The sequence below is a fragment of the Argopecten irradians genome, chromosome 12, assembly GCF_041381155.1.
Source record: "Argopecten irradians isolate NY chromosome 12, Ai_NY, whole genome shotgun sequence".
Taxonomy (NCBI): domain Eukaryota; kingdom Metazoa; phylum Mollusca; class Bivalvia; order Pectinida; family Pectinidae; genus Argopecten; species Argopecten irradians.
In genome coordinates, this window is record NC_091145.1 from 1,636,780 (window position 1) to 1,708,868 (window position 72,089).

At 33.7% G+C, this 72,089-nt stretch overlaps 3 protein-coding genes across 4 annotated transcripts; 2 read left to right on the forward strand and 1 right to left on the reverse strand.

Moving 5' to 3' along the window:
• Positions 1-808: 808 nt before the first annotated feature.
• On the reverse strand, positions 809-6,134 carry LOC138336127 (protein transport protein Sec61 subunit alpha). The gene is made up of 13 exons (XM_069285441.1): positions 5,999-6,134; positions 5,720-5,787; positions 5,330-5,395; positions 5,016-5,094; positions 4,529-4,660; positions 4,241-4,350; positions 3,836-3,989; positions 3,478-3,638; positions 3,108-3,248; positions 2,859-2,915; positions 2,446-2,637; positions 1,995-2,142; positions 809-1,604 (listed from the first exon to the last, which is right to left on the reverse strand). The coding sequence occupies exons 1-13, from the start codon at positions 6,003-6,005 to the stop codon at positions 1,489-1,491; spliced, it is 1,431 nt and encodes a 476-aa protein (XP_069141542.1). The 5' UTR covers positions 6,006-6,134; the 3' UTR covers positions 809-1,488.
• Positions 6,135-6,265: 131 nt separating this feature from the next.
• On the forward strand, positions 6,266-50,854 carry LOC138336129 (synaptotagmin-1-like). 2 transcript variants are annotated; one of them, XM_069285443.1, is made up of 9 exons: positions 6,266-6,375; positions 14,226-14,406; positions 14,752-14,949; positions 15,850-16,110; positions 16,522-16,695; positions 17,909-17,985; positions 24,811-24,940; positions 28,280-28,408; positions 47,657-50,854. In XM_069285443.1, exons 2-9 carry the CDS (start codon positions 14,245-14,247, stop codon positions 47,729-47,731), a joined length of 1,206 nt encoding a protein of 401 aa, XP_069141544.1. In that variant the 5' UTR covers positions 6,266-6,375; positions 14,226-14,244; the 3' UTR covers positions 47,732-50,854. The 2 variants fall into 2 exon arrangements, with proteins under 2 accessions (XP_069141544.1, XP_069141545.1); XM_069285444.1 differs by lacking the exon at positions 28,280-28,408.
• LOC138336128 (uncharacterized protein KIAA1958-like) lies at positions 21,116-23,001 on the forward strand. The gene is made up of 3 exons (XM_069285442.1): positions 21,116-21,881; positions 22,162-22,274; positions 22,447-23,001. Exons 1-3 carry the CDS (start codon positions 21,200-21,202, stop codon positions 22,792-22,794), a joined length of 1,143 nt encoding a protein of 380 aa, XP_069141543.1. The 5' UTR covers positions 21,116-21,199; the 3' UTR covers positions 22,795-23,001.
• Positions 50,855-72,089: the final 21,235 nt, after the last annotated feature.

Consider the following 72,089-nt stretch of genomic DNA (forward strand, 5'->3'; position numbering starts at 1 on the left):
AAGCTGTCAGAATTATTTTGTGTACATATGGTCATTTTGCACAAAAAAGCTAAATGTATGTATACAGGCATGAAATGGCGTTTTTGATTGATGCAGCAAGGCGTAGAAAATGCTTTTGATCTGTAGACAGGTGGTATAATGGTCACAAGAATGTGACCCCTTATGGCATGGGATATCATAAAAGATATTGAACGGAGAGGTTATATGGATCTGGATTGTACCAACTGTGAGTCACAATATATAGCATTTCCAATAGATGTACAAGAAGACAAAGAAAACAAATTCGTAAAGAATGAAAACACAAGCGGAAGACCGAAATGTTAAAAAAATTCCTGTGTGTGAAGTTTTATTTATAAGTTTTAACGGCCTATTAAGAGCCAGGGTCATGTTAGGATGTGCCAGGTTTGTTGGTGGAGGAAAGGCTAGCCAGAGTATCTGGAGAAAAACTACAAACCAGCAGTCAGTACCGGGCAACTGCCCCACATGGGGTTCGAACCCACATCCTAGAGGTATAACCTGTGTTTATTGAAGCATCAGGAACAGTTAAATTGTCTGTTATATAATCCTAATGATGTAGGAATTATTTCAGAGGACACCCTGAAGTACAATGCTTAATAAGTAAAATTAGATTGATCAAGATCATATCCATAGACCATGAAACAAGTCTAAAGCTGTCTCGCTTAGCCAATCACAGATAATGTTATCAAAATTTACTTTATTTTTGATTTTTTGATTAACTGTCTTAGATTGTTTCACGATTCATCTGATATATATAAAATCTTGAAATGATAAAAAGACAAACAACATCTCAACATCAAGAGGACATTTAATGTTGAACAGGTAAAACAACCTCCATTTTCACAGTCTCTTACAATCTTCACATTCTCAACACAAGTGACCAAAACCCAGAGCAGATAGGAGAGAGTTCAATGTTGTCCTTGATGAGTACAATATAAATATTAAATGACTAATTTTTAATTTTTTATTAAAAAACTACCAGTCTATATATCTGTTTTCAAATAAAAACAGAATTAATATTGAGGTTTCTACTTATTGTAGATAACTGTGATTGTTTGCGTTTCTAATATATTATTTTTTTTATAATGCAGGCAAGTAATCACCATCAAATGCATTCTTGCAAGTGTTAAGCTGCCAAACTATATAAATATTCTTTTCACATTTTATCTTCTAGCTTAACTTAATAGTCATGTACTATTACATCTTATTTTTTCTGAAACAATAAGTTTTTAAAGCTACAAATAGGGGAACTTTTAAAACTTGGCTTCAGTTTATAACTTAACACAGATCATTTAAGTACCAGATATAACATCCTGGACGAAATGTTCAAAATATGGCGTCATGATGCTCCTATTAGACACAAACAATAATGATGTTGACACCATAGCTATGTGATGGTAGCTTGTCTCTACATGCTGCCCATGTAGATACTCAACACATTCTGAGTTTATTATTAAAACGTCGATTTACTTAGAACAACAATGTGCTCATTCCTCCCATTTCACTTTGCTCCTTCACGAAAATTTCAAAGTACTGATAAATAATGGTGACAGCCAGCAAGATTCCAGTTCCACTACCAATGGCTCCTGTAACACACAAGGGCAAGATCAGTTACAATCAAAGTCGCATACACATACTATTTTCGACACAATAAGCGCCAAGGTCATTAAAAAAATTAAAAAGAAAAAAAAAAAAAATTGAAAAAGGTGCTAAAAAGACAAAAGTATTGCAAATCTATAGCTTTGTGTAGATTTATTTATGCCTGAACAACTAAAATGGAGGCCTTTAAAAGGGTGAGGGGAGCTTACTGGGTTCAATATGGTGGGTTTTACTAGATAAAAATGCTGCAACTCTGATGACTTGGCTTTAAATAAGTGATAATTTTACAATTACAAAGTAGTTGGTCGAGTCAGAAAATCCTCAAGTGGTAGCAAGACAATAATTGTCAACAGAAATATGTTCTCTAGATAACTTACCAAGGAAATCAGCTAGAACTGACAGGGCTCCTATACACAGACCACCAAAAGCAGCAGCTGTAGGGATGTATCGGTTCAGCTCGTGAATCATGGACTTGTCTCGGTGTCCTCTCATCACCATCTGTTGATCTTTAAGCTGTTTGGCAACCTGAAAATAAAATCAATGTGAAAGATGAGTTTTCTAGGATTTATACTAGTTTCACTCAAATAATTGTGCAGCCGAAAGAACAACAAAGATTTCAACAATTGGAATTGGAGTAATCTAGAACTTGCATTAAACATTGAATATCTCAATTATCTGGCATTTTGTGTGTATGGTCATTTCTTGAAACCAATTTCAATATATACAATTGTAAAAATTGTTTCCAGAGAATGATAATTCAATGGTTGACAAGCATGCTTTTAATATTTTTGATGATTTGATAAGAATCCTGCTTTGAACGTCACTTACATCTTTTGCACTTGATCCAGATACATCAATCCACGTCTTGGAGAAAAATGCGCAGGATCCCAACATAAAGATGATGTATAATACTGCGTGTATGGGATCCTCTGCTATATGTGAAAATGTCTCTGGCGGGGACAGATAATAGCAAAGACCTCCAACAGGGTAGGATCTGGCTGGGCCGCCACCTCCAACATCCTGTAATCAAACAAATGTAGCATTTCATTCTGGGACAAATACACAAATACTCTCATCTTCCTTTTCTCTCTTCTTTTGAACAAAATTAAACATAAGTTTACTGCATAAATTGCATTTAAGTGAAATATCATGATTTTAAGACTTTTCATATTTCAATCTTTCAAAAGTAAATGGATTTATATCTTTCAATTATCAAATTTCATGGAATTCAATATACTTACAGCCCAAACTCCCAATAAATTCACAAAGAAATTTCCACTAAATTTTGTAGCCAACATCTGCAATATAAAAAAAACAAAATTGAGTTTTTAAATTATCAAATTTAAAAAGAATCATAATCCAATATAAATTGAAAATAATATCTATATATATTATTTTTACATATATACTTAAATGAATTTTCACACCAATTAATGGTAGATTTTTTATTAGAATTAACATAGTAGGTAAATAAATAGAGAGAGAATTACCTGAGAGATGACATAAAGATTGGATACAAGGGCTGACTGCAAAATAATGGGAATATTGGAAGTGTAGAACAACTTGATTGGGTAAGAACTCTGTTGTCCACGGTAGCGAGCTGACTTGATTGGCAGATCTACACGGAATCCCTGAAATACACGGATATAAAAGCATGAATATAAATTCTGTAGTATAACTAATTTGGTTTCAAAACTAGTAAAAAGAGTCAGTGTGTTGATATCTAAATTAAATGTTTTAAAAAATAACATATAAAATGAATTGTTTATTTACTATAATATATATTTGACTTTGAAATTCAAAATAAAAATGTATAATGAATGAAAATATGACACCTTTGAAATGACAATCAATTCCTACCTGGAAGTAAATAACGACTCCAAACACAAACACAGTAGCCAGCAGGTTCATCAAGTTAGGCAGATTCTGTCTGTTGACAGCTTCCCTGAGGGCACGTACTTTGTCACTTCTGGTGGCCAGCAGGTGACACAAAGCAATCACGGCTCCTTCAAACTCAGTGCCTGGAGGCAAAACAGATCAAACATTAAAAGGTAAACCTGACATTAATCCAATTTATGACATCAATACTGTACAGTTATTATTTAATTGACAGCTGGGTTCTTCCTCTTCCTATCATAAATGAAAAAATATCTGATGAACCCTACTTTTCTTTGCATACAAGGGTTGAGAAGTTTTTTAATAGATATTGATGACTTACCTCTACCAGTGTTGACTGTAGCAGGACTGAAAGCTTTCCATACAATAGTTTCACAGATGTTTGTGGCAATGAACAATGAGATACCAGAGCCCAAACCGTATCCTTTCTGGAGCAGTTCATCAAGCAGCAGTACAATCAATCCAGCTACGAACAACTAGAAAGTAAAAACAACAACATTTTCAATACCATATAGAGGGAGAAATATGTGGGCAATTAATACAAACTCTACTAGAATTATCTTGTAGTTACTAGTAAAGAATAAAAGTAAAATAATCATTGTGAATCACCATACCCTTTGAAACTGTTCAATCACTATACCCTTTAAAACTGTTGAGTCAAAGGAATATCTTAAGATTGTTATGTAGAGGGGTGTGAGGGATTATTTTATAGGATTGCTTTACTTACCTGAATAATGATGAGCATGCAGACGCCCATGCCGATGTCAGAAGGGTCTCCATACATCCCTGTCATTACATACACAATGGCCTGTCCCACAGTGATCACCATACCAAACACTGCAAAATCAATTCAATCTAACATTCATATATAGACACTTACTATTCAGGAGTTTAAAACAAACTTTACTTGTAATTCTGTAAAATCCTTTTTTCCCCAAATCAAATCAATTAATGTCACTTAAAATTTAAATATTTGGTTGAGTTATATGTAATTTACAAAGTTGTTAAAACTTACATTTCTGAGCACCATTAAAGAGAGCTCTATCTTTTGGGGTATCACCAACTTCAATAATTTTTGCTCCAGCCAACAGCTGCATGATTAATCCAGATGTCACAATGGGTGAGATACCGAGTTCCATCAAGGTTCCTTTACAAAGAAAAGATTATAAGAAAAGCATATTTTTTGTTTTATCAACACAATTAAGAAAGTTGTAAAACGCAATCTGATTAAATTACAAATACTTACTAAAGTTACTATACCACTATGAAGATCTGTACTTTAACCATATCGTTACAATAAGAAGACTTAGAATTTATAATCACATTTATTTTGAACATCTGACAAGCATCGAGAATCAGAACATTTGTATAATGCAAAAGCATTGTTCAGCATTTATTACTAATACAATTTAGTTAGTATGGAAATTCTTGTTTCAGCAACATTTCTAAAGACAAAGATAAATGTTTCTCAAAAACTTTAATCAAGATTTTTAATATTTTACCTCTGTTGGAGGCAAGAATTACTCTCATCCAATAGAATGGATCGGCTGAATCCGACGACATAATTCCAAATAGGGGGATCTGCATAAGATAGAATTAATTTCAAATACATTCATCTGACAGTCAGGGGAAGCAAAATGTTAATGCACATACTATCTTGTCACAATAGGATGTAATTTGCTAATATTTTGTTCTCATTTAGTTATATTCACAATTATATTTTAATATATTTAGTATAATCAGAATCATTAAAAAAAACCATTTTTATAATTTATGATTTCAATCTTTATCATACAAAAAAATGGGAAACACTTACCTGACAGCATACAAGAAAGATGAATAAAGTGATGGCTGTCCATAATACTTTCTCCCTGAACTGAATCTGTAACAGGAATGAGATAAGCTAATGAACACTTCTGTTAAATCTCAATCAAGCCACAATACACAGTTTTTACAAATTCTTTGATTTTCTTCATTAGACGTGTCCAATATGTTAATCTGTCAAGACCTCCAAACACAATGCCATAAAAATTACAGTATTGTACGTCAAATTAAGGATTAAACTAAAACAAGGGAGTAAACATCAAACTTTGGAATAAAATAATATTCGATCTAATGTATTGTTATAATATTTTGTCATTCTAGAACTTCCTTATGACACGTTACGCGTTACAGTAAAAATAGCATTGTATTTTAAATTGTCTACCTTTCGATCAGGCTTGGCGATTTCTGGCAGAACCGCACAAAACGGCTTAACGAATTCTAAAAATTTGACTGAAAGAGAAAAAGATCAAATAAATGTCAACATCAATTCATTCGCCACGAGTTGCATCAGAAGTCGTGACAATCGAACAACATATTCTATAAAAGTAGCCACGTATGCATCACTCACCGGTATGACCGGTTTTTTAAATTTCAACGAAGTATTTATTGAAAATAGATGATTTGACATATTTCTGAACCAAATCAACCGAAAAATACTTACTTCCCATGATGGCAGATACGTTTGACTGTATCCCCCAATCAGGCTAAACGCAGTTAAACGGGAAACTGCGACTTGATGTTCTGTCCAGAAGCAAACTACAACCGGATGGTCGTGTCGCCGATGTGTAAAGGGTTGGGTCACGTGACGAGCTGCGAGATTTGACGTTAATGCATATTTAAATTAATCAGGTGTTGAATCGACTCTCCCATATCAAATAAGATTTTAATTAACTTAAGATAAAACTATGTAACACCCTAGTCTTCAAATGTTGGCGATCTCAAAAAAAAACTTTTTTTTATGTCCACAAAGATGGCGCTGACGTCACTAAGGTAAACTGTAATGGCTGCCACAGAGGGCTAACAGGTGCTCGACTGCTGGTAAGTGAAAGTGTTGGACGTAGGCCTATCTGACATCTAGCTAATTGATCGATGGATTTTGTAAAATACCATCGTGAAACACACCAAATTATACTAGTGTTGTAAAATTCTTAGATTGTGTTGTGTGTGTTCGCGCTTTAAATATTGCCATTGACGTTGTTGTTGTAAGATCTGTTAGATCTACAGTACAGACCTGTATAGCCTTAATATAGAATATTGATACAGTACTGGATACTGTATGACTGCCAGAGCTATACAGATATACAGTAGGCCTAACTGCTAAGATTTGTGACAGCTAAAATGAAGGTAGATTTAAAACAATCATACATATGTACCTCCTGCAAAATGATCGAACAATTTAGCATACCCTTGAAGGACCAATATTCGTCAGTGTAATCAAATCCTCTCAGATATCAACAAACCAGCAAGAAATAAGATGTACCTTTTTTTCAACACAAATATGTAATATATTGTCTTACTTGTACAACAAGTTGTCTATCAATCAATTTAGCGTGATACAGAAGATTTCTACCCGCCGGTCGTTGGGTGACAGCAGGGGGGTATAGTTAACCCGTACCCATTCCAACTCGTACCCACCAACTCGTACCCAAAATTGGCGAAGTCGTACCCAAAATATTTGGCGAGCTCGTACCCATGATTGGCTAACCCGTACCTATCAAGTTTCGTTGTGTTTTTTTTTTTAAATTAATTACATGTATTAATCTTAATTTCTTCTGTGTATCTGATTCAATATATCACTGGCCTAAATAATGCATAATTGAGTCAACGTTGATATATTCCAATACCTGGTAAAATCATAAAATATCTGGTAACATGCTACTTTTCAAAATTACAAATACACTACAATACATTAAACAGTAATGTTATATTAACATACACATGCACTTTGATATATTTTTATAAGGTATGACATCTGTAATAATTTTGTGTAAAAGTTACGTATTATTCAAAATCATTTTTCGTGCCCTTTGTGATTTCACACGGCAAATGTTCAATGATTTTAAAATCTGATTTCCTTTTTGTTTGACTGTCTTGTAAAAAAAAATCCAATGAAACAAAATAGATCGTTGTTTTTAATCAAAGGAGGAAGTCAAATAAAAACCAAAGCCTTATAGATCCTTGAATAAACGAAAACAGACATTCAATAGAGAAACAATAAAGATTGAGAAAAAAATGGGTTGCGTCTTGAATTGTTGCTGCCGTATAAATAATGTGGGTTTTTGGCAAGAAAACACAGGTTAATTTTTGTTATATCACAAATATATCATATTTATAATCAACTATAACTAATGTATGGAATAAATCTTGGTTTAACAGCGCTGTTTATACATCGTTATTTTCTCATGGGTATGGGTTCGCCAAACTTGGGTACGGGTTCGCCATGTTTGGGTACGAGTTCGCCAAATGTGGGTACGAGTTTGTTTGGGTACGAGTTTGAATGGGTACGGGATCGCCATAATTCGACAGCAGGCACTTGTGAGATCATCTTTAAGCTGAGCATTTCTTGTTGCTACATCAATTTTAAGTCTTTAAACCTCTTTGTCATGGAACGTGGCGAACACCTCTGTTTACATTAACGTTATGTTTTCAACAGTACCACACCAAAAATTTTGGGTAAGTTGAATTGCCAAAATAATTTGTAATAACCCAAAATCTAGGCTATGAATCATATGATCAGACATGTGTCTTCCGATAATGGTTGACATACTGCTGATCAGTGCACATGGACACTCAAATGCTGATGGTAGGGTTTTAAAGTTTTTAAAATACCTTCATTTTGGGGTATATTGCTACATCGTTTTTATAAAATCACTTGGTTATAACACACACTCCCTTTTATAAGCAAGACATGTGTAAATCTTCCTTGATCAAATCTGCTTTGGTAGACGACATTCTTTATGAAATCATGTGATAGTTCTTCGAGATATAAGCAAAATTGTAAACATGATGAAAACAGGTCCCTGATGAATTTAGGGCACTTGACCATATATATATATACAGAACATGAGTTTCTGTGAAAGCCAACCAGACGGTGTCACAATTCATTTTATTCAAAATCAATTTTTAGAGAGCACAGCTCGAACAGACAGAAGACCCGTTTGCAAAGCGAACTCTTGTGGTAGAGATGTCTCGATAGCGTATTTTATGTAAATCATTCATACATATACAGTACCTAGTGTAGAGTTGGAAAACTTTCTCGTAAACAGGAAACAGAAATCACAATACGTAAGATCCAGCGTTATGTAAGACCATATAGTCAAAGTCACACTCTCACGTTATTGCAAACTATATATCCATTTTGAAAAATTCATAATAAAAGCATCAGTGAAAGATAAACCTTCAAAAGGGATTGTTAACAGAATCCTACATTTAATTTTGTCCTAAATCTTATCTTAATCTGTTTTATGTAATTATGTGACACTACCATCTGGCAACAGAAAATGATGCTGAGATGTATGAAGCGGCAGTCACAGAAATCTTTTTGCATAAAGTGAAAGTAGAAATGTTTTTGTTATGTATTGAATGTCAGTTATTCAGCAGGGCTAGGATTCTAATATGTATTCAAAGCAAAGCCTCAGAAGAGCACAGCTACATGTAAAAAAATGTACATATAGTAAGGATTATAATCTCAGAATGAGATAAAAATTGTTTAAACTTGTAGTCCGATCATTGAATTATTTAAAAGCAATACCTCAACACTATTGATGGATATTTTGCGGTTAGCAATATGTCGACAATTGTCATATACAGATCAGAAATAAATATATACAACTGGAATAGTTTAGGTCTTGTTTCTCTCAAAGGCAGAAAACTTAGCAATATGCCATGTACCAAAAACGTCCGGGAATCTATGTGCCGTCATCTTTGGCAAGAAGATTCATGACGTTATGGCTGATAGTGTAGTGAGCTCGACAACTCACAGACTACAATGTACCGGTCGTTTTGACCAGTGCATATATGGGCGTCGTTCTTATCTTTGTGTAGTTATCTAAAACTACTTACAGTAATTTCAAGGTGTATGCTGATGACACGTTTTGTCTACAGAGAAAAATTCAAATCTCTTTGTGCTGATAACCAAAATTAAAACATTGCTTCCTACATGGAGGCACAAGACTTTTCCTGCGGGACACAATTTCAAAGTCCAGTGGGTACTGGAATGTATTGGAGTCTATATGCTCACACACATGTTATGGTTAGTAGAGCTTTGATCTACACATGAAGTTCTATGCTGCCTTTGGCCACGCAGAGAGTTGCGGTCTTATTATAAAGATGGTTTCTAGGCTTCTAGCAATAATTCAATACACACCGGGTATAGGTGGTCTATCATAAAAATCAGTTGTTCCAAGGGGTGGATGATCGCTTTTTAAGATGGAGGAATCGGTATTTTACACAATTTCAAGGAATGTTCGGTTATGTTTTGGATTTTTCTTTAATTTGAGATAACTTGTTATTAAACATGTGGGACAATTAAGGAACATTAGCCTTATCCGTGAGTATTTTCCATTAGTTATTTCTGCGAAAGGCCTGATAGTTAAAAATGGTGTGTAGTTAAAATTAGTTTTAGATTAGAAATTATTTATATTTGTACATACGTAGACACTTAATGTAATAAATATGTGCAACGCTAGAAGTATCAAACAGAGAAGGTGTCAGTCTGTTTGTTTATAAATAAAAAAGCAATAATTATAATTATCATAATTACCTGCAGTTGAAGAATGTGTACAAAAGCAAAAACACCATACAATTTATCATAGATCCAAAATTGTAGTACATAATCTTAAATGAGTTTTTATTTCATTTGAACTTTTATGAAACAAGTCTTTGATTTTTAGGTCATCTGACCGAAGGTCAGGATGACCTATTGTCATAGCGTTTCGTCCGTCGTCGTGCGCCGTCCGCCGTGCGTCGTGCGTAAGACTATTTATACAAAAGCCTACTCCTCCTACATTCTTTGATGGATTTCATCCATATTTGGTTTGAAACATCATTGGGGAAGGACAATCATATTTTATATAAATGAGCCTGGTCCGACCCCTAGGGGCTGAGAGGTGGGGCACCAAAAGGGCAAATTTTCTTATTTTAATCTTTAAAATCCTACTCCTCCTTCATCCTTTGATGGATTTCATCCATATTTGGTGTGAAACTTTATTAGGGAAGGACAATCATATCTTATATAAATGAGCTTGGTCCGACCCCTAGGGTCAGAGGGGCGGGGCCCCAAACGGGCAAATTTTCTTAATTTTAGCTTTAAAATCCTACTCCTCCTTTATTTTTTGGATGGATTTCATCCATATTTGGTGTGAAACTTCATTAGGGAACGACAATCATATTTTAGATAAATGAGCCTGGTCCGACCCCTAGGGGCTGAGAGGTGGGGCACCAAAAGGGCAAATTTTCTTAATTTTAGCTTTAAAATCCTACTCCTCCTTCATCCTTGGATGGATTTCATCCATATTTGGTTTGAAACATCATTGGGGAAGGAAAATCATATTTTATATAAATGAGCCTGGTCCAACCCCTAGGGGCTGAGGGGTGTGGCCCCAAAAGGGCAAATTTTCTTATTTTAGCTTTAAATTCCTACTCCTCCTTCATCCTTTGATGGATTTCATCCATATTTAGTGTGAAACATCATTAGGTAAGGACATTCATATTTTATATAAATGAGCCTGGTCCGACCCCTAGGGGCTGAGGGGTGGGGCCCCAAAAGGGCAAATTATCTTATTTTAAGCTTTAAAATTCTACTCCTCCTTCATCCTTGGATGGATTTCATTTATATTTAGTGTGAAACATCATTGGGCAAGGACAATCATGTTTTATATAAATGAGCCTGGTCCGACCCCTAGGGGCTGAGGGATGGGGCCCCAAAAGGGCAAACTTTCTTATTTTAAGCTTTAAAATCCTACTCCTCCTTCATCCTTGGATGGATTTCATTTATATTTGGTGTTAAACATCATTGGGGAAGGACAATCATATTTTATATAAATGAGCCTGGTCCGACCTCTAGGGGCTGAGGGGTGGGGCCCCAAAAGGGCAAATTTTCTTACTTTTAGCTGGCCCACTTCCTGTTTTCAGGTTTCACTCTCTGATCTCAATGAAAATTGGTCTATAGGGGTTTTAATTGATGCCGAACAACGTGCAAACATTTTCGTAAAGATTATGGTATTCCAAGATGGCCTCTAGCCCACTTCCTGTTTTAAGGTTTCAGTCTCTGATCTTAATGAAAATTGGTCTATAGGGGTTTTAATTGATGCCGAACAACATGCAAACATTTTCGTAAAAATTTTGGTATTTCAAGATGGCTGCTGGCCCACTTCCTGTGTTGGGGTTCATTTCAGATCTCAATGAAAAATTGGTCTAAAGGGGTTTTAATTCATTCAGAAGGGGGAACTTTAGGTGAGGACAATCATATTTTATAAAGGACCAGGCTAAGACCCATGGGGATAGTACGGCGGAGGTCCAAACTGGGAGCTTAGCTGAAATTTGGCTTTAAAATCTGACTCCTTATATTAATCCTTGAATGGGTTACAACCATATATGGATGAAGGGCAACCGAGTTTGTTCAACAAATGACATTTACCTATTTCAGAAACTTACATATTCAACTAAGGAGTTCCTTGTACTATTTATATTAATTGTTAACCACTACTTTATACTGTGACTTTGTTGTTTTGTGCCATGAGTCAGATGACCGTAAAGGCCCATGGGCCTCTTGTTGTTTTTTTTTTCATGTTTTAGTTTATCTAAATGAAAGCCTTATTAAAAATGTGTGTAGAATTATATCAAAATTATAAATTAGATACTAGGCACTCAGTGTAACATACTATTGAAACATATATGTGTTTTAATTATTACACTGAATGCCTTTCTTCAACAAAACAACATAATCATTCTGGTCTTTTGAGTTGTAACATTTACATGTAGGGATATGAATGAGATCAAGTGTAATTTTATAAAATTGACAGCTTTAAGGATGTATTCTTTTGAGGTTTCAGTCCCGTTGAAGTCTCGTTTCAACAAAGATCAAAGAAGTTATGAGATTTTCAAATACAATTTATCAATATCTGTAGCAAGTTGACATTTGTAAATTTTGTCAAAAAATTAAATTTCTATTTTTAGTAGATTTTTTATACAGGGATTTTAAGAAATGGCCCACTTGGCGGCCATTTCGTAATTTTGTGTCTTTTTTTGCTTTGATTAGAGCCACAGTTTTACCATTTTTTACTGAAATTGTTTTTACTTAAATCATCGCTGTGCCAGCATTTTTAGCTGTATGGAGCTAATTTTTGCTGTAAATCTTTACTAGGTTTGTAGTAATTAACATATTGAGCATTAATGTGTGAAATCATACACTTTTGTCACTTTATTTTTACATTTAATGGTAATTTGAGCACTTTTATTTTTACTCTAAAATAATGTAAAATAACAAATATTCAAATGGGGCAAAAAAGTAAGCACACGGACCCCTCATTTTTCCGCCTGATTTAGAAAGAACAACCCTTTCTTTATTGATATGCAAAATATTAGCAAAAGTTAAATACCAGAACTTTTTCTAAAAAGGGTTAAATTTGGCAAAAATGGTTGAAATGTGCATTTTGTAGCTAAAAATTAAGGGGTAGGGATAGCATATGTTGTTATTCTGAGAAAAAAATATTAGGCTTATTAATCAAAACTGGTGTATTTTTTAAAGAAGACTACTGGAAAATAAATTCAACAAATATCCATACATATCAAACACCTCATTAGGAAATTATGGCTTTAGTCTCATGTGTATGTATGGTCAAAACAGCAAAATTCCCATAAAATCCATTTTTTCTCAACTAGCTATCTTTGAGTGACAATAGCTCAAAAACGAGCACACAGACATATTTTTTTTCTTCCATTTTCTTTTATGGTATGAACTCCTATTTCCAAAAATCTTTATGAGAAAAAAAAGTTTAATACAAGACAATTTTGACTTCTCAGAGGAGTACATCCTTAAATGTTGAGTTTGGTGATATTCACTGTCAGGTTAACTTGCTATTTTTTGTCTAAATGATATAGGATTACATATATGTTCAGGGTTTGCCATAAATGGGATCCATCTTTAAAGATGCTCCACCGCTGTCAGGCAAATGGTATTTTTTCCTCTATCAAAAACAGGAGCAGACAATTTAGTATTTTTCTTCAGTTACAAAAATTACTTACTTTACACTAATACCACCATTGAAAAGTTTGAGTTTCTAATTTTACTTCAAGATAGAACTATCAAAAATAATTAACTGCATCCCGAAAAAATTCTGCTGCACTATATGTCCTATATGAAATTAAGTACTGATTTTGCACGCATCAAAAGTAAAACGAAATATTTCATATGCATTTTTGTGTTAATTAGACACATACAGATATCGCGAAAGTTGAAAAAAATGGCTAAACATTTGGACCAGCATGGCTTGTGAGTATGCTGGACCAAACAAACATAAACAAATGAAACTACATGGAAATGTATTTAAAACTATATTGATAGTATGGTTTATGTTTTTATATTTCATCAAAATTGGGGGCCGCAGTGGCCGAGTTGTTAAGATGTCACAACATATTTAACACAAGCCCACACCTTTGGGTCGCGAGTTTGAATTCCATGTGGGGCAGTTGCTTGGTACTGGCGCCTGGTCAGTGGTTTTTCTCTGTGTACTCCTGTTTTCCTCCACCAACCTGGCATGTCCTTATATGACCCTGACTGTTAATAGGATGTAAAACCAATTTTCTCAAATAATTTTAATAAGCCTTAAAAATGAATTCTGTTCTTGATTTAGTGTATTTTTACTATGACATATATTTTATGTGTTTAGGTTCGTTACGACAGATAAAATGGGCGGAAGTCAATCCCACTCCTCTCCAAAAGATGTAGAGCATGGTAGAGTTCGACAGAACCCACAGAAAATCTACGGCTTATCACGCTTGATGAATGCTAAAGCAGATCACAATCGAACTGTTGCTATCAAAGGCTGGGACAAGCATGATGAAAACATGGTAACTCACCTTAAAATCAACAACATGTTTAGTTACTTATACAGCTAGCTGGAATGTATATACATTGATGTCACTTACATAAATATATAGTTTACAACTTGTTAAATATCCTATACTAAAACTTAACATTGTTTAATTGTTTTGTGTGGAGGTTTGCAGGAGCAATAAAACCAGTATAAGATCAAAAACTTTCTGTAATAAGTCTCAAACTGATTGTGTTTCTCATCTGATACTGTAACTTTAAGAATTTTCATAACAGTATCTGTTCTGATTAAATTTTGACATGATTCTATGATTTCTATGGCTTATAACTCAAATTGATGTTTGTTTGCTATTTAACTTCAGAAAAACACACAGCTACTGAAGGGCTTGTACAAGACTTTGGATCCTACAATGATGAAAGTAACAGAGGATGTTAGAGGAGAAATACAGCTTTCATTCAAGTATGACTTCAAACGCAGCCTCCTTCTGGTGAAGGTCATCAAATGCCGTGACCTGAGGATGAGAGACCTGCGGACAAAGATGCCTGACCCATATGTTAGAGTAAGTATTAGACTATAACACATACTCAAGTCAACTCAAATCCTAACTAGATATTCTTGATAGGGTGAAATTGAAATAATTCAATTTTCAGGTATAAGTTTTAAATACTGTATACATCATCTTTTGATTTAGTCTTTACTTCCCTCTTTACTACTGACACTATAAGTTTATACTTAGTGATATGTTCAAACAGAAATCAACAAATTAAATCTTTTTAGACAATTAAGTAAATTGCTTGTCTTAACTCTTTCCATACTTTGTTGTGGTTTTTTTCGAATTCTATACCGGAAGTAGTTATTAATCTCACCCCCGGAAGGTTTTGAGAAAATGCCGGACAAAATGTCCAGTTATTGTGTGCTAATTCATTTAATTAAACCATTCCAAGGTTAGTGGAATCATTTGAACTTACTTAGAAATTATCTTATGAGTTATTTAAAATCTGTATCAAGATTTTATTTTGATAATGCAACCTGGAGCAAAACCGCAACAAACCACCATTTTGTTGATATTGATAACTTCTGTTTGATTTATCTTGTTCCTCTGCCATGGAAACGATATACATGGTCAAAATAAATATTTATTTAGCATCCAGAATGTTTATTTGGAACTGAAAATACTTTTAATTTACATGTATCACTGTGTGCAATTTTGAATATAATAGAAAATTTATTGTGAAGAATGAATGTCAATATCGAGGGTCGACTATAGTTGACAACAAGAAAGAGCGAGGGTAAAATCCTGTCGACTATACAATCCTGTTGGCTATAGTCGACAACAGGAAAGAGAGAGGATAAAATGCTGATGTCTATAGTAAAAAAAAATGGTACAGAAAGAGTTAGATAGTATTGATATGTTATCAGTTTTTGTACTGGTTTACCTACATTACATGGTTATGTACAGTTGATTCTGATGCCTGATGAAGAAGGGATGGAGCCGAAGAAAACCGCTGTGACTCGAGGTGACAGTGAACCAAGATTCGATGAGATTTTTGCGTTTCCTTTGGATGAACTGGAGTTAATGAGTCTGAAAATGATTGTTGATGTCCTGGATGATGACATTACTGGTCAGGATGACAACTTAGGCCAGGTTATCATAGATCTCAATTCCTTCAACTTCAAGGAGAACCCAACGCACACAGCCTGGTACATGCTGGCCAGGGAGGTGAGATTTATTTGTGTACTTTCGAAATTATTGTATCATTTGTAGCTTTTCCTGTACTGTATAAATTTTCTTTGTTTTTTTTTATTGCTATGGAGCTGCAAATATAAAACACAAGTTTGAAAAAAAATATTACTGTTATATTTGGCTTTTTAACAGCCAATATTCGAGCATATCAATAACATGTATCACCAAAAAAGGGTAGTCGTGAATATTATAAAAAGTTTTATGTACAACTTTGTAAAATAACAGAAAGGAAATATTTCTCTCTGTCATCTTTAATTAAATATGCTTTATTAATTTTGAAGTACTATTATTTAAATGAAAAATAGCTGTGTATAAAAACAAGACTCCTTGTGAAGTTTATAAGAGACAGTACAACATGCTCTACTTGAAACATTCTATGTTTTCCAGACTGACTTTACAGTAGCTGGTGATCTAGAAATCACTCTGGCCTACCAGCTACCTACCAGTCTATGGGTGACAGTCCATAGAGCCTCCAGGCTCCCTCCCAGGTCTGATGGAAAACCAGCTGATGTTTTTGTCAAGATGAACATTCCTGGAACAAAGACGTTCTTCCAGACTCATGTATGTAAAAATGAATGTTCTTCCAGAATCATGTATCTAAAGATGAATGTTCTTCCAGACACATGTATCTGAGGATGAATACATGTATTCTTGAAGACACATGTATCTGAAGATGAATGTTCTTCCAGACACATGTATCTGAAGATGAATATTCTTCCGGACACATGTGTCTGAAAATGAATATTCTTGCAGACACATGTATCTGAAGATGAATATTCTTCCAGACACATGTATCTGAAAATGAATATTCTTCCAGACACACGTATCTGAAGATGAATATTCTTCAAGACACATGTATCTGAAGGTGAATATTCTTTCAGACACGTATCTGAAGATGAATATTCTTCAAGACACATGTATCTGAAGGTGAATATTCTTTCAGACACGTATCTGAAGATGAATATTCTTCCAAACACATGTATCTGAAGATGAATATTCTTCCAGACACATGTATCTGAAGATGAATATTCTTCCAGACACATGTATCTGAAGATGAATATTCTTCCAGCCTTATGTATCTGAAGATGAATATTATTCCAGACACATGTATGTAAAGATGAACGTTCTTCCAGAATCATATGTATGTAAAGATGAATGTTCTTCCAGACATATGTATGTGAATATTGGTGTGTTTTTGGGTTTGTGACTGGGGATGTGTCCCATTGTGATAGGGTAAACTATTGACTACTACTTTATATAGTTCTCAGCCCAGCAGGTAGGATGTTAGAATTGCTGTATTCATTACATTAAAATTGTAAAAGGGGACTTAATTTGCGATCTTCTCTTTCCCAATGTCTCCCTTAATTTCATTTTTGACCTTGAGTTGAATGCTCACTCCTTTGAGGAAGGTCTGACTTCTATCCCCTGGTGAAGACACACCTCAGACAGAAATGTCCCCAAATGATTGGCGGAGAACTGTCACATGGTGTCCCCAAAACACATTATAGGGGGGTCAGTAAATTTATTATGGGGCAATATGGCTGCTCTCGCCATTGCTTCAAAATTTAAACACAGTCTCTTCAACTTAATATGCCTAATTATGCAATGTTACATTGTCAGTGATCCTGCTTTAGTATAAATGTGATATTATTATCTAATTACAAAACAAAACTTTTATCATAAATACAATCATGTACATTATAAATAGAAAAGTGATTTTAATGTATTTGTGCCTATTATTTATACTTAATCTATATTTATGTTCCTTTCCTAGGTAAAAAAACAGACACTGGACCCTGAGTGGGAGGAAAGCTTTGAGTTTGAGGTTGCCAAAGAAGAATTTGGAATGAGGTATGTTATAAATCTCTTAACTTTATCTGGCGTTTTTTTGTAAACATTTAGCTATTGTACCACAACTAATATGCTTGTTTTTTTGTAAACATTTAGCTATTGTACCACAACTAATATGCTTGTTTTTTTGTAAACATTTAGCTATTGTACCACAACTAATATGCTTGTTTTTTTGTAAACATTTAGCTATTGTACCACAACTAATATGCTTGTTTTTTTGTAAACATTTGCTATTGTACCACAACTAATATGCTTGTTTTTTGTAAACATTTAGCTATTGTACCACAACTAATATGCTTGTTTTTTTGTAAACATTTAGCTATTGTACCCACAACTAATATGCTTTTTTTTTTGTAAACATTTAGCTATTGTACCACAACTAATATGCTTGTTTTTTTGTAAACATTTAGCTATTGTACCACAACTAATATGCTTGTTTTTTTGTAAACATTTAGCTATTGTACCACAACTAATATGCTTGTTTTTTTGTAAACATTTAGCTATTGTACCACAACTAATATGCTTGTTTTTTTGTAAACATTTAGCTATTGTACCACAACTAATATGCTTGTTTTTTTGTAAACATTTAGCTATTGTACCACAACTAATATGCTTGTTTTTTTGTAAACATTTAGCTATTGTACCACAACTAATATGCTTGTTTTTTTGTAAACATTTAGCTATTGTACCACAACTAATATGCTTGTTTTTTTGTAAACATTTAGCTATTGTACCACAACTAATATGCTTGTTTTTTTTGTAAACATTTAGCTATTGTACCACAACTAATATGCTTGTTTTTTTGTAAACATTTAGCTATTGTACCACAACTAATATGCTTGTTTTTTTTGTAAACATTTAGCTATTGTACCACAACTAATATGCTTGTTTTTTTGTAAACATTTAGCTATTGTACCACAACTAATATGCTTGTTTTTTTGTAAACATTTAGCTATTGTACCACAACTAATATGCTTGTTTTTTTGTAAACATTTAGCTATTGTACCACAACTAATATGCTTGTTTTTTTGTAAACATTTAGCTATTGTACCACAACTAATATGCTTGTTTTTTTGTAAACATTTAGCTATTGTACCACAACTAATATGCTTGTTTTTTTGTAAACATTTAGCTATTGTACCACAACTAATATGCTTGTTTTTTTGTAAACATTTAGCTATTGTACCACAACTAATATGCTTGTTTTTTTGTAAACATTTAGCTATTGTACCACAACTAATATGCTTTTTTTTTTGTAAACATTTAGCTATTGTACCACAACTAATATGCTTGTTTTTTTGTAAACATTTAGCTATTGTACCACAACTAATATGCTTGTTTTTTTGTAAACATTTAGCTATTGTACCACAACTAATATGCTTGTTTTTTTGTAAACATTTAGCTATTGTACCACAACTAATATGCTTGTTTTTTTGTAAACATTTAGCTATTGTACCACAACTAATATGCTTGTTTTTTTGTAAACATTTAGCTATTGTACCACAACTAATATGCTTGTTTTTTTGTAAACATTTAGCTATTGTACCACAACTAATATGCTTGTTTTTTTGTAAACATTTAGCTATTGTACCACAACTATACTTGTTTTTTTGTAAACATTTAGCTATTGTACCACAACTAATATGCTTGTTTTTTTGTAAACATTTAGCTATTGTACACAACTAAATATGCTTGTTTCTTGTTTCACTGGAGCAAGTCAACTTTACTTCAGAATGGACATGTTCCTGTACACTAAGGCCCTGTATTATTATCATATTGTTTCATCAGTATTCCTAAGCTTAAATTTGATTATAGGAAATCATTATAGAATTTAGAAAAGCTCTACCCCGGTATTGGGTCACATATAGTACTAGTGTTACCCATGTCTGTTCCCTGATTTCATATCAAAGCATCAGTATTTATTTCCTACAGACTGATTTCATATCAAATCAGCAGTATTTATATACTACAGACTGATTTCATATCAAACCATATTAAGACGATTCATATCAAACAGCAGTATTTATATCCTACAGACTGATTTCATATCAAACAGCAGTATTTATATCCTACAGACTGATTTCATATCAAACAGCAGTATTTATATCCTACAGACTGATTTCATATCAAACAGCAGTATTTATATCCTACAGACTGATTTCATATCAAACAGCAGTATTTATATCCTACAGACTGATTTCATATCAAACAGCAGTATTTATATCCTACAGACTGATTTCATATCAAACAGCAGTATTTATATCCTACAGACTGATTTCATATCAAACAGAAGTATTTATATCCTACAGACTGATTTCATATCAAACAGCAGTATTTATTTCCTACAGACTGATTTCATATCAAACAGAAGTATTTATATCCTACAGACTGATTTCATATCAAACAGAAGTATTTATATCCTATAGACTGATTTCATATCAAACAGCAGTATTTATATCCTATAGACTGATTTCATATCAAACAGCAGTATTTTTCTACCACAATGTGTCGATTTATTCAACTCTCAGGCCATTGGTCGATATGTTCAACTCTCAGGCCATTGGTTATATGTACACACCGTTGATTATATATATTGATATTCCACTAGTGGAATATAACCTTCCGGCGTTTTGATTGGTGGAGAAATTGACCTTTGACCGGTACTACTTTTTCTACCCCACGTGATCAATGTTTACGTCGTCTGCTTTCAACGTCAACATCATGGCTGCGATGGACGAAGATTTGGTCAATATTGGCGACAGAGTGAAGCTATGTGACGGGGAAAGGGGAGTAATCAAGTCTATTTCAAAGGCAGACACTAATTATGGTTTCGACCGATTTGAAATTCAGTTTGATTCAGGCAAAATAGCAACTGAAGCCCGGTATCGGTTCGACGTCATACCGTCATGCCCAGGTCGCGACGTTACAATATCACAAACTAACGTTAGATCTGTCACGATATCGGAAACCATTCAGAGTACATTAACACCCCCAGTTGATAAGCCCCATGATCCATATTTGTCAGACAAAGATTCATTAGAAGATTTTGATGTTGACAGATTCATTGCTTCAGAGGTCAACAAAAACACTAAGAAAAAAAACTGATATAGATATGAAAAAAGTACGAGATTTTTTTCAGAGTGTTTTCAAGGAAAACAGGCCATTAGAATCGATTCCGCCAGTTCAGCTGAACAAGTTACTTTGTATCTTTTTTATGAATGTTAGAAACAATCATGGAAAGGAATATGAACCTGCTACCATTAGAAACATGGCATGTAGCATTGATCGGTATTTGAAATCGAAAGATTACGGCAAACAACTAACAACAAGTGTAGAGTTTTCTAAGGTAATGGAGGTTATCAAATCTAAGCAAAAAAAGCTAAAACGAGAGGGAAAGGGAAATTTAGAAAAGAGGGCTGATGCTGTTTCAGACAAAGACATAGATAAATTGTATGACGTAGGTCAACTTGGTTCACACAACCCTGACAGTTTGTTAAGAACAGTTTGGTTTCTAAATACTGTGCATTTTGGCATGCGAGGTGTTACTGAACACAGGGATATGTGTTGGGGGGATATTAAGCTATGTAAAGATTCAGAGAATAATGAGTACATTGAATTTCGTGAACGGCAAACTAAAACAAGGCCTGGATCAAATCCTAAGAATGTAAGGGCCGTCCCCCCGCGCGCCTGGGCTACCCCTAAAACCCCATCATGCTGCCCTGTCGCCACTTATAAGGTCTACCAATCTCGCCGTCCGCCAACATACTGCCATGATGATGCACCCTATTATATCGCCACTAATACAAACATGGACAAATCTAGCAGGTGGTTTAAGTGCCAGCCTGTCGGCGTAAATAAACTGGGAAGATTCATGACTACAATGGCAGAAAATGCAGGTAATATTTTATGAATTCATCCTAAACTTCCATTATAATAAACAGCTGCTGTCAACAAAGTAACAAAAACTAAGCCCCGCCCCTTTCAGATTGTACACAGGCTATACAATGTATTACAGTGTGTACTGAAACAGTACACGATGTCATGTTGCATTTCAAAATTTCACACAACAGGTCAAGGTCGATTGTCCTGGTTATTTGCACTTTAATACTAAAATGATTACTGAATTATGACCCGTGATACAGGATTTTTCAATATTTGCAATAAAAATGTTTTTAGGCTTGACGAGCAAAACAGGGGGAAATGGAAAGCGCCTCACGAACCATAGCGCAAGAAAGTATCTTGTACAGAAGTTGAATGATAACGGGTTGCCTCCCAATCAGATTATGCAGGTATTAATAAATATTCTTGTACGTTAAATAATAACAAAATGTGTGTTTTTAATGCAGACTTACCTTTATTTAAGAAAATACATCCCATCACAAATATTTCGGTACAGTAGGGCTACTGTAACTTTTTTACGAATCACTTGCATATTTTTGCATTTTTTTTTTATCCTTTCAGATTTCCGGACACAAGAACATCCAGAGTATTAACAATTATTCGACAATAAACTCAAACCAACATAGGACGATCTCAAGAACATTGTCGAACGCGCACTCAGAGCAGATCGGTCAGCCAGCAAACAATCCATCATCCGGCCCCCGGCCATCATCACTAGTGTCATCAAACGGTGATGTTCAACTTCAAAACGTATCAAACAGACCACCATTACCAAACACGCTCCCGTCATTGTTTTCGGGACCCATTAATGGTGGATCTTTCACAATAAACATCAAAAACAAGTCCGTGTGTACTTGTAGGAAACGCCAAAGGCCAAGGGTGCTTTACTCCGACAGTGACACGGACTAGAGTGGGTTGAACAATCCGCGCGGGAAAATTACGTCACATGCCAAGGCCACACAACTGTTAAATTTGCGCGCATATAGTCCCCGGTCAATATGATTTAAAGAGAATGAAATGACTGGGTTTCGGATATCAAATACATTTAATTATCATTATTTTATAGAAATATTTGTGTATTATCAATTATTAAAGTAATAAAAAATAATTACGAAATTGAATGTTTTGCATATTAATTAGTTTCTGTATCATACAGGTTATATCACTACGCCTAATTTGCATACGGAACTCTAGTAAAAAAACGTGGGCCTATTGTCACGAAAAACATTGTGGTAGAAACAGGTCACACCACTCGCAACTATTGGATATTGAATTAATTTCCCTCTCGTGAATTATTTTTTAAAAGTTACAAAAGACACTCGCTAAAGCTCGTGTCTTTTGTAACTTTTAAAAAATAATTCACTCGAGTGAAATAAATTCAATATCCAATAGCTGCTCGTTGTGTAACCTCTATATATCCTACAGACTGATTTCATATCAAACAGAAGTATTTATATCCTATAGACTGATTTCATATCAAACAGCAGTATTTATATCCTACAGACTGATTTCATATCAAACAGCAGTATTTATATCCTACAGACTGATTTCATATCAAATCAGCAGTATTTATATCCTACAGACTGATTTCATATCAAATCAGCAGTATTTATATCCTATAGACTGATTTCATATCAAGCAGAAGTATTTATATCCTACAGACTGATTTCATATCAAACAGAAGTATTTATATCCTACAGACTGATTTCATATCAAACAGAAGTATTTATATCCTACAGACTGATTTCATATCAAACAGCAGTATTTATATCCTATAGACTGATTTCATATCAAACAGCAGTATTTATATCCTACAGACTGATTTCATATCAAACAGAAGTATTTATATCCTACAGACTGATTTCATATCAAATCAGCAGTATTTATATCCTACAGACTGATTTCATATCAAAGCAGAAGTATTTATATCCTACAGACTGATTTCATATCAAACAGCAGTATTTATATCCTACAGACTGATTTCATATCAAACAGCAGTATTTATATCCTACAGACTGATTTCATATCAAAGCAGAAGTATTTATATCCTACAGACTGATTTCATATCAAATCAGCAGTATTTATATCCTACAGACTGATTTCATATCAAAACAGCAGTATTCATATCCTACAGCCTGATTTCATATCAAAACAGCAGTATTTATATCCTACAGACTGATTTCATATCAAACAGCAGTATTTATATCCTACAGACTGATTTCATATCAAACAGCAGTATTTATATCCTATAGACTGATTTCATATCAAACAGCAGTATTTATATCCTATAGACTGATTTCATATCAAACAGCAGTATTTATATCCTACAGACTGATTTCATATCAAAACAGCAGTATTTATATCCTACAGACTGATTTCATATCAAAACAGCAGTATTTATATCCTACAGACATATCTAATTTCCTTGACTTAGTAAAGCATTGTATGGAAAATTGAAGTTAGCACATTTTCTTTCTAAGGGTTGAATTTCAGGCTGTTTTACTTGCTTTTTGCAAGTAGATATACCAGAATAGCAAGTGAAAAAATATGCACTTGTTTAATTTAGCAAGTGGTTTTTATCATGGACAACTGTAAAAATGGCATAATGATTGTGAAAAATTGTTGTATTGGAAAATATGGGGACCCAGTTCTTACTAAAATGTTGTTGATATACATTATGTACCTTTTCACCTCACATCATCATACAAAAATAATTGGTTTGATATCTAACAAAACTGTAATTTAAATATGGATATTTAATTATAAGTAAAAATGCATTTTAGCAAGTACAAATTTAAGGCACTTGTTATTTTTAGCAAGTGACAAAAATTGTAAAATTCAAGCCCTGCAGTTTCTGTTTGAATTAGTTTGTACATTAAGAACTAGAATAAATGTGCCTCTATCTGTATCATTAATATCACACAGACAGGTGATTTTCCATGCTATTGACGAAGACAAGGACAGTGGGAACGAGTCTCTGGGACAAGTAGTCATCAACTTGGCCGACTTTGATCCTGACCAGGGCCTGTATGGATCCTACAAACTGGCTGACTTGGTAAGGATCACTCCTAAACATGTCTGTCCTGGGAGTTGAGTTCTTCTGTCTTACCTCAAAGACGGTGAATGCTTCTTTTTTCCTTACCCTGTGTGAGCATGTGCAAAGATCTTGTGTAGCTTGTCTTTACCCTAGAGTGAAATAAAAAAAAATCTCACACAGATAACATTGCAGATATCCCTATCGGGGTAAGAGAAATTAAATTCTACCCCATCGTACGAAGATATCTGCACTTCTGAGGAGGGTAAGATTTTTCTGTCTTACTCAGGGCAAGACAGCTAGCCTGCACCCCACTAAGTGACGGCCGACGGTATCCCCACCCCACTAAGTGACGCTCGACGGTATCCCCACCCCACTAAGTGAAGCTCAACGGTATCCCCACCCCACTAAGTGAAGCTCAACGGTATCTTCACCCAACTAAGTGACGGCCGACAGTATCCCCACCCCACTAAGTGACACCCGACGGTATCCCCACCCCACTAAGTGATGTCCGACGGTATCCCCACCCCACTAAGTGACGGCCGACGGTATCCCCACCCCACTAAGTGATGTCCGACGGTATCCCCACCCCACTAAGTGACGGCCGACGGTATCCCCACCCCACTAAGTGACGGCCGACGGTATCCCCACCCCATTTAGTGATGGCTGACGGTATCCCCACCCCACTAAGTGAAGGCCGACGGTATCCCCACCCCACTAAGTGAAGCTCAACGGTATCTTCACCCAACTAAGTGACGGCCGACAGTATCCCCACCCCACTAAGTGACACCCGACGGTATCCCCACCCCACTAAGTGATGTCCGACGGTATCCCCACCCCACTAAGTGACGGCCGACGGTATCCCCACCCCACTAAGTGACGGCCGACGGTATCCCCACCCCATTTAGTGATGGCTGACGGTATCCCCACCCCACTAAGTGAAGGCCGACGGTATCCCCACCCCACTAAGTGACAGCCGACAGTATCCCCACCCCACTAAGTGACGGCCGACGGTATCCCCACCCCATTTAGTGATGGCTGACGGTATCCCCACCCCACTAAGTGAAGGCCGACGGTATCCCCCACCCCACTAAGTGAAGCTCAACGGTATCTTCACCCAACTAAGTGACGGCCGACAGTATCCCCACCCCACTAAGTGACACCCCGACGGTATCCCCACCCCACTAAGTGATGTCCGACGGTATCCCCACCCCACTAAGTGACGGCCGACGGTATCCCCACCCCACTAAGTGACGGCCGACGGTATCCCCACCCCATTTAGTGATGGCTGACGGTATCCCCACCCCACTAAGTGAAGGCCGACGGTATCCCCACCCCACTAAGTGACAGCCGACAGTATCCCCACCCCACTAAGTGATGTCCGACGGTATCCCCAACCGACTATGTGATGGCTGACGCTATCCCCAACCCACTAAGTGACGCTCGACGGTATCCCCACCCCACTAAGAGATGCTCCACGGTATCCCCACCCCACTAAGTGACACTCGACGGTATCCCCACCCCACTAAGTGATGGCCGAAGGTATTCAAACCCCACTAAGTGATGGCAGCAGTATCCCCACCCCACTAAATGGCGGTGACGGTATCCCCACCCCACTAAGTGACGACCAATGGTATCCTCACCCCACTAAGTGACGGCCAACGGTATCCCCACCCCACTAAATGACGGCCGACGGTATCCCACCCCACTAAGTGACGCCCGACAGTATCCTCACCCCACTAAGTGACGCCCGACGGTATCCCTACCCCACTAAGTGACGCCCGACGGTATCCTCACCCCACTAAGTGACGCCCGACTGAAATCGGGTAGACTATGAATAGTCTTAAACATTTTTTTTTATTATTTTTGAAAATAACAGGGGCAGAAAAAGGATAATTCCCTACCTAAATAGTAGGACATGGAAATCTCTACCCTCGGAGGAGATTCACGACTGTCTAACCTGAGGCTTGCCAACAAACAAGTTGAATGATGTTTAAATATAATCCATCAAAACTGCTTAATTAATTTCAATTTAATCCAATGTACTCTTTGCATTCAGACAGTTTTTCATCCTTTGTACACTTGTGCAAGTTGTGATTTTTTGTATCGCTTGCAAAGATAGTTTGCGAAGGCGATATTATGGTGTTACTTTTCCAGCGGCGGCGTTGTCATCAACATTTCACTTTAAAGTTTTGCATTTAGCTCTGTTTCACAAAAAGTTGAAGTCCAATCCTAACCAAACTTTAAACATAGCTGAAGGACATCATTATCATCTCAACACACCTAATTATTGCAGGATTCATTTCAGGCCGTGGGATGCAGAGGCTGTGAAACTTAAAGATGCTCCACTGCTGACAAATGGTATTTTTTCACTATCAAAAACAGGAGCAGACGATTTTGTATTTTTCTTCAGTTACAAAAGTTACTTACTTTACACCATTACCACCATTGAAAAGTTTGAGCTTCTAATTTTACTTCAAGTTAAAAATATGAAAAATAATTAATTGCATCCCGAAAAAATTACGTGGCACTATATCCTATATGGAATGAAGTAATGATTGCGCATGCACCAAAGGCGAAATAAATTATCTTATGTTATTTTTTTGTATTAATTAGGCATATATATACACGATTAAACACCAATTATTGTTCAAATGATGAATATCATTTATGCTCTGTCGGCGGTGGAGCATAAGGAGGCTAAACTATTTATAAAACTTGACTTCAAAGTTTTGTGTTTAGCTCTGTTTCTCAAAAACTACATATCCAATCCTAACCAAACTTTAAACATAGTTAAAGGATATCATTATCATCTCAACACACCTAATTCTTGCAGGATTCATTTCTGCCTGTGAGATTCAGATGCCGTAGGACATAATTATGCTACAATTCACTTATCCTTCCTTTTGTTTTACAGATGTTTTTAAATATTCCATTGTGTGTTAGGTATAGTTATGTAATATTTCAACAATGCGGTACGGGCGATAATTATAATTACGCGTAATTCTTGTGTTTTGGTTTGTTTTAGTTTTGTGTCCTATTAACAGCCAGGGTCATATAGTAGTAAAGAAATATCTCAAATAAAATCACAAATTGGTTTTAGAAATAACTGATTCTGTTTTCTATATCAAGAAAACTAAGAATTACTCATGAGATTCGATCTGAATTGATAGAAGCTTTCCTTACAATAATTTATATCTTATTCTAAACTGGGCTAGGCTATCAGTATTATTAATAAGCCCTATACTTTTTCGGAGCACTTCTAACTAAGTGAGTTTCTGTAAATATGTTGTTGTAATAAATTAAGTTTTTCTTTGATAAATTCTTGTTGCTAAAGCATAACTCATTGATGTTTTACAGAGGTCTACGAAATGTTTACGGAGCAAATGGGCCCAGCACAGTGTTATGCAGGAGTTCCGTCAGTCTCTCGCAGCTCATGCTCAAAGCAAGACTCCTAAAATATTGTACGGCCCTCACGCTGGACAAACAGTATGTATATATTTATACTTTCTTTATACTGTAAACCAAAGTTTTTTCATGACGATTTAATTTTGAGATTGGGACCTGTTTGATTTTATTTCTTCTTTAATTGAAACAAGTTTACTGTGATTTGTTTTCACAATTTTTCGTTATATACACCCAATCAAATCGCCTGAGAAAATCAGTAGGTTTACAGTATAAAACACTGTACCAAAAACATGTCACCACTGTATGTGTTCCACATATATTTTATGTATTTTTACTATGTTTCATAATGACTTTAATTTATTGAAGGAATAGATTTTTATTTTGAGTTATAAGGGTATAATGATAATGGAGCACGTGTAAATTATGTAACCCTGGTGAAGCCGGGTTACATAAAATTTACAGCTATTCAAGTAAATGAATTTTATTTATTCTCGCGGCAGTTGCATATTTTTTATTAAAAAACCCATCTTTTTTTCTCTCCTGTCATCGTCAACAAATTCCATTGAACAGCTGATTGGAATCGAGTCATTCATATGTTCCCACCAAAAGTGGGGTCATGACCCCACGTTGCTATGCCATCGACTATTCCCGTAACAATAGAATCGCCGCGCGTGTTGTGCTATCATATATATACACTGATAATGATAATACTAGAAAGCATAGTTATTGAGTCCATGTCAGTGCAAACTGTAAATATTAATTTATGAATTGTTTCTTACCAAATTTTGGCAAACTGTTTTCTCTCTCATCTCATAATTTCAGCAAGGCACAAAAAATGATAAATAATGATATTTTGATATATATTTCTGAGCTGAGAGAGTAGACAATTTTTTAATTAGCCGACACATTAAAATCTAACCAATGATCAGATCAGGACATTCAAGTAAAAAACAAACAAAATAAAAGAGATACATGTACTTAAGTATTAATGTAAAAATAAAAAATTGTTTGCAAATTTTTGTGAGAATCTGCTATGCAAAAAGCCAAGGGAAATTAAACAGATAGTGATTTCAATGCTTATATTTAATTTTGTAGTCTATATAATTAAATAATTGATACACTTCATTGTTCAATGTACGATTCCCATGATTTTTGAAGTGATTCTATTTCCAAATCAGCAAGCGAATTAAAGTCATTGTATCTATTATATTGTGACGTCATGCATATGATACCATAGATTTTTCTCGACATTCTCAGATTTTTTTCATAGTGGTATGGATGGTCAATCAGAATGTCAAATAAGTATGAAAATGCCAAAAAAAAAAGAAAGAAAAAAACAAACTCAATTACCGGTATAAAGGACAGAATGGGGATATATTTATTGTGTATTACTATGTGTGTGATAAATTCTGTTTCAATACACAACATTTAATTGTCCTCTTTTTACAAAACTAACTTTACATACTAACCTCTGATTCTCCTTATGGTACAAATTTACATCAATCCTGAACCATAAATTATCCACAGTACAATGTATGTTGGAGACATTGATGTGCCTTTAAATCATTTTTAAGATATTAATAATAATTCTTAAAGATGCTCCACCGCCGACAGAGCATAAATGATACTGATCATTTGAACAAAAATTAGGTTTAATAATGTATATGTATGTCTAATTAGCACAAAAAATAATATGAAATTATGTATTTTGCTTTTGGTGCATGAACAATCAGTACTTCATTCCATATAAGATATAGTGCCAGGGATTTTTTTCGGGATGCAATTAATTATTTTTTATATTTTTAACTTGAAGTAAAATAAGAGCTCAATTGTGGTAATGGTGTAAAGTATGTAACTTTTGTAACTGAAGAAAATACTCAATTGTCTGCTCCTGTTTTTGATAGTGAAAAAAATATCATTTGTCAGCGATGGAGCAACTCTTAAAGTGAATAGTCGGGCAAAGGAAGGCTTAAGTCGATTAAAATGGTGTTAATATATCCAGTATAATTTCTTATGAAATAGAAAAATAAAATAACCTGTCAAAATCGCTCTGCACGCGAAGAAATTAATTTAAAGTAAAGGAATCCTAAAACGTCCTCCCGGCTGCCTATATCCGTGTTGACATTCCCATGCAGCCTCGCTTTCAGAATTTATTTTTAGAACAGTGTTGAATTTATATGGGGCTTTCCATAATTTCAATGGTCTAAACTTGACAAAGTAGGCACAATTTTATCGTCATTTTGATATGTAAGGACTTTTGGAAGGCCAATGAACGCATTTATACTTGTTTTCATTGCCCGACTATGCACTTTAATTAATTGAACAAAGGAACTAGAATAATTATTCCATAGCATCCAATTAATGAAATAACAAATGTTATGTCACCAAGGACAGATTAGATTGTTTATATATACACTACATGTATCTGTGAATTATATTAATTGAAACCAAATCTTCTCTATGATTTTTAAGTAGTAAACTGACCCATGTATGAGAAACAAATTTTGGATCAAAGTCAGATGAAAAATAGGAGTTGTCTTTCTTTGCTCATTTACCAATTGTAGAGTAATAAGTGTCATTATATTTGCATGTGATCTGACCATTAAGTCAAGTTTTTGTCTAGCTGCTGCATGTATTTAGAATTAGAGTTATTATTAATTATAAAGTGATTTCTGCAGGTATATTTTCATCTAAGCATACAACGAATATGAATGATATGAATAAAACAGGATTTTTAGAGTGCATAAATTATTGTTTTGTTCAAGAAAAAATAGCATGGCAAAATGCCTAGTTATGGCACATATAACTTTATTGTCTGAATCCTGTAATTTGATATTTGCTATTTTAAATGAACTGTTAATTGTGAAAATTTGAAAAAATTTTCTATGCTATCTACTTTTACATTTATATGCGTGTAATGTTCTTTTGAATTAACTCAAGCTTGATTGAAGAAATTCAATAGATTGTTTCCAATATGACATGCAATTATCATAAAACATAAATCTAAATGTAGGTGATGAAATAATTATAATGTAGATGTTAAAATTAAGATTCTGAACATAATAAATAAATTAACAAATATTATGTTTATATGTGTAGATGTACCAAGATATAGAAATTTTGAAATGAAATGAAAATAAATTATGAAACGTGATATTAAGTTGCAATAGACATTTAGATATCGATATATAGACTCCGAAATCTTATTTTGTGAATAAGAAGATCACCAATTATTGTTGCGTAGTATTGTTACCTGATGATTGATTTCTATATCTTTTTTTAGTATCAGATTGTTTCCAATATGACCTGCATTTATGATTGATGTTAACATTATGTTAATGTAGGTGTTGAAATATTTATAGTGTAGGTATTAAAACGTAAGTTACTAGATTATACACAAAATATGCAAATATACAGCCAGTTGGTTTTATGAATTGCCTCCCTTTGTACTGTACTGCTGAAAATGTGTTTGCTTTATAATAAGTAGAGCAATTTCTTACTGTAATCTTTGTTGTGTATGTACACATACATTATACTTAATCTTAAGATCAAATGATTTTGTCACATCCTAAATCTTTACTGAGTTTTCATTTTAAAAAAGATTCACAAATAAATCATGTAATGAAATTGTAAACTTACTTTGCTCATTTAGTTCCATTGTATTTCTCACAAAAAATATACTTATGAAAACAGTTTGACCCAACTGATTCACTTAGCTTCGTTATTTTTTTATTTTTTTTTTTTGCCAATTAGTTATAAAAGGGCATTTATGAGATACTAGTTGTTGTAAAAAAAAATCTCCTATAAACTTTGCATTGGAATGGAATTTTCTCTAGTTTCTCTTTCACTTTTTATTAGTTACTGTTGCCATGGAATATTTTACAACACAGAAGAGTTCCAAACTTAAAGACAGTATTAGCTCCTCTCCTGTGAAGATAAAGGATCAAATCAGTAACATGTACAGAAGCCATTACCAATGAAATGGATATCTATATTTGGGAGCAGTTGTAAAACGCTCACAATAACTTATATTTATCTGCTGGTGATGTGCTGCTTCCACATGCAGACATCCATTATTTGTTATAAAAAACAAATACCAAATTTGTGATGTGTAATAGACAGGAATAGGGTACGCTGAGAAAATTATTCAATTAATGTTTATGCAACACATATATGATGTCATGTGACTACCTGAAGGAACGATAATTGCATTTTGCATTTGTAGACTGTTCTTGACCTGCGGAGTACCTGGAAATTTCATGTTTTTGGTGCATAGGGTCATGGTTAAAACAACAAGATGTTCTGTTTGCTGAGATGAGCACTTTTTCTGAATTTTATTTTTGTCTGTATGCAGTATAGCATTAACTACGATGCATATAATTAGATTTATCAGAATGCGGGTTGTGCTGATGACATCAAGGTCATATTGTTATACAATATGTTTATACATGATATATATATATATATGATATATATAGTAAAAATCCAATGGTTCCTTTCGAAGGTATTTAAATGAAAAAAAGAAAAACTAAGGACTTTGTTATGATATGTATTATTATATATTAGTAGACAGCATATCAATTGGTAGGAAATATAATATGTTAAATCTTAATTAAGAAAGCAATAATAATTTCAGCCAAGATTACTAAAAAAATAGCATGTGCTTGTGTTTTCATCATTACTTCTCAATTTTTATGGAAGCTTTATTATACACATATTCGTTTTTCACAAATTTCAGTTGAGATGTTGATGTTTCCTAATGGTATAGTGTTTTATTTTGTTAAAATTTCAAGTTGAAATTATCAAATATGATATTTAGAATTGATAGCCAAGCCAATGAGAAACCAGAAAATACTCTTTTTTTCTTAAACCTCTTTGACATTAGATCTGGAATTAAAAAAGGAATTAAAAAAGTAAAGATAACAAAAAAATTAAACTAAATAGGTCCTTATTTATTGTTTTATTTTGATGTTATCAATCAAAACAACCAAATATGTAATTTTGCAATCATTTTTATGATTTTTAATAACATAATTAATGATTAAGTTTTGAGATTGATGAAAATTTTGCATTTGAAATTAAAGCTAGTATATATAGTGAATGTTTGTGTACGGGCAGATGTAAAAACAGCGGTGGTCTGAAAGTGTTACACAGTGGGTGTCATTGGTGTATCGGCTCGGCCATATCTAAATATAAAGATTTTCTTTGGTCTGCTGTCATGTCTTTGTAAAGAATATTGCCTATTGCATAATATTCATTTCCATTGGAACAATTATCAAACAATGCAACTCATTTACTCCAACGTACTTGCTCACCTAGCATAATGGTCCCCAACAAAGGCAGGTTAGAAAATATGGCACCGTGTTGCAATCTGAGATGACAGGATTTATTTTCTACTTTTCTTTGTCAAGTGTGTAGGATATTTCAGTTTTCTCTGTTGGAAAATGTTTGGGATTTAAATTTTGTTATTAAAAATTCTAATTTATCACAGTAATAACAAACAAAAATAATGGAACTTGACTGGTGTCAGGGTCGGACTTTGACTGTGGTGATGTATAGATGTGGTATTTGTCAATACAAAGATCAAACACAGTCATAAATCACAGACAATTTAATGGGTTTTATGGTGGTAGGAAATAGGTGTTGGGGTAGGAATGTGTTAGTGGTTGGATTGAGACGGGTCCACGGACCTGTCACTTACAGTCATTATTGATAAGTAATAGTCAGCATACATTTATACACACCTTTACTGCTTATACCACTCAATACACCAAAATTATGTTTTCTGAAAAAATAATGTTTCTATTTTCTGAACACTTGTATTTAATAATTCAATGGGGTAAGAAATTTTGGAAAGCAGAAGCACAAGAACTGTCGGATTTCACATCAAAAAACACTTTTCCTTCTAAAAAAAAATGTCTGTATGTTCAATTCTCGTGTCCTGAAATAGTGGCAATGAAAAAACAATCCATAGATATATAGATTTTTTTTGCTGTGTTTCTTGAGACTTTTAACGCTGAAATTTATCTGTTCTGGATTAATGACTCCACTCTGTTCGAGAATTATAGATAGTACTGTAGTTTAGAATTACTAGTTAAATCCCTTGAAATGTTTTCAATACAATTTCAAGGCAGTGTTGAGTGTAGATTTCCAAGCTTGCACCCGCTGACACACCAGGTAGTTGTTAGTAAAACGTTGCAGTCGAACCTGTAATCCTATGACTTGCCCAAAGTCTTTTTGTCAGTGGTAAATTGCTGTATACTCTGATAAGGATTTCTCATTAGCACCAGGCCTAGGTTATCTGCTCTGCCATTGCCTGGTTAATATGTTTGGTAGGAGCTTGGGCTACTTTAAATGTTTGAATCTACTCCTGAAATCAATACATAGTATCAGTATTTCTGGAATACTTTAAATTAATGTCACAATCTCTGCCGTAATAGTGTACGATATTGATATTAGGCATGGTATGATTGGCTAGTCGATCTAGTTTGTAGATTTTATTTTGATTTGGAAATTTATGTGTTCTGCTCTGAACAATGTTTGTGTGTATTCCTTAACTCTGTTTTGACAAACATATTATCATTTGTCATCTATGTAAAATAGGCATCAGGAGTCATTATCTAAAAGTTCATTTTACATTGGTTAATGAAGTAAACTTACCTATGTTGGACTAGGTTGTACAAAAAAGAACATTGTAGCTGTTAAAATTTTTATATTAAGTGTAACTTCATTAAAAGTTTGTTCAAGTAAATGTTGCCTTTTCAGCTTCTACTAAATGTTGAGCAATTATAGCTGTATGTGCTGAAAAATTGTGTATGATATTGTCATTATATGTTTTATAACAATTCTTTTCTACATAAACAAATGATTATATACAGATGTGGACTAATTTGAGAAATTATTTCACTAATGCTCCTTCATAGTAGTCAATCTAATCTCCCAATGTTTCTATTAAAACATTCTCCTACACTGACGTTTTTTCCCAGCCCTCATAAAGATTGGATTCAAAATTCAAAATGACAAATTTTGAGTAAATATGAATTAGCTAAATCAAATTAATTCCACTTAAACTTCAATTACTCTTTCAATATTCATTAGAAGGCGTTAACCGAGAGCATTTTCTCATGTGAATATTTCTGTTACATTTTTTACCATAATTCATATGTAAGAATGCTGTTTTTTATTATCTTGGCTGGTGGTATGGGGACACCTTGTCAAAGTGTTGAGAATCACCTTGTGTGAAAATAATACTTAATGGTATCGGACACACATGTTGCTCTACAAAACAACCTGTCCTACCCCCACAGTACCATTCTCCTCCATTAATTAATAACATCACTGGTTAGGTATCCCGCAGAGAAACTCGGACCAAACCTAACAGACTTGTTCTCTGGACAATCCATCTTGTACCTCATAATTGTCAACATTTTTGTATTTTCAATTGGCTGCAGACCTTGTAAAGTATCTAACTGTCTAACTCTATCTTAAAGTGGGCAGTACAATATGTTTTATATATTGACACATCATCTCTCTATTTTGAACTCAAGCCATGCTTTAATATATATTCTTTTGTGGCAGCACCAACTATTTTAGACATTTTATTGCTTTTCTTTGTCCTTGAGACAGAACTTAAAAATTAAAATGCACATTAAAAAGCTACCTGTTTTGTGTCATATATCAAGTATGTAACACAATAAGCGTATGTAAAAAATAATTTTACTAATAATTGATGCTGAAGAGTTCTGTGCTAGAGAGAAATACCAAACTAATTACATTTCCATTGTATAATTAGCTGCATAAAAAGCTGGAAAGTGATTAATCAAGGGTACGGCTTAACATGTCTATGATGTAGGTCTATGTAGATGAGAGTGATCACATTTCTACAAATTACCTGATAAGCATCAGCTGGAATACACCAACAACACAATTGTAATATTATTAATGTTTTCTCTGTAATTACTTAATATTAATCACCACCATACTCTGCCGGAGTAATTAGCAGGTGTAATAGATATCTGTAAGTAATACTAGATTTGCAACATAAACCACTACAAAGGATTTAAATCCTCATATTCGAGTGTAATGTTTACCAAAGTGGGCTTCTTTTCGGTGACGCTATCACCTCAAGGTTTTTGGCTTATTTTTTGTTGACAAATAGCTGTAACGACTTTGTCAGAATCGTTTCAAAGACTCTTTGTTTAATTTGGATAAATGTATGACAGCCAGGTTTGTTTACGACTCCTTTTGGTACCTGCGCTAATGTTGCAAGAAGGGTTGTGGCTTCAGGCTTGATTTAGCTTGTATCATGTCCAGTGTTATATTTCAGGCCTTTGTTTTGTGGCCATCGGCCTCCATTCAGAGTCACTGAATTGAGGCACCACTTCGAACAGCTCTGTAATATGTGTCAAACTTGCTGATGGTCTTGTTGTCTTGACTTATGACCCATCCATAATACAGTTCTTTATTATCCTGAGAAGAACATTTTGCAGTATTCAAAACTACCCGGTTGTGGAATTGTCTTCAGCAGTTCTATCACATGTGTCAAACTTTCAAATTAGGTGTTGTGGCTTCAAATTACAGACCTCCAGTTTGACCAGCCAATACAATATACTTGGATATAAATATCTTGAAATTGTAGTCTCCAATAGAGAATATCAGGCCTACCTCCATTGCTACGGACTAATTGTCATGTAAATAAGAAAAAAAAAATAGATGCATTTTGTGTTACTGATAACACCACAAATTGTTATTTTCATTTTAATTTCATGTTTTAATTCAGATATGGTTTAAATATTTTATTGTAATAACAATACAGTAATCAACATAACAATAAGAATTCCAAAACAATTATCATTATATTTTGTAATTTGAATAAATATAACCACATTGGATAATAATTCATATTCAAAAAGAAGAAAAAACCTGGTGAAATCAAAGTGCCATTGCAGTTAGAATGTAATAAATTAGTTTTTGTGAGAGACGAACAATAATAGCGTGTGTAGTGTTACTAGCTGGGTAAGCTATTAAACCACCGTGGAGGAAGAATCAGTGTGTAATGTAAATCAATTTCATTAATGGTTCAAGTATAAATGGAAGAGAGTGGTGTCAGAATACCACTTGTAATGTTATTTCTACCCCTTCCATTGTAACACTGGCAAACTAACATGCTTGGTGATTTTATACAATGGAATGCTCTTTTTGGGGTCATCGAGAATGTGAACCGAATGACAGATTCGAATTTATGTTCACTATATCGTTATATTACAAATATATATTTGCTGATGTTTTTCTTCACATTGAATTTAATTTATATATATTTTATGGTGTTAATGGTTTTGTTATTCATAAATCATTGTGTACCCTATCCACGTTATTATTAGTCCATTAACAGATATACTTGTAATGCACATTATCGTGATGGGGTTTTAGGCGATCCAAGTTGCTGTTACAACTTCGCGTCACATTTTTATATTTAATATTCTACACCCAGCTAATCACTGAACTCGATGTTGTTCCGACGCCGGTGATGACATACCTATAGTATACTGAAGAGATAAATGGATTCATGGGATAGATATGTTTATTTCTCTTTTTGATATTTTAAAATATTCACACGCATTCACATAATTAACTTCATTCAATATGCACGATGTGAAAGATTGACACACTGCGAACTGTTTTAAAGCTGTCAACGAAAACAAAAACAAGCGAAAACATCCCCGGTTACAGTATATTTGTTTCCATGTCAAGCCGTCCTCATTTATTTCAATAATATGTGAAAACATACTCTAGGAAGCGCAAGGTATTAGTCATCTCTCTGTTCCAATACGATTTTATTTATGACTAATATGTGTCTTGCTGAATTGAATTTGTGAGTCAAGTCATTCCTAAATACATATATTACAAGGTAAATTGACCTCACACTATCGATTACATTCAGACATTCAATGATAGTGTTTCCTTAAATGTTAAGTTAATATCATATATATCAGCAGTATGGTTAAATGTTAGGAACTTAAAATGTTATAGACGTTCTTCCGTAATGAAAATAAAATCCAAAGTAAGACTGAACATTGCTTATAATTATGGGTATTGGTTTCTGATTAAAACATCTATAATTTTGTATTTCCTGGTTGTTTCTGAAGGCTTTGGTATGGTACAAAGTGATATAATGTCACCGACAGTGATACTGTCTGTCAAGCTTTACCAAGGAACGGGGCGTGTCTAAAAGGTCCATTGGTGAATGGAGGATATATAACATGCTATGAAATAGTGACATTTGCTTAAATCATTTGATGCGTTGCTGATTTCGGTACAACTAGCATTTGTTATGATAATAGGTGTTGCTGATTTCGGTACAACTAGCATTTGTTATGATAATAGGTGTTGCTGATTTCGGTACAACTAGCATTGGATATGATAATAGGTGTTGCTGATTTCGGTACAACTAGCATTGGATATGATAATAGGTGTTGCTGATTTCGGGAAATTTTATATGACTACGAATTTACTTACTTATTTCGGTACATTTGATATGACATTACAGTTATGAAAATTATTTTTTTTTCTGATTTCTTTAGCATCTAATATGATTAACGTTACTTGTTGTAGTATCATACTCCAGGCATACCAGCTTACTTTGGTACATCCGCGACAATAAATCGTATGCGAAAGTAATAAGTTTACAATAGTTATGGATTTCATAAAGTATCATTGATTAGTTAATTGATTTAGTTAAACGTGCTTTAGTGATGAAATCTGAAGTTATATAGTGATCTCAAATCATAGTAACATTTACAAAAATTGAAATCAAAATTATATCACAACATATGTATCTAAAATGGTGTCTGAAGACGTGATTCGACATGGATACGAATGAAACAGTATTCCATGAAGTACATTAATAATAAAGGGTATTCCCTATATTCTTTTCGAGAAAATGATGTAACAATTGAGTTTTCTTTTGACAATTCGTTTCCTCCAATATGTTCGTTAGATTATTTAAGTAGAGTGGATCTCAACATATGATTAGTGGAGGTTTCAACTTTTGTAGTACATATAATGTGTGTTCTGTTACTGAAACTGTACATGGCGTACTCTCATCCGACGGAGTTAAATTTTAAAACAATTTTCTACTGAACATTGTATTGTTACACTTCAATAGAATACCCACAATATTTTCATATGAAGAGACTTTTCATGCATGAAGTGTATTTAACCAAGATTTTCCAGACTATGCCTGTGTGAGTTTTACACCATGATGTACCCATTAGCAGTTATAATCGGTTATTAACAACTCTGAAATTTCCTTTCCATTATAGATTTTACTGTCTCATAAACTAAGTGTTATTTGTCATTAAAACGGCTAGTTTACTTTAATTTTCTCTTACTCGTGAAATATTGTCGTCATTATTTGCACTATTCATGTTTCCAAATTAGTACACAAATATAGTGCCTTGTTTGAATCGCCCCGTGGAAGCATTTGAAGGTGTTATGTTTAAGGTTGTTCTGGGTCAGTAGTGTTTGTGTACAGTAGTACTATGGATAGCGTGTGACTGGAGTGGGTGGTCTAGTATAGCACAACATGTCTGTGTTAATTTGTGATTGCACAAAAACTGTTTTCTTGTGCAGGTACAACTATAGCAGCGTACCTTGATTCTCTTAAAGCAAATCATGTCAAGCGTGGCTGACAAATTTTTCGCTCGATGTAAATTTCATTGTCGTCAAACTTCTACACTGATGGGTTTGTTCGAGTAACTTAAATTGCTTTCTTGTAGATATTCTGTCCCCTGACTCACACATAGTTAACAACTGTATTCCCACTCTTTCTCTGAAGTTTCATGCGATTTGAAATAAAAAAAATCGAGCAATTATTTCCCCCTTAGTGCACCTGTCAGATCTATGTATTTAAAGAGATTTTATTTTAAAAGGTGGGAACTCATGCTGAAATCTTCTCGATTTAGTAGTAATCACTTAGACTTGCTTTTACTTTATGCGACATTAAATTAGGAAATTATTTGCCGTAATAGTTAAAAAAAACTATTTAGAATCAAATTTCATTTAGTAAGTAAAGTTTAAGTTGCTACGTTATGGAGTTGTTAATTTCAGACAGGAGAATGTTGCGTATATTTTCAATTCGAAAATTTGAAGAACGTGTTCACGAAATGAAACATGGAGATGCTTATCTGTTAACGACACCACCTATCTCTCTTGGGAAGTTAACATTTCACCATCAGTGTTGCCATCTAAAAGATGGCTTACACAGGTCTCAAGATGTTCTTTTTAAATTGAAAGGCATTAAAAATCTTAAAAGTGCTAGTTTTCTGCTGTACTTAGGTAACGTTTTGTAAATTTTCATTTTGTTTATTTCTTTTATTTATTTACTTTTTTTATTTATTTATTTTACCTTATTTATTTTATTGTATTTTATTATTTTACTGCTGTATTTATTTATTTCACTTTCAGAGTAAGAAATACTGTATAAAGGCTGTTCTACCCTGTAACATGATGATATTAGGTTTTTTTTCTGAATTAAAGAATTTTATCGAAATGGTAAAAGTTCTTTGGGAATTCAGCTATTCTCTTCTTGCTCATGGTCTAATAAGACTACTTATATCATTCGGCATATGATTATTTTTTTTTTAAAGTTTCCATTTTCTTTGTGAAATTTTAGTTTATGATAATGATGATGAATGTACTAGAGCTAGTTTAATAGCAGCCATTTCATGCAGTCATGCTGGCTATATAACCATGTTCAATATGTCAATGGTTCATCGATAATAATGTGCAATTACTGCTTCATACTCGATTACCATTATAATTAAATCAGCATTGCCATAACCTAATCATATCCTTTATAAGCAGAATGCACCCGTGTAATTACTATTTACAAAGAAGAGTACTGTTATAATGTCCGTCGCTTGCTACCTTTGTGGATGCAGTTTTGCTACTTGTTAAGCTGGCTTTCAAACGTTCCTCGCATCCATTGCTAGTTTAGTTCATAAACGGGATGTATATACTCATCATCTCGCCTCTGTGATCATATGAACATGGTCGAAAGGGTAGCTTTATATATTCCACTTTCACTTAATATTCTTGCCATGCCCACCCATTTTATGAGCCATGTTTTCATGCTTAAATGACATCCAACTATTTTAATGGGAATAAAGCACGTTTGAAAGAGTAAAAAATTGAAAATTCAACATAACACCATTGAGATGGAACTCTGTTGTGATATTATCACACTCTAATTAACAACAGTTAGTGTCTTGTGGAAGATATTACAATCACCAGTGAAAATACATGAATATTTATGTTTTAATGTATCAACAGTTTAAGTCAAGTTATATAAATCCTGGATCCTTTGATAAGATCTTAAACTGTTGGTTCACTTCAAACTTTCAATGAAAATGTTTTTTATCCCACAAGTTACTTTGAATTCCAATTTCACACTGTTTTGAGGGGTCGGCCGGAACAGGAGAAATAATGAGGCATTTATATAATATTTTAGGTGACAATAATGCTAGAAACTGGTTCGTGTGTGAGATCTTTGCACAGGTGAAAAGTATTTCACTTTCTAATTGACATATCGGTTCAAGTAATTCGTTGTAATATTGAAAAATACGTGGCCATAAATTATAATTGCTAACAGGGTTTGAACAATATAACTACCGGCACCTCGCATCTATTGATGACCATGTAACCAGGGAGGCGGCCACGTAACCCAGCTGTCTTCCGCCTCACCAGACAAATGTTGTATTGAAAAAAGACTAAATCAGATTCATATGTATTGGATACATTGATTATATTCTAAATGCAGTGATGCTTAACGAAAATAAGAAGATGATGTAGAAGGGTACTATGTGAAAAAGGATCTAAGTCGTACTAGAAAATCAACCAAGCGAATACTTCCTGTACATCAACGGTACAATAACCGGTTTTAAGAGGAAACTGAGTTAACGATTCAGTACATGACATCTGTGTTGGATAAGACATCGAAAGTATGGTTGATATAACACATTAACACGTGAAGACAGTTAAGGACAGAATCTAATATTATATTGTGCTTCCGTCTCAAAACACTCTTTCGAAATGATAAACGTACAAAATGAAGACGAACAACAGCGTTTTTTCGTTTAGGTTTTGTTTAACATTATATCCATATATGTCTCTTTATTTTCAATGTATTATGGCTTACTTCTATGACAGAGGCAATCTTGGCATTCTCCTTTGCTTTCACATTCTATTTCTTGGTAGTTTCATCCTGCATCCCCCATCGTCTTTTAAACACTAAGTATTCATGACAATTACTGGAACTATAACGATAACCGACTGTTTGTCTAATAGTAACATTATCAGTTATGATATTGGTGGCTGCTAAAGTAGATAAATCATAACTGGTGTTTTGTTTATCGTTATTTTCAATTTCCGAAAGTGTACATGTTCTTACGAAAATTTGTATTTACGAGTATTCAACCCATAGAATCAAACCTGAATAATGTGTTACTTCTGTTTACCAGTGGGCACTTGAAGTTGTCTTTTCGGCAGCAGTCTGGTGTCGTGGGAAGAACGGTTAACATCCCTGTTTCACTCGTTTGTCTATCAGTTCTCACCAACACCCTCACATTTCGTACGTGATGACTTAGTTACTCCACCTGTTCGCAGATATTCTCGTACGCAGCTCGCACCGTATACTTTTCCTGAACCCAGTAACGAATCATGTCACGTATAACTCCAGTAAATAAAATACACCCTGTTAGTTATTCTACCGACTTATTTCGTATAGTATATTAAAAAATTATATGTAGTGGAAACTGATTAACTTTAGCATAAAATAACATCAATAATAACATCACATAACATCAATAATAACATAAAATAACATCAATAATAACATAACATTAGCATAACAACATAATAACATAACATCAATAATAACAAACATAACATACAATAATAACATAACATCAATAATAACATAACATCAATAATAACATAACACATATAATAACATAACATCAATAACATAACATCAATAATAACATAACATCAATAATAACATAACAAATAATAAATAACATAACATCAATATCAATAACATAACATAAAAAACATAACATCAATAATACATCAATAAAAAAATAAATAATAACATAACACAATAATAACATAACATACAAATACATAAATTAATAATAACATAACATAACATCAATAATAACATAACATCAATAATAACATAACATACATAAACAATAATAACATAACATCAATAATAACATAACATAACATCAATAATAACATAACATCAATAATAACATAACATCAATAATAACATAACATCAATAATAACATAACATCAATAATAACATAACATCAATAATAACATAACATCATAATAACATACATCAATAATAACATAACAATAATAACATAACATACATCAATAATAACATAACATACATCAATAATAACATAACATCAATAATAAAACACATAATAACATACACAATAATAACATAACATCAATAATAACATAACATAACATCAATAATAACATAACATCAATAATAACATAACATAACATCAATAATAACATAACATAAATACATAATAACATAACATCAATAATAACATAATAATATAACATACAATCAATAACATAACATAACATCAATAATAATAACATAACATATAAATAAATCAATAACATAATACATCAATATAACATAAATCAATAATAACATAATACATAATAATACATAACATCAATAATAACATAACAACATCAATAAATACATACATCAATAAATAACAAACATCAATACATCAATAATAACATACATAACATCAATAATAACATAAACAATAATAAAACATAACATACATCATAATAACATAACATAAAATACACATACAATAATAATAAATACACAATACATAACAACATCAAATAACATAACATACAATACATAACAAAATCAATAATAACATAACATACATCAATAATAACATAACATACATCAATAATAACATAACATACATCAAATAATAACATAACATAACATAATAACATAACATAACATACATAATAATAACATAACATACATAAAAATAACATAAAATACATAATAAATAACATAAAAATAATAACATAACATCATAATAAAACATAAATACATCAATAATAACATAACATCAATAATAACATAACATACAATAATAACATACATACATCAATAATAACATAACATCATAATACATAACAACATCAATATACATAACATAATCAATAATAACATAACATAATCAATAAATAACATAACATACATCAATAATAACATAACAAACATAACATAACAATAATAACATAACATCAATAATAACATAACATACACAATATAACATAACATACATCAATAATAACATAACATAACATAACAAATAACATAATAATAAACATAACATACATCAATAATAACATAACATACATCAATAATAACATAAACAACATCAAATAACATAACATAATAAAATAACATAACATCAATAATAACATAACATACATACATAACATAACATCAATAATAACATAACATCTATCAATATAATAACATAACATACATCAATAATAACATAACATACATCAATAATAACATAACATAATAATACATACACATAACATACATCAATAATAACATAACAAATAATAATAACATACATCAATATATAACATAAAACACACAAATAACATACACATAAATATACATAACATACAATAATAACATAACATCAATAATAACATAACATAATCAATAATAACATAATAACATACACAATATAACATAACAATAATAACATACATAACATCAATAATAACATAACAATCAATAACATAACATCAATAACATAACATAACCATCAATAATAACATAACATAACATAACATATAACATACACATATAACATAACATCAATAAAATCATAACATAATATAACATAAAAATCAATAACATAACATAACACAAAAAATAAAAATCAATAATAAAAACATAATAAATAACATAACAACATAACATAACATAACATACAAAACATAACATAACATCAATAAACATAACATCAATAAACATAACATAAAATCATAATAAATAACATCAATAATAACATACATCAATAATAAATAATCAAATATAAAATAATAACATCATAAAAAAAAAATAACATAACAATAAAAATATAAATAACATCAAAAATAACAACATAAATAATAACATAACATCAATTATAACAGAACATCAATAATAATATAACATTGAATTCTAACAATTTGTTTTCTTTCTTATACTATACAGATACTATTTTTTCTGAGTAAGCATGCTCTAATAAAAGATTGATATTACTGTACACGCACACAGTTTAGCGGTAATTTTATTTTAGTGCTTTTCACGCCTAAATGATTCGTTAAAATTTGATTGCGCTAACCGAATCTTCTGATTTTTAAATACTATGTCGTTAATTTAGCTCTTGTTACGGTAATTCATCATTGCGCCAATGTGTTCAAAATCGTTATTGTGGTAAAATAAGAATGTTTACAATATATAAGGGTTCCCTTTCGTATATTCTTGGTCCCTACTATGATTAAAAAGTCTAATTTTGATCAACTGCATGACCGATTTCTAGGCACTTCAGTAATATCTACCACTGTTGGTGTGCTTTTTCAGCACAACTCATATGTACAATGACATAAAGAATATGTTAAAATAATGCATCGATTGTGCTGTGGCGTTTGCTTTATTTAAAGGGAGGTAATGTTTTATTTTTGTGGCAGTGATGTTACATATACATGCCTCCCATCAGCATGCTCTTCGTGTTCCGGATCAGACGTTGTCCGTTCTTGTGTTAGAAACACTAACTCTAAACGTTAATGGAGTTACAGTCTATTAACACGGTAAAAGACGTATTGAGAAGAGGGATGGCAAAACGGTACAAAGACACTAGTGTTACATTAGCCAGCCAGACTGATTACATACCCCCGAATGTTAGTGTAAAAAAACTTTTATTTGAATTAGCCTGATTTTCCATACATACGTCTGCTTTATGTCAAACATTCGGGTTGAGAATGGGGTTTGTTGTTTTTACATGGGAGTAAAGACATAAGGTTTTGGTGAGAAACTTGCCAAACTGTTTCTAAATAACAGTTCATAATATTTGCGACATCAGTCAATCAGCATCTTTAAGCATTGTTTAGTCTACAAAGAAGTTTCTTCCACCAATATAAAGAACTAACCGAAACTGCAAGTAAATATTGTGACTCGGATGGTGTGTGTGGAGAGGGACCACTTTGTTGTAAGCTATAACAGTGATATGACAAACATACTTGTGGTCTCAAGTAGGTTCAAGTGCCCCTCAGCGCCCAGGAGCGTCCACACACTTGCTTTGAGACCCTTCCATCAAGTAAAATGATTTGGAAGCATCCTAGCACAGATGTTCTTACAAAATATTATTTTATAGGTTACTTTTGATATCAATCTCATCGCAAACCTGTTTCCAATCCGTTTGGTCAGGTGTTGTGCACCAGACAAGACGACAAATTGGCACCAAAGTGCCTTACGTATTACGCTTAGGAATCAAACCAAATTCCCCTGCCATATAAACCCAGACAAGAGGCCGTATCATACCAATATATTGTAAATGAGAATGGATGGAAAACCATCCCATTTGAAGTAAAATGTTTAGTAATTGCACAATAAATCATGTTGGCAAAGTTAATTAAACGCATAAATATATCAAACAATTTAAGGTCCATTTGATGGAACGTAATATTCATGTATGAATTATTTTCAATGTATAAATGATAAGACAGAGAATTATAAATATCGAAAAGAGTTTTGAGATATATACTTGGCTATGTAAAGTGACGTAACACTTACGCCATGTTTGTAATTTACTCAGTGCAAGTTATATAAGTTTCTTTCTCCAAACTTAAATATAATTCTTAATGCATTGAATGTGTAAAGAATCAAACCTTTACTAATTGAGGGTTGTAATATTGCTTTTGACTGAAACACGTTGTTGTTTTTTGTTTTGTTTTTTTAGATTTTTTTACTCTTTTTTCTTACTTTTTTTTTGTTTTTTTTTTTGTTATTGTTTTTTGTCAAGTACGATATTGTTCCGCCAGAAGGTCAACTTCAAATTCCCGCATCGGGATGGTCTGCTTTCATGCTATCACCATCGATGAAAAGCTTAATGAAAATAATCACTAATTTGATAGTTATCAATAAAAGTGTTGATTTCGGCATGTTTTGAATGAATTATTTATCCTTTCAGGTTGTAAGTGTGAGCTGCCGTAAGGCAGGCGCCTACGGAAAGATGCGGATGGTAGAGGGCATCCCCATCAAATAGCTATTACGTCAATCCGAGGACCGAACGGAAGAACCACTGGACAACCTGCGACAATGACAAATGTTTGACTCATCAAATAGGAAACCTTTTATCACCTCATCTTATTTTCTTCTTTTTTTGTTAAAAAATATTGAATATTAAGTGCATATGTATACGTACACTATAATCCATTGAATGGCAAATGCCAGCTGTATCATTCAGCTATATCAATATTGATAATATATTTAACAATAGGCTTAGTAAGAACTTTTGATCTCTGTTTAGACATGTTAGATTCGTAATGGGCAAAGGACTCGTTCTGAAATCGCGTGTACATCATTTTCGACACGTGGTAGGTTTTGACAATGTTGAAGGCAAGATGTATAGATTGTAGACGATCTAATATCACTTTTTATCTCCACGGGTTTGACAGCTGAAGTCTCTGTTATGGTATTAATGCGACTGAAAATGTTAAATTTCTTTTGATTAAGTTTAAAAAATTAAACACGTGAATATGTCTTCGGGGAAAGCAACAGTTGTGATGACCCATCACCGCTAGCTTACATGTTAAAACAAAGGGCTCTGTCGAGAGGGGCTCAACAACTACACGATAATATCCGTAATGAAATTTAGATGATCATCATTTTCAAAGAGAATCTCACTAACACTATGCTAACAAGTTACTGATAGAGTTTTAGTGGTATTAGCCATTCTTCTAGAGGGAAAGAGTTGATGTTGGTCGGTTAGATTAAGATCTTAGAAGGCCATTTCGGTAGGGCTGTTGACAAGCAAAATATGGGGCTAGTGTTTGAGGCCGACGGTGTACGCCGTTATCATCACCAACTCTTGCAGAGATTTAATGCATTTTCCAAAAGTTAATAATATTCCTTATCAGCACAGTTGATAGCTATCTATAGTTTTTGATCCAAAAGAACCTCTTTGGTTTTGGCATTTCCCAAGAAAATATTTTATCAGATGTAATAGCCATCTAAATTTATGGTTTGATATCAGTGGATCTCCAGTTTGCTATCAACAACTACCCTACTGTGAACAGATGCAAGGTGAAGTGCAGTGAACACGATGCACCATGGCTAATACCACTATCCCCACAATGGGTGCCTTTAATTCTGACATTCCCCTGGTCTGGGGGTCGTAGAAATGGTAAATAGGGCGTTACGCTAGAGTCTTATCTCTCGGGAGTTTAAGACAACAACAGGTTTACTAGATCTAGTATAGATCGGCGTGATAACAACCTTTTTGGTGGGATTAAGAACAATGTTGTCCGCGATTAAAGCACTGATCGGACTGAAGTTATGAGTGATATAACCAACTGACCCAGATTTTATAAAAAAAATAGTCAATAGGATGATTACCATTTTGAAAATTAAAACATAACAAACAAAAAACATTGAAATAGAAACTCTATTTATTTTACATTGATTCAGAAACAAGTGATACAACTTATATATGTAAATCACTCGATGGCCCGGAGGTAAGCGCGAGGGGTCTTAGTGTGGGAGGAAACCGGAGTGCCCGGAGAAAACCCACGTGATCGGCCAGGTGACCCCTAACCTTTTCACGTCCGTGCCGGGGATCGAACCCCGGCCGGCTAGGTGAAAGGCGAGCGGCTTAACCACTACACCACCTGACCACATTGGGGTTATATTACGTTATTAATGTCATTCTAATACTATCCATGTTTAAGCTTATATCATAATTATTTTTTGAAATACATATGCAAGATATTTGCTTGGTATCTTATCATACCCATTTGAGAAATTGATAATTTTTCTCAGATACCCTGTTATTATCAATGATTATCATGTAGTTATCACGTGATCCGGCTGTGCCTATTAACCACGTGATATAAACAAACTCTGATTAAATCCACATCATTGGTACGACTTCCCCATGATCTACTGTCGGGATGTATCGAGGAGAATGTCCAATAGAAATTCGTAAATTTGAAAATGTCAAATGATTTTTGTCTTTATTGTTCTACCCTTTTTAAGAAATATGTTCTAGAAGAAGAAAACAGGAGCTGACAGCCTGTTGTCTATCGTTTGATGACTTGATATACGTCATAACGAAGTGGAGGCTAATCCCATCCTACACATGTCACTCAGTAACTTGTAATTGTAATATTATCCAAGGAAATACATTTGCGTCATCTGTATAAACATGACGATATGAAACTTTTTTACACTTACACATCTTAAGAGATATATGTTTTGCTGATGTACGTAAACGATCAAATAACCTATTGTTATTATATGTTAGTTTTCTCTCTCTTCTCTTCGTTTTTGGCATTTTCTCTTCTTCTTCTTTTTGACTTTTTTTTATAGGTAGCCTACGTGTTTTAACACTTGTCACCGATGCGTGGATTTCCTGTGATATTTATCGTACTAAAGTGGGATATAAGGAAGTTAACGTATATTTAAATCGAAGGTTAAATGATCTGTCAAAGAAACAAACTTTTGGACTTAATTATATGCACAATCGTGGTCAAAAGCAACACGTATGTATAACCAGGAACTCGTGTGTATAACCAAACATATATCAGGAACACGTGGGAAAGATATGTTCTGATTGTATTGGTTTTTTTGTAGGTTGTTACAATGCTTAGTAGTTGTTATTTTACTTTCTATTTTAATCATATTTTTTCCGATATATTACGAACATTTTTATCACCATATCTTTCATTTGTAAACATGTTTAGTCATTTTTACACATGAACTTTATTCGGAAACTGTCATTTTTGGCTATTCAGAAAGCTAAAGGACATGTGTGGTTGTCTTACTTTACGAAGACAAGTGTGAATATAGCGTTGACATTTCACAGTTTCAGAAGAAAAGATCATAAAAAGTAGCCGTCTAAAATGTAAGAGTATATTTTTATGTAAAGTGCACTAACGTTTCATTTTTTGTGAAGTATTTTTTTATAGAGGCGACATTGATTTACGACTTTGAGATGTATTTAATGCAGTTGATCTGCGACGGTTGAGACGTTGAGATGTTTGAGGACAGCTGGCTGGCCCGCTACAGCAATATTTACTGTTGAACATTCCATATATATACTAATCTTTATTTACACAACGTTATGAGACTCCGTCCATATATTTGTAATAAAAACCATTGCACACCAGTCGATAGTGTTTGTGATTTATACCCACCACCAAATCTCTTGTTTCATAGCCAACTGGGTGGTATTATGTTTACTGTGAACGCTATTGGCCTCTATTTTACAGATGCTTTGTTTACATCAGCCTTAACAACATAAATATTTAAGTTACTGTAAACCAATTAATTTCGGTTAAATGTCGCGTGCGATAAGAAATCTCTAAAATAGATCCCCTCGAATAATTTAACCAGATCAAGTGTAACCAAAAGAAGTCTTTAAAGCGAAGATAAATCAGCGTGAAAAAGTCTAGCCACGAAAACTCGAAAATAATTTAGTTTACGGTACGGTGATATTGAAGCATAAAAGAAAAGAAATAAGCAGATGCTACTTATTGGCTAAATAAAAAGTGAAATAAGTTTCTAATCTAGATCATAACGTTATAGCTGCACCATAATCACGTTTATTTGTGTTGATATTTCCATATAGTAATGTTATCAATCGGAGATGATATAATGTCTAAGAACTCGCAATGTATTTTGATTCTACGTTCTCACCAGTGTTACCTCAAAGACACATTTTCTGTTCGTTCTCGTCGCTTAGTCACTTCCAATGAAATAGAAAAGAAAAATATAGATTAGAAGTCGGTGAGATGTAGAAAATGTTTGTCCGCTACGCTGGGCCTCGTCGCGTTTCTTGCTACTTGGCTGATCTCGTGCCGTTTTTACTATTAACATGATTGATATGGAGATTAATTCTGCCATATGCACGCGTCCATCTTAAGTTGAACATTTTGTTGGGCTGCAATAAGTGGTAACGCGTGCCAATGTTCATATATTGCTCACATTCAATGTATGATTTCACTCTGTTTTCTACTGCTTTTGTTATTTTGGAGTTGATTTGGTTATCAGAATTGTCACTCATTCATTTTTTGATGAAATAAAAATATAAAAGATTTGTCATTTCAGACAAAATGTCAGAAAGAAGAAATATCAGGAAATTAAATGAAACCGATACCGGATGCAGTCCATTTAGGAGATCTATTGTGTTTACATCGAGCGGTGATAAACGGCGGGGCAGGGTAACCGAGACATTCGGTTAGGGAGCTCGACCCGATACTGAAATAAGACGGGTCGTATCAGCAATTAGTAAAGAAAACTGTTCAGGATGTGTCCGTAACCAGAAATTCGACTTATTTCAGTTGAAACATCTCTGAGTTTTACTTCAGATTCCTGTTCTGAAATAATCTGAATTTTTGATAAACACGATTTTCAAATATTATTTGCGAAGGTCAATTGGTCTAGAACTTTTAAATCTAAACTTACACTTGAAATGGTATTTATAATTATTTATGTAAATACGAGTATATTTATAATCCTAGTTTTAATTAAGTTTGATTAGATTTTTTATACAAACAACTTAGTTAAAAAATACATGTTCTCGTGACCTCGATACTTTGAAACCTCAACTTTTTTTCGAAAAAAAACAACTATTAAACAAATAATTCAATTTTGAGCGAAGATAAATTGCAAGGTTCTAAATAAAAATAATGAAACTGTTTCAGTTGAACCATAACTCTGTTAGAAAGGATTTTAAGATAAGATTTATTTTCCCAATGACTTTGTGTCTTCTAGCCTATACACATTCCAAAGTAACAATTTAGATTTGGTATTGCTTATAAACGTTCATTGCGGGACATGGTGACTTTGAGAGTCAAACGTTGCAACTTATAGATGTAATCTAATCTACTTGTCTAAAGTAATTCATTTAAATGCAGTGAAATTTTTGTTATATATTTTGACGTTGTGATATCGGGTAGCATGTTTTATATCAACCTTATCTCGCCTTATCTCGCTGATGATTTTGGCCGACACAAACTTAGATAACCTCTACTCCCTCTACATATGGCGGGCTAGGGTTGTCCTACTACCCGCTCTGTCCCGTACTGTGGCCAGGCCCCGCGGAAAGTACGCTGGAATCATAAAACATATTTTATTTTCTTTATCAGGATTGAATTTCTATCGTTGCTTGTTCTCCAAGTCACTGTTGCCTCCGTTGCAAGCTACAACTCACTAGGGATAGAAAGATAGAGATAAAACTTATCTTTTCTGTTTATCAGATGCAATATTTCTGTAGACAATTTGTCGTCGCCCAAGTCTTGGTCTACACTACGTTCCAACGGTTGTAGAGTTTCCAAACATTTTTTATTCCCTTGGATATAAGGGTTTTTTTCATTTGTAATGCTAATGTGTCTGTTATTTCTGTCCACTCCCACTGAAACAATTAACTTTTGTAATGGTATCAAGATTTGGTTGTGGTGAATTTGAATGATATACATTCTTACTGGTAAAAAAAGTGTAGTTTTATCAGATTTCTATTCACTGGAACAAAAACAAGAGAAGTGGAAAAAGTTTACCCATTGCTCATTTATTTTCATCAAATAGAAAAACAAAACCTCTGTAGAAGGGTAGCAATGGTATAACCATCTGTATCGAATGACTTATCTTAAATGCCATTGGGATAATCAATCATGTTTTGCTCCAAATTAACCACCCTTCCACCTCCCGATTGATATCGGTGAGATATCACTCCGCCCGTGTGATATCACTACGCGATTGGTTGGACACGTCGAAAGCGAGAAGATACAAGCTACAGAGGGGATTCGTCACGTTCGCATTGCTTCCCCTGTAATCACTCAGCGACTATCATCCCTGGACAAAGGGAAATAAAGGTTCTGATTTGGTGATATCGGTATATTGTCCCGAACTATCTGATAAGTCGGCATGGTGGCACGAGTAGCCTATCGGCGGCCATCTTGTCAATCATTCCCCACAGTTTACCAACAGCCTGTGCTTGATGATTGGCAGTCGGTTCATCAGATGGTGGTGATAGTTCACAGTTTGATAGACTTTCGATCAAAACTTACTTACTCAGGAATGGTACGTGTACTGTTGCCTGTAGAGCCGTTACTTTGCCATATTCCTATATTATACATACCTCATCACAACACATACACACTGTTAATCATATATATGTATTAATTGCGTTATGTATTTATAGCTGAACAAGCTTTTTAATTGATTAGTTGTCTTTATCGCCCCATAACTAAACAATGACGTTACCATTATCTCTGATTCACTGATGCACCGGTGTAACGATTTCAATGGAAAAAAAATACTCAAGGTTTTAGATTGGATTATTAAAATTATAGATTGTTTATGTTTTGGAGCTAAAACAAAAAAATCAGCGTGAACTTTCAACATAAATCTCTTTGTATTTAGATTGCATGCAATATTTCTGTTATTATTCATAATATAAAAAATGAAATTATGTTGATGAATACATGTCAGTATTTATTCATTTGCAATTTCACACTGAAACACAACTATATATCTGTATGTAAATACGTTAAAACATCCGTAACTGTTTATTTATGTTCATTATGTTAATTTTTATTTATTTACGCATTAGAAAATCAATTTTGTGTCTACTCAATATTAAAACTGTTCATGCGTATTCGTTTAAAGCAATAGATCAAGTGAACATCTACATTTTATATATCTAAGTATATAAAGTAAGATAGTAATCGCTATTCTGACAAATCACAACTAAACTGTAATAAATTTACAAAATGTATACATCTTTACGACAAACAAATATACGAAAAGTACATCTCATTAAATAATTTAACATATTTTCATTATATTGTCGAATACCTGTCAATTTGTTAAATTTCTATCACATATATTTCTAAATGAAATGTCTTTGTAAGTGTATACACGAGGAAATGAAACAAAACGGAGCTTTATCTTATCTAATCTAATGAAAACATGAACATCAATCAATGGGGTATCCTACAACCTTCGGTACTTTGTAAATATCATTATAATAGATGTATATCTGTACGATCTTAATATTCATGAATGGGAGACTCATTTTTCATATGAATATGTAAACTCATTGATAATAATTTCGGCGACAAGTGTCCTATAGATGTGACTATTAGAGTGCCCCAATGGGATACAGCGCGCAGTACACACCAGCTGCTAAGTGGACACGGGTCATTGCACATTTACAACCTTGACATCTGGCCAAATGCTTACTTAAAAGAATCATTTCGACAACAAATGCTCAGAACTTAGTGACTAAGTGTGTTGTTAGTTTACATTATATGGATTGGTTTACTTCAATAGTGATCAATCTACGTTACTTGTCTTTAAGTAAAACATCATATGAGTATTTTATTTCCGTATACCTTTTCGTTCGGCATGATATGTTGTAATACTAGTATGCTAATTCAAATGGTCTTTACTGGAAATAATAATATTTGCCACTGATCGTCAATGGCATTCGTCGTTTTAACGAATTTTGAATCTTATTTTCATGTTTATTCTGGACAATGCGGCGTACTGTATAGATGAGGTTTTCAGTTATGGTTGTGGCGTATGGGTGCTACAAGGGGTTTGTGGTGCTGTACCCATCAACGGACGCTAATGTAGCGATCATTTTGTCATATATTAATACATTTGGCGACATAACGAGGAAGCCGCGTCCATACATAGCCCCTGACGCTGTTTAGTCCAGCCCAATCAGAGAGTTAATGAACCGTGAATGAGCCATGGTGATGGTCAGAATCACACTCGGCGGACACTGGCCCTATAAACGTCTGGCCACTATTGTTGACTCTCTTTCCTCTGTTGCTCGAACTAATATAAAACTTCGCTAGTCGCTTCCCACTTCGACTTCATAAAACTTCAGCAAGTGTTGATGTAGCACCATAGCTTGTTTGATGTCCGTACACAACTCTAACTACTCTTATCATTCGTTCAAGTTCTAAGAAGAAACTTTCAATTCGTTTACTAATCATGGCCCATATCTATTTGCAAACTATAAAACAAGAATTGATACTTGAAGTTAAAATGACTGTTTACAGTAGGAATTTGTCGGCATTATCAATAGTATCAGATACAGTAAATGGATTCTGGCGTTATTCGCTGTTTCCGAATCTTTCTCCTTTGTACTATAATTAAAGGGTAAAGGATATCGCAAAAACCACATAATTTTAAGCGACACTCTGTTCATTTTATTTCCATATGCTACCAGTCGTAAACTACAGTGTACTGTGGTTAGGTGTTAAGAGGCACTTTTCAGGAAAACAGTATTTATCAACAAACAGCGGAGGTTAACAGATATTTTAAAGTATTCTAATGAGCTGTCGAAATAGAGGAAAACTTAACGCAAAGCAAATTCAATAAGTGATGTAAATAATTACGTTCTAGTCAAGTCGTTATTTTGCTGAACACCATATATATAGAGGGTTAAAACCATTTTAATCAGTTAAATCATACAAGCGATTTTAACAACACTCATCGGTGTTACTTAACGGTGCCTAACAAATTTATGGTAATTGTGAATTCATTTTGAAAAGTAGAAATTTACGCAGGTCCAAAACATATTGATGCTTTTTGTGATTGTACATATGCATATTTATAACATTTTCACAAATTTTCAGTTTCGAATTCTGCTGCATCCCTGTAGATGTTAATTATATAATGGCATTATACTGGTGTGCGAATAGTCGTGTTCATCCGACACTGATAATCACGTATAGGCTTCGCTGCCATGAAACTGTTAAGTTGTGTAGGACTTATCAATTGGGTTTGGTATATCTTCAATCCAATAAAGATATGGATGCTAATGTCTTTATTGTAATTAGTTGTAGCAATTGCATGATTTTAAGGATCCTATCTGCTGAAAAGACAAAATTTTCTTATGCCTAACTCTTTTCTAATTGAGAAATTTGGGAATTGAGTTCACATCAAACTCGAAAAGGAAATAAAAATAACATTGTGGTATGCTTGATTTTGAGTTCTTGTGAATTTACCCAAATTTCACTGTTTTGACCATACATACGACAAACTATTTTCCAAACTGATTGAATTGAAACATTTTTTATTCTTAAATAATAAAAGGATAAAAGGAGTTGACACGTTATATTATCTTATCAATTCCTTTCCTTAATGATAAATGATTCAGGATACAAACAACACTTGGTTACGACAAACTAAAATGCGTAGGACAATTTGAGCTTAAAGAAAGTGAAAGAGGGGGTAAATGAGTAAGGTAGATAGTGTGTGTTGTGTAAAGACAGATGGATAGAAATAAGTTAGAATGGAATTTATTCGTGACAGACATTTACAACAATACATATAATAGTATAGTTTCCAAAATATTCTCACAATACATTAAATTATAAATCCATGTATATGGTGGAAAATAATTGTACTTTGATCTTCAGAAAGCCAAGGGTAAATTGTAAAATTGAAATTCAACTCATCTATATTGTGAAATAAAAGAAGTCTCTGAGTTTCAAATTGTTAACACTCAAAGAGATAGTGACAGACATCATCACATACATATCCGCAGATACAGGATCATTTATAAGGTTTATTCTGAGGAGACAAAAAGCTGAGGATGCTATATTGGCATCATAGGTTAGAATGAATGATATTTATTTTTCTATCGCGAAGGCTAGAATAAATTGGAGGGGCTTTGTGTTAGTAGAAAGGGAATTTTCAAAACGTGTAAGAGACGGCAATTTTCGTACAGATAAATATAAGGAGATTCTATTACGAACAGAATTAAAGAGAGATGTACGAGAGAGAGCCACAAGGGAGGAATTATATAATCACTATTGTTTCTTAACGGCTAATATTCAGCTTGGTTGTCTGATTAGTATGAGTGTTTGCATAATTTTAAAACCAATGTTTTCTTACAGAAAATAATATCACACAGTCAACCCGTTTTAGAATAACGATACATCTTACCCCTACCCCCTAAATTTTGAATATGAAAATACCTCATTCTTTATATGTTTTTGAACGCCCTATTAAAAAGTAAAAAAAAAAAAAATGAATTTTCACCTCCATTTTCTTTGACTATAAGAAAGTATAAAAAATGCACCTTTTAAAATTTCCCTTGTTAATTTCTTAAATATATGTATAAAAACTACAAACTGTTTACAATTAGTCTAATCTTATGACATATTTTCTATATGGCAAACTTATTATAAATTAGCCATTTTAATCATTTTTTGAAAATCACAAAAACTCTTTGATTAATGTTGAAATGAGAATTCAGCGTGACTGAAGCCTCAAACTTCGCTATACGAATGATTGTCAATGTATTTATGTCGACGAAATCATATAATAGCGGAAAAGGTAACAGCTAGGTTAGGGAAACATGGCTATATCAATGATCACTATACAGCACAGTATACTTTTATATTTTTGTCAAAATAATTCCCTTATATAACTCCCTGTTATATAAAATAAACCCCATCTTTACAGGACCAGGGAAGTGTAAATTACGTATATCAATTACAGTCCTCATTTGTCGTATATTTATGAAATTGATCTGTACCTAAGGGAGATATGTGGCTGTATAGCGATGATAGTGTAAACATACACCCCCAGGGCCCCCTTGGCTGTACCCTTGATAGCAGAATTGAATTTGTTGTCACGTTTGATAAGCCTCTTCACAATATATGCATTTCAGTTTTCAAAATTATGTGTGCAGTTGATTGTTAGAATAAAAACATTACCCCAGCCCCCTACAGCAAATTAGTCTTGCTTCATTTGTTACTTTGTGTACTGGAACCATTTAGCCCTGTAGGAATCATCTAAGCATGAACTTCATTGTTCTACTCCTTAACAAATATGCTAACGTGTTATGCATAAACAATTTTCCCTAAACAAATAATTATTATCATTGAAGTTCGATCAGTACAGTTGTAAAATTTTAATAGCCGCTACAAGAACTGACAATACCATCAAACATATGCAATAGATACCATGATTCCGTGTGTCAAAATAATTGTAATAACGCTCATGTGCATACAAGTGTATATATCTCTTAACAATGTCCTCAAAACAAGTTAGAAAATACTAAGGTCTTAACCTTTTACGGTTTACCTTGCATGATGTGGGTATCGGTTTCACTACTTTGTACATGTGACAGTAGTGGATCGGTGGTGGAGCATTACTTACATATCGGCAGTGACAGTTCACCACGTTATAGATAGCCACAGATCGGCAGTGACAGTTCACCACGTTATAGATAGCCACAGATCGGCAGTGACAGTTCACCACGTTATAGATAGCCACAGATCGGCAGTGACAGTTCACCACGTTATAGATAGCCACAGATCGGCAGTGACAGTTCACCACGTTATAGATAGCCACAGATCGGCAGTGACAGTTCACCACGTTATAGATAGCCACAGATCGGCAGTGACAGTTCACCACGTTATAGATAGCCACAGATCGGCAGTGACAGTTCACCACGTTATAGATAGCCACAGATCGGCAGTGACAGTTCACCACGTTATAGATAGCCACACGTTTACATTCCTACTTATATACTACCGCAGTAGCCCCGCCCGGTCGTCTAACTGTGTGACATTTGGAGATTTCTGTGGCGATTTCCTCACTCTCCTTATAATAGGTTCCATTCACAAACTAAACCCGTCTGTATTACAGCGATATTATCACCGAGGTTTTACTAGGTTTTTTCGATAGGTGTTAAATTAGGCTGAAATCTTTTGGTGGATCAATACGATAAAACATGTAAATATGCTCTTTTTTTAAACTTCTCCTGCTTTTAAGTATATATTCTACCCGAGGATTCAATAAACTAAAGTCTGTTCAGCTTGCTGAGGCTTTTACTTACTATAGGATGAGAAGATAAGTGTATCCTAGATAATAACATAATAGGATTGTGTTACATTGATGGATTTTAAAAGCTATCTTAGGATCTGACATAGGGTCTGAAAGTAAATATTTGATTAAGAAGATATTATGTATAAATAGATAGAGACTTATAAGTTAGGCTGTCACGACTTCCTACAGTAAGAAATGGCACGGGTATGTATACGACTTGAAGTTTGTAGGTAAGAGAAATGTTTTTATTTCTTTATCAGTAGGTCCCTTTTTATGTTTTCCAGTTGCCGCCGCCTCGTCTACAAGCCAACATGTCAAACAGAATTTTTCAAAATTTGATCCTCAAACCTAGAGGATAATATGTCAGAAAACGTCCGTAATCTAGACATCGCATAGATAAGGGTAAACAAAAAACCAAGAAGACCTAAATTGAATTATGATGAGAGAAGATTATCTAAAACAAGAAAATATTTAAAATTCGCCTTGTTTATGGATTCGCCATCGCGGTAGTAGTAAGGGTTCACTTTATTATATGTATTCCGAGTTGTAAAGACGAAAATGTATATTTACCTGCCAGGCTGAGATATGCCATGACATAATATTTATTTTCTCAACGTCATTTCTATCTTAGTCTATGATAACTAGCCATCTACAATATCTGCCGCCCACTCAACTCTCCAAATAAAAAGATAAGACGGCCCTCCTGATACCGACTGGAGCTGGGGAGGGACTCCCACAAAGGACACTTACCACTAGGAGGCAGTGTGGGATGTTTCGGGAGGGAACGCCGCGAGACAAGGGAGTGACAGGACTGGGGGCTCCCCGTCTGTTTGGCGCGCTTACTTGCTACAGAGACTGGAAACTGAAAAAGAAATATTATTTTAATGATAAGTTATGACCTATGCAAAGTTCCCGTTATGTATTTCAAAGTTTATCCTGGTACAATGATATCGTATTTAAATCTTTCCGATATGTTTGATTAAATGACAAGCATTTATAAGTTCACAAATATGTTTCACTAATTTTGACCTCGTTGAATAAAACTATTGATTTTGTATAGCATTAGTCACAATGCAGCCTAACTAAGAACAATATACATATAGACTATTATTAATATGCAGTCATGTAAAGTAACGTATCTTCCAAATGTGTATAGTTAAGCCCCATTATTTTTTTCTGTAATATTTTTATTTTAAAAATACCAAATTTAGCTGACTTATAAAATTACTTTCCGCTGCCGATATCACTCAGCGAAAAATGTAATAATTAATCAGGCTTGTAATTAAAACGTGATAATACCCGGGAAATCCCGTGCTACTTCAGTGATTAATTTTAGATTCGCCAAGTGAAATGGTAATTGAGCAACATTTAGTAAACAAACATTTTGCATGCGGCCTACAATGCACCTAACACAGGTATATGCATTAACCAGCTGATTTGTACAGGGATTTAGAGACACCTGAGGAACATTATCTACTTACTGGTACTTACCTCCTTCTAATTACTTGTGAGGAAATTTTGTTTGAAATCTACATAGTTCTATTAAAAATTAACCCATTGTATTTTGAAATGCAAAACCCCCGTGACACAAAATAGTTCAATACATGTTCTAATATCCGCGATATATGGAATGTAACATATCTAGTGATGGATAACGATCGTCTACACATACAAGCCCTGTCGTAATCTTTAGGAAAACATCAACACCCGAGGTAGGTATATAATATTATATCACGTTTCTTATATCAAGAAAAAGACTTAATAATAAACACTGAAATATAATAATAAAAAGGGCGTTACATATTCAATAGAAACAGGATGTACTTTATAAATGATATTTATATAATGTATGAGTAGTTTTAATGTCATCATTATGAAGGTGAAAAAGTAGTCTTATGCACCCATATATAGATAATCTACAAATCGTAAAATGTTATTATTTACCTTTTTTAAAATTGATTCCTTAGATGGCATTAAAACTACTTGATATCGACATGTATAATGTCTGTTTATAAATGTATAAGACGTTGCTGTTCATAAACAACATTGAGCAGAGACTGGACTCGTGTCCTATAGACAGCTTGGCAATCGTGGCGGGCACTGTACTACCGACACGGTATATCGATTGTGGCCCGGGGAACCTCCGGCCGGATTAGTCCAGGAATATCCGAACCTAGATTCGGGAGACTTGGGCCTGATACGAGTATACGACAGCAGCAATTACCCACCGTACTTGTTATGCAGCCCACTTGACAGGTTAACTTCTGGTATCAATGCCATATATCCGACAATGTTGTGTAAAGGGTATTTGGAACCCATTAAAATGGATATGAAAAGGTTTTAGCCTTAATTGAAAATTCAGTATAAATCTGACAATTCCTGGTTCCAGTGAGTCCCAAGTCCTGGCTCTAGCAATGGCTCCCTGTTGTATGATTACAACTGGCCTGTCTGTCACAGTCTACAACAGGGCATTGTTTCAGACACTGACCCCGTCTACAGTCGTCTCACATAAGTGCGTATGGTTTGGGCAGCTGAACATCATCCGTGGGATCACGAATCTTGTAGGTGGATACATACAGTCGATTTATTCTGTATCGCCAACTGGATGTTGTAGTCCTTTTGTCACATAATTCTAAATTCGGCCTTGTTTCGTCTCCTAATACCCCATCAACATATAACTAAGGTTGTGAAGTATCATATCAAGATAAATGTTTTCCTTAAACATTTTTCGCCTTTGTACATGGTAGAAATAGGGCTAATTGTTACATTGAAAACTGGCAAATGCGACCGAACCCAAGCCTCCTCATCTCCAAATCGGACACTCTGATCCCGATATCATTTTTTCTTGAGATCGAAGACCGTGATAGCAACCATCAATTATCCCGCGCTAGTTTCACTGACAGACCATCCAGCCCGGATGGCACTTAGAAAGCAGTTACAGCGAATTGACGGACAGTTCTGTGCAGGGCCCGGGGAGATCGTATCTAGATAAGAAATCGTTCAATTTTGTCAGATAAACTGAACACACGCCAAATTTCTTTTTGATGCATGTTGGTAAATTCTGACGGAGAAGGGATTTCCCGTGGGGATCACAGCAATTTTATTGTAGATGACTTTTAGAAACAGGCAGATCCTAGCACCGAGTAAATTCGATGTTTGCCCACGTCGTGTGTATGACTTGGTTCTACACAGATTGAAGAGAGTTCCGAAACCTTATCTCGCTTGTCTTTATTAAAGCTCCTTTCCTTACCTTATCTAAACCGATGTCTCCGATACCACGTGGTAAACGTTTAGTGTATTAGCCAAAGTAATACCAAACACAATGTAAGCCCCACTAACGCGCCTGGTAAAACCAACCATGTCACTCAGAACATAGACCAAAACCTTTACATTATCACAACTCTTTAATGGAAAATAAATGTTTCTCGATTTTTTCTAACACAGATGATAATATTTAAATTCCCAGATAGTATCTGGTCAACTGTTTTTTCTTCATTAGTCATGGTTTTTACGAAATTATATTTTTTGCACGATCGTGTTGTATATTTTTAGTGTATAAATGGGAGCGGGAAGGTGTGGGAGAGGCCGGCCCTCCAGCATGTGCTGCTCCGACTGCTAGGATACATAGATCGGTCAGTCATTGAACCATAATGAAACTAGATCTAAAGTGGTGTTTTCCTCGCCTTTGTGGCCCATAAAATGTGGTTTGTCTAGCTATCTTTAATTGTTTAAGAAATCTGATCAGATTGACATATTGTTTAATCAAGGCAGCGAATGGCAGCCATTACACGTCTGTGTTGTTGATAGCAAGCGTCAGGTCACGTGCATGTCGCGTGCGCAGAAACTCGAGACAGTGGTTATACCACTGGAACTTCCGAACACAGTTTTCTAACAAACACCACGCAGCAGAATATGGTTGATATCACCTATATAGAGATTTAATTCCTACTTCACACATTTCCTTTATAATAAAGATTCCAATAAACTTGCTCCAAATCATCCTGCCTCTTGAAGCGTTCTCCAGATGTAACGCATATAAAACTAACAGCCGCGCTTGGAGTGTGATAGTAAAGGGTATTAATTAAACTTTAGATGTACACAATGTATTAAATTAGTATCCAGACACATGCTGTGTACTGTCCTCTATCTCAGAATGATACTAGCTGAAAAACGGAAAGACACATTTGAAAAACGTTCATACAAATGCTTGCACAATGATTAATGTTTTTCTCTCAGGTGAAATAGCCTGATGTTTGTTCAGTATATTGCGTGCTTAACATTCACGACTGTATTCCATATTTTCTATTTTTCTTGAATTACGTTTGATTTATATATATATACAGTACCCATATTAATTAATATCTTTTTCAAAGTATGGAACTCGGTAAAATAAAAATAAAAATGTCCGAATCAGCTTTGAAATAATTAATTATCAAAAAGTCTTTTGATTATTTGCAAAGGATATAAATATATTTGGATCTTTTTAATGGTCATTTATGCAAAAAGGTAGAAAATATTTCCACTATTAGTTGGAAACAACAATTAGCTGTCATGATTATTATTTTCTTTTGTCCAAAATATTTAAATTTCCTATTTCGCCTTTTTTATCGATTTCCCTCTGTGTGTAGACATTATTTTATGTTGTTAGTCAAACGCGACAAACATGGGAAAGATGTATTAACATGTAAAGCCGGTCTACACTGAACGTGATTAGTGGTGGTGTTTTATATAACGTTTAGCACCATCTCGTTTTCTTTGCTCGAAAAAAAAACAAGTTATGTGAAATGACAATTTAAGTCGAATGTATGAAACAAATACCCATTTACAAAACAAGAATTAGTAAAGATTATTTACATAAAACTAATATTATGAAATGTCAATAAGGTATTCCTTATCTGAATTAATAAACGTATGTATAACATTTGTGACGGTAAACATCATGGGTTGCTTGTTGACAGTCAATGGCTTTGTCTACATACATTATAAACAGGACAAGTAAGTAAGTATGCTGGACAGACGTTATAGATATGGACAGGCAGAATATTACCGGATCAAGCCATCACATATCAGCCTTGCCACCAAGCTCATGATGTATGGACATAGTTATCCTTCTTTTCTCCAAATAGATTTAGATTGCTCTTGCTGGACGCGACTGTCGTAACTAAGATAATCTTTGTCTCTTGCTCGACTGAACATGTTTTTAACAATAGGAATAATGACCGCTGATAACGACTAGTTTTTATATTGAAAATGAATAAACATGGCGATAGAAGTCGGGACTTTTAAATGGCAATGAATATATCAGAAACATAGTCCAAGAGCGTAACACAGCTTTAATTACGGTACAAGAATTGTATTATCTTATTAATTTCCTATAGCCAGGGCGGTGTGCATAAAGGCCAGTCTATTCCACTTGCTGCCTCTGCCTTCTCCAAGATAAATGTGATCGATAGAGTTTTAATATGCCGCGCCAATAACCAGGATTAATGTTTCGGAGAGTAAAGATCGTGTTTTGGAAAGATAAGAACAATGTTGATTTTTCAACTAGGCATTCTATTCTATGGGTCCAGACTGGCCTAGACAGTCTGGGAGAGGAGACAGATCTCCTGTGCAGCCAAACACATTCTTACAGCAATCCTTGGTGATTTTCTTGTTATCCCCTTTTAACTGTAGTTAATGTGTTGTTTTTATCGTATGGGTATACAGTGGGGGTCTTCACACTGAGACAATATTTTCATTTGCAAACTGATAATCTGGCGTGGAGAAGCAATATACGAGGTAAGCCATGGACATTTGTAAGGCAATATACAATAAAGTATAACACTTTGAACTCGTAAATACCATTTTATGTTTGCTATGTTTTATTTATCAAAGTTCATAAGGCAACAATGAAAGACATATTATTGTAGGTTATAAACAATTAACGAAACATGCAAGTGCTATGCATGTATTTTGCTTTCTAAATTTTCTATTATTAAATGAATCGAAACTTTTATTAAAATTGACGGTGAAAGTATAAATTGAAACATAAAGATTATATGTTCTGGCGAATATATTCATTGATATCCTTTCAGACAAAATAATAGTATACCAATACATAGTACAGTTCCAGTTCAACAATGTAAAACCCTCCAAAATTTCTCATTATGTACACCATGTATTTCAAAAACGTAACAATTCGACATATTTTTATCAGTAAGTAAATAAACCTAAACAATGATTTATATAATATTTTACAATAGCATTTTTCTGGGAACCACAGTACAATGGTTGCACACAAAATTGAATCTAACGACATAATGATATACTTTGAATGTAATTTTCTTGGGTGAAAATACGTCACAATAAAAGCTTTTGCAATACATTGTTTTTCATCAGTTTAAAGTTTATGTAAGGTCATTTCCATAAAATATACAAACAAAAAAAGGAATACAATATCAAAGTAGACTATTTTTATCCAGAAGTGTGAAAATTGTTATGTGATATCAGAGAATGAATCCAAATTACTAAATACAAAGATATTTTAGCAGAAAGAATATTGAAGCGACATAACTTTTGCACTAAAAAGTGAAATGTGCTAAAAAAATTGTGTGTTTGTTATACACACAAAAATAATGTGAATATGCGAATCCTTCACAGCGCTAGCATGTTTAAAATTTTCATTTTAACTTAATTTTAAAAAATCAATCATTCAAAAGTATATGAATGAAATATAGTAAAACTGTTTGATGAAAAATATTTTAGATCTGACGAAAATTGCTATAAATATCCTCTGTATCGCATTAATCAAGTAACATGATTACTGTTTCCTTTATAGAACATTTATTATATCGAATTCTACTTCTAGCATGTACGTAACTCATAAGATAACGAACCTCACTACCATGGAGACACTCACTGTGTACAATAACTTAATTCCCTTGTATCGTTTCCCTATTGCTTCAGACTGCCTCATATCTGTAACCGCTGTAGCGAATACACAACCTCACGACAAACTACTGACCATGTAGAAATTGGAGATAAATATCAAATCAAAAGCAATAAAAAATTCAAGGTTTTTAGGCACTGAGTAATTCTGAAAATGTTCAGTAAAAGTAAAACAATAAAACAAATCCTAGTGATGCTTTAATAAACATTTTCATGAAATATAACTAACGTTAAGTGTTTCTCCCTGAAGACGCCTGTGTTGTAATCTGATGTGGTTAATTCGAATGTGACGCCCTCTGGGGGCCAACATTCACATCCTGAGCAAAAATCAAATGGATCGTGCTCGATTACACTCGAGTCTTCAACAAATCGTATTGCAGAATCATCATCGTCATTTCATATATGCATTTATCTTTCCAAGCGATAAAATTAAGTTGTAATAAAATCTCGAAAAATAGAGATGATTTGATAGGGGAGAGCACTCCAGTCCACAGATGCGCAAGGTATGAAATCTTAGGGGTTAGCTCTCGGAGGAGATGTGTTTTTGCAATCTCTTGTAACATCGCAAATTCACGGATCCCGACGTTCGCCGTTACATAACATGAGAAACCTAACACTTACCCATGGGGCCTCATCACTGTTTCGGATCGAACAAAATAGCTTTCTGTTAAATTGAAAATGCTTCTACAATTTTTATCACATCAATTTATAATGTTATGCTTGTAAAACTCTTCAAAACTTTGCTTCGCACTCCATAAACAATTCTGAGAGGATATTCACATGAAGAGTACCCAGAAGGAGCACTTGAGATGAAAGCACTGTTGATCTGAACACACATGCTGTACGGCTAAATGCCCACTTAGTGTGCTATCAGGTCCCTGATCAGGTACATCCCGAGCTACTTCCACCCTGTACCTGTTCAAAGAGAGGTGAACTATAGGACCATCAACCGGCCGTTCTAGCAATCCCCATACACCCAAATGGGGGCAACGAGCCGTCACCAAGTACACTTTTTCAGTACCGCAAGACACCCTCAAGTCAAAACACACCCTAACATATAGCCCACGACACTCATTGTGATTATCAACTAAGATCGGTTTTATCCTCTAGTATAACATGTTAATCTACATCTTTCATCATATACGTTTGATCAGCCTTTTGGCCAGAAGCCAATATACGTAACGCCCGTAATATTTTCGCAAGGAAATGTGTTTAAAATTTCTTCATTTAGTGGAATTATCATATTATGACTACTTTGATGTTTCATGTTGCAATACGATTAAAATCATATTTCATTATATTTAGATACAATTGTTTACCAACGGCTTTATCTGTATTTTCTCGCCAGGGAAAATATATGTGCTGATAGATAAGACATTAAATGTATTATTCTCAGGATCTGTCCTGTAAAATGTACAGCTAACTAAATATGGTATTGACATCATTATTAGAATTATGCCAATCTATCCAGAAGTTTTGATTCCTAGTAAGGCAGGATACATCTTATCTAAAGAATGCCGAGTGTAATGCCAAGTGACACTGGAAATCACCTGTCACAGCAGACATTGGACGAATAGGAAATTTTATTTTCAGTTCAATTTTAAACATTTTGATATTTCTACAGATATCATGACAAGCAAACTATAACTAATCCTGTTATCAAGTCTTCGGCTATCGTGTACATGTCGTTTTCGATTTCCTTTTAAAATTGATAACACCGAATCCGTACGGAACTTCGAGTCCTGAAATGAGATAAAGAAGTAACTTTGAATCAGAGTTTTAGGAACGGTGATGCCATTGATTAAAACTATAACTATTAGCATATAACGAATATTCTTGACTCCCACCAAGATATGTGTGAATGCCAGAGGACTTATATGATTACAAACATGAATTCATTAGCCCGGTTGGTAGAGATGTGTTCTAATGCAGTGCCAATCAGATTCAAACAGAAGATCTTCGAACTTTAAAGCCTTGCTCGCCACTTTGCTGAGAGATAAGTTTAGATACTAATCAAGGCCAGCCGATCAACCTAGGGGTATCACTAATCAACACTTTTATTTAGATTTTTGTCTGAAAGAAACTCTACGGAAAGGTAATATTGCATATAATTAAAAATATTATTTATGGGTTTTTTTGTCCTATTTTTTTTAATTAATGAACCACACGATCGATCGTATTTTTGCTTAAACGTATACGATTTTTATGTATTATTTTTTGTAATATGTTATTACTTAATTTGATTACATATCATCAATTTGACAATATCAACAGTAATTAAATGCCTTAATAACAATGATATCACAGCTATCATGGTTCCTGTAACAGAGCCAAATGGAGTAATTCAGTAGTTCTATCCCATTCTTATCAATACAATATTTAATACATCATACACGTGTTATTGTTTTTTTATCATGTTGTTTTCAAATTCAAAAGCATGCATCATTGCCCAATCACTTAGGATGTGTTTGAAATTAATCAAATGTAATATACAATACAGTATTACAGGAAGTATGAAAAGGTTGAATATTTGATAACGGGATTGGGATATGTCATTTCACTGGTATAGTTTGTTGTTACATTCTAGTGATGAAATGAAGTATGTGTTGGCAAGGACTGGGAAGGAGAAATGTCTTCAAATGCAGAACACTCTGTGAAGAGGGAATACTTTCCAATAAAATGCCTTATTACTGATAAAAATATGAGAAGATATGAATTTGTTCAGAAATAAAGTGGTGCTTAAGTGTATGTTAAAATTACACAAGTAATTAAAACCCTACCACTTTCGCTTCAAGCGCCATATCGTCTTACTGACAACATGCAATATTGCATTTATTTCAAATTTATTATGAATATGTCAAAACTGTTGTCTTGACCTATTTAGATAATGATGTGATAACTATCTCATCAAGATGAAGCGAAATAACACATATGCTAATGTAAGTTTTGATACAATCTGTTTTTACATTCACGTGCATTTTTTCATTTTTTTGTTTTCCCGCAGTTTTATTAACAGTAAAAGATAAGCATCATATTCTTAATGTAGGAGCAAGTCATAAGATAAGAACGATATGATGAATGAAATATCACGGGCAGGGATTGATAGCCAACACACTATTATTTAAACACGATATTAATATCGGAATTGAAATATTTCCTGTAATGTATTTCCAAAAATGCCAAAATACTTTTCTCCCGCTCATCCTTTTTTCGCTGCCAAAGCCCTTAATGTCGGTTAGATGTTAGCCCACGGTAAGCGATATGGATCAGTGATTTCACGTGATAAGGGTTTTGGGGTCCACCGACGAGTACGTCATCGGTACCCAACCCAAAACAAAAATAAATAAATTGCGATGTCGACATTTAACTCTATAAGAATAAAGTCCGAAACACTTGTCTCTTTAGTTACCACTCCGATTGTGACTAACTTGTATTTCAAAGATCAATTAATTTTATACTTGAAACATAACCATGAGTGACGCGAAACTTAATCACTTTCTGATGAGAGTGGAATTCTGAAGATTAATCACCAAGTTTCTGAAACTTCTCCGGAACACCTACTGATAATTTACCAAGACATTCTCTCAATGTGGGGGACGCGATCTATCGTGACAAAAAGGCGTTGCGAAATACTTGTTGGTCTTCAAAGTGAAGAACTCATTTGGAATTTTCTAACGATATAAATTTACTTGTAACAGGGATAGTATTGTACACAAGTAAATCACCTTGTTGCACCACGCCTAAAATGCTGCTAACCTTTCGTTTCATTCACGCCAAACCCTAAATCCGGAAATCGTATTTTCCTGACATTAGATATTTGATTTTGCTTTGTCTAGAATTGACCGGCTCTAGGAAGCAATCTTTAGCGTTGTATGTGTGTGTCAATGGGAGGAAATAACCCTATCGTTCAGAGAAAGTTATGATATTCCATCAACACGGAAATCGGCTACAGATCTCAGATTGTTACCAGGACGACCTGGAATTTAGTCCGATTAATTCAGAAGAGTTTGCTAGGGTTAATACTCACAAAATGGCTTCGCCAGTGTTTCTGCACGACGGTTTTATTCCACTCGCACGTATAGATGGCCCTATCAGATTGATGATCCAGTCTGATTTTCCATCTCAGATAAAAAGTCATTTGCACATAAACGACGGGTGTGAAGTGTGTATTTGATAAGGGAGAGAAACAATTCAATAACACAGGTCAAAGGAAAGTCCATTCAATCTTTCTTGGAGAATATATTGAATTTGTGTGCAATAGAGTTGGGCCAGAAAGTACTATTAAACGTGGTAAAAGTCCACTGTGCCAAAACTGATACAATAGCTGGGTGAATTTTACTTCGTGAATTGATTTCTTTCAAGCAAACGTATCATGTTTATCTTGTTAATTTTATCATTGGCAATTTTACATGCACAATATTTAACAGTAAATCTTTATTTTCTGTGTAATTTTCTTTTATTTATTTATTTTTTCTTAATACTCAATATACAGATTAAATAAAATATAAGCACTAGATATACATCACAAATCATATTGGTACAAGAAATGCTTACTATTCCGCCATACAATTACATTAAATTTTCAAATTAAATCAGTAAATGATTCCATATTTATTTATTTCAAATCTATCTACAAAGTTACCTAAATAGATACCTATATATGGTGTATACATTAATCATATATAATATCGTCATTTGTTTATATCTATGCTTGTAATTGAACGGACCAATCAAATACATGGCTATATTTTTAACAAGTCTCAGACATTCAGTCCAAAGAATAAATCATTGGTCAACTAAACTGTACAGTATTACGATATTTAGAAAAAAATAATACAAAAACATAAAACGTCAAAAAGAAAAATAGTATGGGTCTAATATATTATAAAAATTGTAAATTCCATAGTACGTTGTTTTCATTTAGAAAATTAAAATACAAGTTAATAAATGACACCAATATACGTTCTTTACCCAATCTGAAATTATAATAATAACTTATAAATTCTTCATTTTATTGTTAATGTTTGCAGTCCTACGTTGAAAAGGTTGTTGTATCAGAATAAAATATAGTGTTGGAAGAATTTGATACCATAAATGTTATTTGTGTTGCCATTTTGCCTCGACCAACGTTATCACAAACGTTATATATTTCATATTTTTTTTTATTGAGATCAAAACATAACCCCTGTACAGATAATAAAATGTACTGGTATAAATACATATCCTAAATGACAAAATAAGCTTCTAAACACTTAGTATGTATCTATCAGGTACGAATGAATCAAAATGATATTTTATCACATGAAAACAATAGTTAACATATAGAAATATATATTTATAATTAAAACAAATCCATCAAACCGTGATCAGAAACAAATTAAACTTGTGCATAAACTGATATCTTCGAATCAATTTTAGTATTTATTATAAGGATATTTCAGGTATGTGCCTATCTTACCTATCCACTTTCTGCCTTTTTATTTGATTTATTTTCTCGTCTTTCCTTTAACTTATATGTTATAGCAGTGATACATTCATGCTACTGCACTTTAAGACTAAAATTATACATAGAAAAGTGATGTCGTATGGACGGAATAGCCATGTCATTGTACAGG

What these genes read in the sequence shown, in the direction of transcription:
- LOC138336129 (XM_069285443.1), top strand. Translation starts at nt 14,245, where the DNA reads ATGGGCGGAAGTCAATCCCACTCCTCTCCAAAAGATGTAGAGCATGGT. An exon ending in TGCCTGACCCATATGTTAGA is followed by an intron (nt 14,950 to 15,849) that starts GTAAGTATTAGA and finishes GGTTATGTACAG; the next exon opens with TTGATTCTGATGCCTGATGA. An exon ending in AAAGAAGAATTTGGAATGAG is followed by an intron (nt 17,986 to 24,810) that starts GTATGTTATAAA and finishes AATATCACACAG; the next exon opens with ACAGGTGATTTTCCATGCTA.
- LOC138336128 (XM_069285442.1), top strand. Translation starts at nt 21,200, where the DNA reads ATGAATGTTAGAAACAATCATGGAAAGGAATATGAACCTGCTACCATT. An exon ending in TACAATGGCAGAAAATGCAG is followed by an intron (nt 21,882 to 22,161) that starts GTAATATTTTAT and finishes AAATGTTTTTAG; the next exon opens with GCTTGACGAGCAAAACAGGG. An exon ending in CTCCCAATCAGATTATGCAG is followed by an intron (nt 22,275 to 22,446) that starts GTATTAATAAAT and finishes TTATCCTTTCAG; the next exon opens with ATTTCCGGACACAAGAACAT.
- LOC138336127 (XM_069285441.1), bottom strand. An exon ending in GAGTCGTTATTTACTTCCAG is followed by an intron (nt 3,249 to 3,477) that starts GTAGGAATTGAT and finishes CGTGTATTTCAG; the next exon opens with GGATTCCGTGTAGATCTGCC. An exon ending in AGTTCTAGCTGATTTCCTTG is followed by an intron (nt 1,605 to 1,994) that starts GTAAGTTATCTA and finishes TGTGTGTTACAG; the next exon opens with GAGCCATTGGTAGTGGAACT.